Below are 72,089 nucleotides of genomic sequence, written 5' to 3' on the forward strand. Positions count from 1 at the left end.
AATTGATGTGAAAAGCTCCAGGTTGTATGAGAATTTATTGTTGGTTTATCAAATGAAATAAGTTCATAATCACATTACATACATTTCAAATAAAATCAACCTTATTGCAGCACAGTTTCAGTCTCACAATATCTTTTTTCCTTTATAAGACATTCATTAGCCTAAAAAAAATTTATTCCCAATTATTCCTTTCAGAAATTGCAAATGCCTAACTTTGATGCAATTACAGTCGAACCCATTTATCTCGACCTCAGTTAACTTGCCAATCCTATTAAGTCGACGTTTTAGAAGTGGAACCGCCAAACTCCCTCTTTGTCTTATCGGTTTCTCATCGGTTATGTCGATTATTTAATCTCGCCGAACCCTAATATCTCGAGCACAGAAGAGCGCCGAATTTGCCACTAACCGAGGTCGAGATAAATGGGTTCGACTGTAACTCCGGCGGCGGCCCTGCCCGGCTCCTGCCGCATCCCTCCCTGGCCACGCGACTCCTGCCCTGGTCCCGGCTCCCCAGCCGCGCGGTTCCCCAGCCGCCTGGCTCCCCGCGTCCCCGACCCACCGTGTCCCCAGCCGCCCGCTCCCCGGCTCCCCAGCCGCGCTGTTCCCCAGACGCCCGGCTCCCCGCATCCCTGGCCGCCCGGCTCCCCACGTCCCCGGCCGCCCGCTCCCCGGCTCCCCAGCCCCGCGTCCCCAGCCCCGCGGTTCCCCGCGTACCCGCCCGCCCGGCCCCGCTTCGCCGGTCCCCGCTTCGCCGCCCGCCCGTCCGCCCGGCCCCGCTTCGCCGGTCTCCGCTTCGCCGCCCGCCCGGCCCCGCATACCCGGTCCCCGCTTCGCCTGCCGCCCGCCCGCCCGGCCCCGCTTCCCCGGTCCCCGCTTCGCCTGCCGCCCGCCCGCCCGGCCCCGCTTACCCGGTCCCCGCTTCGCCTGCCGCCCGCCCGCCCGGCCCCGCTTACCCGGTCCCCGCTTCGCCTGCCGCCCGGCCCCGCTTACCCGGTCCGGCTTCGCCTGCCGCCCGGCCCGCTTACCGGGTCCCGCTTCTTTGGCTGCCCGGCTCCGGGTCCCCGTCCACGGCCGCCCGGCCCCGCTTCCCCGTCCCGCTTCGCCGGATCCAGCCACGTGCAGGCACCGCGGTAAGGGGGCAGGGAGGGGGTGTTGGAGAGAGGGCAGGGGAGTTCAGGGGTGGGGGGGTGGATAGGGGTTTATCTCGATCATCGGTTATCTCGACGCTTTTTGGCAAACCCCTAGGCCGGCGACATAACAGGGTTCAACTGTACTTACATGACGGTCTATTAAATGCTTCCTGATTGAGCACATTCCTCTCCCAAGGAGTGACCAAATGTTTTAACTAAGGCTACTTAGAAATCAAGCAATTATACAGCCAATGTTCATAACTTTGAGCACACAAATGGTGCCTACATACAACTAGGATAAACATAATCTTTACATAGATATGTTACATGGCATATGCAGCAAAACCCTATTCCAGTTATATCATGCATACATTTATGAGCATCCCCACCCCATAAAGCCTTATGGAGTACACTGTCACAACTTATCCCTACAAACTCAGTGCTCTAGCCCGTAGTTAATATGATGTTACTAATGCATCTAAAAGCACGAGGCTCCAAACCCAGCACTTCAATTTGGGATAGTGGATCACAATTTAGATCTTTCTTATTAAATTCCCTACACTGACTAACATGCTGTCACTGGTAGAGTGTTTGACAGGTTACATTACCTGCAGACAGGAGCTTGTGCCAATTCAATTAAGGAAGATTAATTCCAGAACTGACAATGCATAAATATTTTCACATTACACCTGGCCTCATTGGCAGTACTTGCCCTATGACTACCTTTAGAAGAGATAACGAGTCTTTAGCCTCCTGGGCAGAAAGTGAAATTAAGAAGAAGGTGAAAGAAAAAAACGTTGTGAATTGAGCACTACCCCCAGTGTCATCCAATTCTGTCCTGTTTTTTCCATTTATTTATTCAGACTAAACAGCTCTCTCTTTTGCATATCAGAGAAATAAGAGGGAGTGGGAAAGATATGCTCACCACAGCCACTGTCAAACAATTGTTAGAGATAGCTTCATGATAAAGATTTATTGATGGAATGGGACTACATCAGAGGTGGGCAAACTACGGCCCGCAGGCCACATCCAGCCCATGGGACCGTCCTGCCCATCCCTTGAGCTCTCAGCCGGGGGGGCTAGCCCCAGCCCCTCCCTCGCTGTCCCCCATCCCCTGCAGCCATGCCACCATGCGGGCAGCACTCTGGGCGGTGGGGTTGCACGCTTCTGCTGAACAACGCAGCAGTGTGTCTGGCTCCGGCCGGGCAGCATGGCTGCCAGACATGCTGCTCTGAGCAGCATGGTAAGGGGGTTGGGGCTGGGGGGTTGGATAAGGGGCAGGGGGGTGGATAGGGAACGGGGGGGTTGGATAGGCATGGAGTCCCGGAGTGCCAGTCAAGGGGCGGGGGTGTGGATAGGGGTCAGAGCAGTCAGGGGACTGGGAGCGGGGGGGGGTGAATAGAGGGTGGGGTCACGGGGGCAGTTAGAAGAGGAGGGTCCCAGAAGGGGGCAGTTAGGGGACAAAGAGCGGGGGGGGTTGGATGGGTCGGGGTTCTGAGGGAGGCAGTCAGGGGGCGGGAAATGGGAGGGGTCAGTGGGAGGACACAGCCTTCCCTACCTGGCCCTCCATACAGTTTTGCAACCCCAATGTGGCCCTCAGGCCAAAAAGTTTGCCCACCCCTGGACTACATCCTGGCTTAGGGTGACCAGATGTCCCGATTTTATAGGTACTGTCCCGATTTTGGGGTCTTTTTCTTATATAGGCTCCTATTACCCCCCATCCCTGTCCCGATTTTTCACACTTGTTATCTGGTCACCCTATCCTGGCTTAAGTCTAATTTGTACATTGCTCTGGAAGGCAGTAAGGTACCAGGGACATCATAGATGACATTTATTTTCACAAACAAGACTCAGTAACTCACCAGTATCTGCAATCCTGATGAGTAAAGAAAAATACCACATCAGACTAAGCCAGCACGTATTCTAGTGAAACATTCTTTCTACGGGAGTTAAATTTCTGGCACTATGTATAACAGCAGCAACACCGCCTAGATCTCAAAGCACTTTACAAAGGAGGGCAATATCATTATCTCCATTTTACAAATGGGGAAACTGAGGCATGGGGCAATGATGTGACTTGCCCAAGGTCACCAAGCAAGTCAGGTCAGTGTTAGGGCTGGGAACAGATCCCCAGCTAAGTGCTCTACCCATTAGGAAACACTGCCTCTCCATTTTCAGTGGCTTAACTAAACAATTTCACAAGATTATTTTTTTTCTGTAAATTTTAAACTTGAGAGATTAACGGAAACAATAACATATATTGAGACTCATCCTCTGCCCTGATCTGCTCCCTTTGAGCCACTCAGCACAAGGAGAGAGGAAATCTCCACTAAGACATGCTGGGGATAGTCCTGAATGTGGGGGAGGCAACAGCAAGCACAGAGCTAATGGTGCTAGGGGTGGGGAGAGACAATGGGCTCCAGCAACCTTCAGCTTGTAGATGGCCCTAGGGGATGCCAGTTATGACAACTTGCGGCTGCTCCTTGGCATTAAGACTGGGTGAAAACCAGAAGGGAGAGAGATTCAGCTAGGATAAGCATTCAAGAGTACTGATGCTTGTCCAAGTCTTTCCTAAATTATCTGAATCCTTTTGGTCTAGAAATAGGGCTGGGAGGTTTCCAAGGTTTATTGGGAGGTTTCCAGTGCAACTTATCATCAGCAGAGTCAAGAACTACCTTACTCCGGGAATGCGATACTTCCGCTGTTAGTACTGGCCAAACCTAGAAATGATTGGGGTAGCACAAAAAACAGACAAACACACAAGAGTTAACCAATATATTTCAAACCCCAGCTAAAGTACAGTTTGAATTTTGGGTACATGTTGGCACTGGATCTTATGTTTATCTGGAGTTCTTCACACATGTTTGGTGGGGATGCCTTATTTGATATTAACTGAATTTTAATGTGTCTATTTAAGAAAAGAAAGACAAGATCCGATCCAGCAGTGAAAGTTAAATATGCAGCATCCATAATAATTTATCTATGACAGTACTTACAAGTCCTTCACCACCACAGTATCTAAGTGCCCACACTTAATGCATTAACATATTTATTATCACAACAGCCCTGGGAAGCAGTGAAGTATACCCATTTTACAGTTGGGGAAGTGAGGCACACAGAATGCAAGTCACAAGGGGCATTCATGTGCTGAAATGCTGAGTGTTGCAATGCCTTTTAGGCCCTTTTTCTCCAGTTCCATTCATCATACTGTATGGGGGATGGGGAAATCCCAACTTTTGTGAGGGTAACACAGTTGAGGATTTCCATATACCCTGGAGCAATCTGAGGCTACATTCATGCAATGGTTGGTCAGAATACATCTACCAGTATAAAGAAACAACTTGAAACCACAAAGGAGGGCAGCTATATTCCCAGGACTCTGATCTCCCTCTCTAGCAGGCCTCAGAAATTTGGCAAGCACCACTTTGGTTTGAGGGGGTCCTAGGAGCTTTGCGTATCTTATCACCATGCTATTTCCCTTTCGTATTTCTCAGTTGAAATTTCATTCTCAAGCCCAAGGATAAAGCCTAGATGTTGGGAAGATTAATCTGATCTGAGAGAAATTGCTCCAGGAAAGAGAGTGGCACCAAATGATGGTTGATGATTTCATTTCTTAGGTGCATCAGGCGGAGAAACATTTCCTAATCAAAGCCAGAGTACATTTACATTGGTGTATGCAGTGTGTTTGTCCCAGTAGCTACAAGGTGTGTGAGGTAATATCTTTTATTGGACCAACTTCTGTGGATGAGAGAGACATGCTTTGAGGCTATACAGAGCTTTTCTCCAGGTCTGGGAAAGGTACTGGCAGGGCCGGCTCCAGGCACCAGCCGACCAAGCACGTGCTTGGGGTGGCACCTTGGGGCAGGGCGGCGCTCGGGTGTTTTTTTGTTTTTTGTTTTTTTTTATTCGTCGGGGCAGCGCTGGAGGGGGTTTTTTTTGTTTCAGAGGTACGGCGTTCGGGGGGGCAGGGCTCAGGGGGGCGGGGGCTCGGTGGGCTGGGGGGGCGGGGGCCGGCATGGCGCTCGGAGGGGAGGCGGGGACTTGGGGCGGCACGGCGCTCAGAGGGGGCGGGGGCTTGGCACAGTGCTCTGAGGGTGGCGGGGGCTTGGCACGGCGTGGCACTTGGGGGGCAGGGCTTCGGGCGGCACGGCGCTCGAGGGGGCGGAGGCTTGCATGGCACTCGGGGGGGTGGGGCTTCGGGCAGCATGGTGCTCGGAGGGTGGGGGTTTCAACAGCGCGGCGCTCTTCTTTTTTGTTTGGGGTTGCAAAAAAGTTAGAGACGGCCCTGGGTACTGGGAGCTAAACACAAGGTGGAACAGATTATTTAGCATATACAGTACTTACTTTGTGAAAAGTGTCCCCCCCCACAGGTAAGATGGTGTTCTCTTTTATCATTTTTCAGTGGGAGTTCATTTGAGAAAGCAGTGATGGTCTCATTTCACCCATGTAGTTGTTATTGGGGAATTTAGTGCACTGGTTGAGGTACCCCCTCTTTTGGAGGTTGTTTGAAGGCCAGGAAAGATTTCTTTCAGGAGGTGGTCCCCATTGAGTACAGGATGTAATTGTTTGAAGATACCCATAGGGGTTCCAATGTGGGTTGGTAGGTGAAAACCAGGGGTGTGCTGTCAGAGGGGATTTTTGGATGGCACGTTCCATGATGCAATCTACCTATATATAAACCTTAATACACTAAAAAACACCTTCACCAAACAAGCACATGCCACCAGAGAAGTAGATCTCATCATGGAATGGCCACCCCAATACTCAGAGAACCTGCTTCAATAAACCCCTCAACCTCTCCAAGCTCATCATCAGAAGCAAGTTCCCCACAGACCAGTATCCACCAACCCAAAGTGGCACCAGACCCAGCCAGAACAACAGAAGCAAAACCTGTAGACATATCTCCACTGCTATGATGACCAACACCCCTGACAACACATCTTTCAAGCTCCATGGCTCTTACACATGCCTATCACAACATGTGGCATACCCAAGCCCTAACATCTACACTGCAGTCAAATAGCCCCTTAGCCCAAGCCCCACAAGCCTGAGTCAGCTGGCACGGGCTCTCACCAATAGAAGATGTTCCAGTATGCCCACCTTGTCTCTCTACATTTACATTGGTATTTGCTATTCTTTGCAAAGAGAAACAGTCCTGTGACCGAAATAGACTAATGTAAGGTCTCCAGCATCCTCTGCAGTAGTCAAGAAGATTTCCTTAGCAGAAAAACCAATGGAACTCTGAGGTGCAAGCTGAAGGCTGAATTTAGGGGACAGTGCTGCCAGTGGGAGGATTCTTTACTCCTTCCCAACTCCTACCCCAGCTCCCACAGGAATATCCCGCAAACAGTCTACTGCTCACACTGGGCACAACATCACTGAATTTCAATCCTTATTGTTCTACTGGAAAATAGTTCCTTCAGCTGGAAGGAGAGATTAGTTTTATGAATTTCCCAGCAGATTGAAGGCGCCTGCCTTTTACATATGAACTAGTCAAGGACTTAATAAAGAGACACACACACCCCTTCTTCTGTCAAGGAAACAGTTGTGGATGTAAGATACTATTTATCATTATAGATGGTCAGAACATGTTAAGTCTTTTCCATGAAGAAGGAATGAAAATTTTGCTTTTTAAAAATGTTTCAGGTTTATTTTAAAAACTGTTTTCAGTTTAACAATTTTTGAAAGCCATAAATTTATTTTTCATAAAAATAACAAAATTCATAACATTTTCTTGTAGAAAAATGAGCATTTTTAATAAAAAATACTTTCAAGTTAAAAATGTTTAGCCACCTCTAACTGACATGTAATGGGGTTGGGTGTAATCACTAGCTGGGTTTGTCATGATAATTTAGGGGGCAACTCATGGATAAATCAATGAAAATTTGTATTTAAATGACAGATTTTTACCTAAAGCTGTGAAGATTTTTCTCTGTTTTTACTTGGCTTCCTGCCCCAGCGTGGCTCTTTATAGATAGTCTAATGGCTTGCCTCTGCATGTCTTCTGCTGGAACCTGGAGTACAGGCAGCCTCAGCAACACGCCAGCTGCACATCACCATCGTGTTCCAGGGAGGTAAGGGGACCCAGACTACAGCCCCTGCCAAGGCCAGTTCGCCTGTCAAAGGTGAGGATGACAAAACCAACACCTAAGGTTTTCAAAAATCAAAAGCCATGTGCTTTTTCACACAAGTTGTGGCCAACTCCAACTCTCCCTACCGCTTTACATTACTTTGCCTATTACTTTTTTTTTATATAAACTAACCAATTTCATAATCAGGAGTCATTCAGGGCTGTTGGGGTCCATTTACACTACAGAAACATCTGAATCAGAGTAACGGGCTACAACCTGGTTAAATTTGTAAGGTAGGTGGGATCTTCCATTCATCAGGGTAAATCTTTGCTCTTGTCCAAAGTTTCAGCCCAGTTATGTGGCCTGATTACAGCACCACTAGGGACTATTCATAGCAAATTTTAAGTGTGTTATAACCAAGGCAAATGACTGTCTTTTGGAGTAGAGGACCTCAAATATTCATTTCTCTTAGGCTCTTTTGCCTGATCTTAGGCAAAATTGAGCTTTTATTGATATAGTTTATTCCAGCCCCAAAGAGAAATTAGCTATATTGGCAAAGTGCAGTTTTGCTAGTATAGTTGTGTCTATAGGCACAACTATGTCAGTCAGGGATCCCACCACTGCACACCCGTGGCTGGCATAGGTTTGTAGTGTAGGGCTGGCCTTAATGAATACTACACCAGACATACTGCTGTGTGCTCCTGAATATCGGCAGATTGTTAATGAAGATAAAGGGCACAATCATTTACAAATTGCATCCTATTTTACATGTGATGGGGTAAATACTCTCTCTGCAGGCAGAGATCTATGGAACGGATTCACAATTTAGATTTCAAGTGTGAAGACCATGAATAAAACGTTCAGATTCCTGAAAACAAAAGGTCACAACCCTTAATGAAAACAGAGAAATCCAATTACAGAATCTTTGTTCATCAAAATAGGGCAGAATGGTAATCTGGGGTGCGCTCTGGACATGCCTCTTACAGCTTCTCAACATGGCTCCTACAGCTTCTCCTTGCCCCCAGCCCATTTTAAAATAATTTTTAAGGCAAAAGAATATGGTAACACTTAAATAAGAAGTCCTCTCTTCTGAGATCTGTTTGCACAATGGTGCAGAGAGGATTTTTAGCACTGCTGCCCCTAGTGCCAACAAGATCAAGAAAAGCAGTTTTACGTTGCAGTAGCAAGCACCAGTAGTGTGGTTGCTAAAACAGATAAATAGGATACAAGGCTGAGGCAATAAAAACAGGTCAATGAACTATGATTTACCCTGCTTCTCCTGCTGAACTCCTGCTCGCTGAGTGACCTGATGTTATCTACTGCCTTCCGATTCAGTGTAATTTCTGGTTGTGATTATACCATTTAAGGGCCTTAAATATTGGAAATGGTTTTGGTCAGGTGACAATAGGGAAGACACACTTTGAAAGCAAAAAACTTTTGTTCCAGCCTGTCAGCAACATAAAGGCAGCCTGCATGTTAATTGCATGAAGTGTATTTTCCAGGCCTTGGAAGGAAAGCACATACAGTTTCCGTTCATTCAACTGTTTGGAAGCACACATTTAGCTGGACTAGAAATGCTACTTCAGCAAACATTAACACAGCATTATTAATGGTGCTTCCAGATGAAGATGACATTACAGGTTTGCAACTGGAGGAGCACCAATGTACTCTGACTGCTGAGTCAGTAATGAACCAATCCCTCAACATGGGCCCAGGAGCTGCTCTCTTCTGGATGAGATGTAATACAGAGATCCTGCCCATCATAGTCATTAAATATACCATGGCTCTTTTTGCAAGAGTTTTAATTCTGTAGGTGTCCTCAGCCTTGAATGAGGCACAAAGACGTGGGCCCTGATAAGAATGAATTCACATAACAGTGCACTCCGTGACACAAAGGCTGGCAATAAACACTAGGCCTTTTAACCCTTCATTTCGTATACAAACCCATTGTGTAGTATTACCATGCTCTGTTAAACAGGTCCATGTTCTGTCCACACGATATCATAGAATCATAGAATCTCAGGGTTGGAAGAGACCTCAGGAGGTCATCTAGTCCAACCCCCTATTCAAAGCTGGACCAACCCCAACTAAATCATCCCAGCCAGGGCTTTGTCAAGCCAGACCTTAAAAACCTCTAAAAATGGCGATTCCATTAAAAACCTCCAAGAATAGCTGCATTTTGGTGGGGGAAGGTTGCAGAGCTCTAGGAACCTTTGGAATGAAGGCATTATCTATATGTAAATTGGCATGCTTTCCCTGGTGATGCTAATTGTAATTACTGTACTAGTGTTTCGCCAACATTCTCAATCATTCCATGTGTGATTTCCTCTCATGAATATGAAATACAATTCACCTTTCCTCCAGCATGCTGCCTTTATTCACAGTGTCAAGTACTCAGAGAAAAATTAAAATTGTTTCAATATTTTACTATTTGAGGATTTTCAGCTGCAAAGAAATCTCATTACTGGGAGAAAGTGTCTCTTATGATTAATAAAGAGGGCTTGGGAGACAGAACTATGGATGCCAAATTCAATCCTTGCATAAGTAGTTAGAACACCAATGAAGACAGAGGAGTCACATGTGCTTATACCAGGGCTAAATTTGACTTAATTCTATTTATGACTCTATTTTATTGTATGAATTTAGGCAAATCATTTAATCTCCCTGTGCCTCACTTTGTCCACCTGTAAAAAAGATACCGAATCATCTCTGAAAAGCACTGCAGGATTACAGCTGTGCAGAAAACAGTGTTCTTCTCCCTTGAAAAATGTTTGCAGTATTGAAAAATGTTCTTGTCCTAAATTGCGATGAAAAAACTCAAAAATGTTCCTGAGCCAAAAATCTGATTTTTTTTTTTTTTAGTAAATCAAACCTTTTGTTTCAATTTTGACCACTGGGAATTTTTTAAAAAAAAATATTTTAACCACAATTAGCTTAAGTTTCAAAATTTAAAAAGTCATTTTGAACTGGCTTTTGACAAATTTTGACAATCACAGAACCTTTTTTTCAAAAAAAAATTTGAGCAAAAAAATTTGTTGAAACAGACTCTCTCACAGTTTTGGTTCTGATGAAAAAAATGTTTCATCAAAAATTCCCCACCTACTCTATTTAGGATCCTTGGATGAAAGATTTGTTTTTAATAAATACAAAATATTATTCTTACTACTGCAATGGAAGACAGATATCAGTAGTGAAAAAGTGTGTGATAGTTACTGCCAAATCACTAAAGGTTCCAATGAGTTTATTGAATGTTTTCAAAATATAAAGTTCAGTTTCTGGTTTATGGGATGTCTCAGTTCTTGTATAATCCAAACTTATTTACCCATCCACCGCAATGTGAGGACAATATCTATGTGCACTTTTTTCTCAGCTTCTATAAAATCACTGCTAATGTGAGCTGCCCATTCACACCCCACAAAGCTGACAAACTGGTCTTCCCCGGTGTTTTTCTTATATATTTGTTCCACAAAGAAGAACGGAAATTCCATGTTTCTAAATCACCTTCTCCATTCGATCTCTGCTCAAACTGCTCTGCTGCATAGTCTGTTTTCTCATACAGAAAATAAATTATCAAAAGAAAAGTGGCATGAGTGCAGTAGCAGAAAACTGTCATAGCTTCTGGATTTAAGCTAGCTCCCAGATCTTGAGCTTTGAGCTGAAATATATCTTTGCTGGTACAGCACTTTGGTTCACTTGGTAAGTGTTCTGGGTGTTAACACATTCTCTTCATTAACAGTTTGGCAATTCTTCAGAATAGGGTGATTTTTCTGAAGTTGGGACATTTAAAAATATATAAAGTTTATTTGAGATGACAAAGCTTGTCCATTTGGTGGGATCGTGTAGTGCATCGTGTATAACATAGTAAGAAAAAACTGCAGTAGGGGAGACATTTGGGTCCAAATATCAGTATTCCTTGATATGCCACATTTAAAAAAAAAATCAGATTAGACACAATTTCCTATTAAACACGTTAATTAAACTAGCAGGGACAGTAAAATAATTTTTCAAAGTGTTGGATTGGGATTAAAATGTCATTTGTGGCTAAAGCGAATATTCTTTATTCTTCTTCAGCACCTCAATAACCATTTAGGACATAAAAGTAAATCACACTTGGGGCCACTGCTAGGCTGGGAGTCTTACAATTACACCCAGCAGCTGTGTTTTTGGTCGGGGATGCACATGTGCAGGCCACACCGTCTGTTTCCTTCGGCGGTGTGCTCTGTTCTTGGGAGCAGGCGGGGAATCTATGCTGCAAAACCCTGCAGGCTCTTAAGTACAGAGAAGACCAGGAGAGGTGAAGGACAGTGCAATTTTCATGGTTGCTTTACACATACCGTTCATGATCATGTAGGAACCAGTGGCTCAGGTACTACAGAATTGCCTAGCTGACTAATTAGCACTTTTATCTAAAGCATGGGTGTTTGCTAAAGGTTCTTAAGAGATAAGGTATAATTACACAGGTCATGGTTTAAAATAAAACCAGTAAAAACAGGAAAGAGTTACATTTCACAATTTGAAAAAAGACGACATTTTTAAACCAGTGTAAAAATAGGAGAGGGTTAAAAATTAGTAAAACAGGGAAGACATGAAAAGGTTAATATTAAGGTTATGAAAGGGTTAAACAACAGTCAACAAGGGCTACAACTGGAAGACAAATATGGACAAGCAATGAGACTAAAGTAAACAGGAACAAAAGAACGAAAATATGAGCGGAATAGGCAAGGCTGGCAAAACAAAATCATGGACAAAGATAAAATCCTCCCCCCCTTTATATTTTGTCTGTTTACCTTCTGATCTCTTCAGAAAAGGAGCTGCCTTCTTCTATGTTTCTAAAAGACACTGCATTGTAGCTTTTGGACATGATGGAAATATATACTTAGAATGAATCACAGTGCAGCATGTTTGGGGCAGATGTTCACAGATCAGAACAAAGAAGGCAGTGAAAGTATAATATATTTAAGGTACCTTAGTATTTTGAGTTTGTTCACATGGAGGGGCAGTTCTGACCCTTTTGGAAAGTGGAGTGAGCAGAATACAAGCTGCATCGCTCCTGAGCAACCTCCAACAGCTAGTTAGTCATAGACCTCCCTCTTTAGATGTTTAGATCCCTGTATGTTTTCCTCGGTCAATCCAATATGACCATGGGGAAATCTACCATAGCCATGAATGACATCAAACAGCATATTTTACGAGACTGCTTTGAAAGTAGCTATTTAAATGCTATTTGGACCTTACTCCACGGTTAAATTTTGGTAGCAGTTCTTTTATTAAGTATAATGAACAACACTGAATAACTTTGGATTTTCATTCATCATTTTTAAAGTTTTAAAATATTAGAAAATTCAACCCTTTAAATTAACCATTTCCCATGCTTAACATTTTGAACCAGTTCTCTAACTATCCATATCAGGTCCTGATATCCCAAGCCTGACAACCAAACTATCCCCTTCCAATCACAAAAGTTCAGAGTAATTTTAAAAGTTCATTCTCGGCTGGATTGCAACAAGCACAATCATTTTAAAGAGCTAAGAGGAAAATAAACCAAACAAACTTTGCTTCTTGAACCTTTCTGTTTTGCACCATTTACTTTTTATCTTGCAGCTGCTTGTGTGTTTTTAAAACATGCCTGAGCAAGTGCCGCTTGTCAATAGCTGCATTACAATATCACACTGTGATTAAATAATGTGAAAGACCTGGCCTAAAATGAAAAAGAGCAGGAAATTTAAAGTTACAGCTGACACTTCTCTTTAGCTCAAACTGCTGGGAAAAGAAAAGGCATGAGGTAAGACTGCCTCAGCTATGACATTTATTTGAGAGTTTTAGAAGGGGGAAATACGTTAATGTCTGTAAGCTGTATCACCACAGACTGTGACCTCATCGATCTGATGAGCCAAACAGGGTAGGGCTGAATTGGTATTTGGACTGGCGACCTCCACATAAAACCCAATGTGCTGCACATACTGGTATTATTGATTCAGTAGGTGGCACTCTTCCCTCTGAGTCAGTACTAAATCAACCTCTCAGTGTGGCGTTAGGGCCCTTTGGAGTGGACAGACTCCCACTAACTTCAGACTTTGAGTAGGGCTTTTATGGAGCTTTATGCTATTAGGGCTGCCATCTCTCAGAAGAGATGTACAACCATGCTCCTGACCACTTGGGACCATAAAAGATTTAAGGGCATTTTTGTAAGAGTAAACACATTGGCACTGGTGTCCTGGCAAATTCCTATCTAATCAATCAGTTACGTTTCTCATGTCTACGCTTTCCCTGCCGTTTCACTTGGAATGAGAGTACTTTTCATTCCCTTTCCTAAATATGTAGTAATGATGATCACTGTTCGGCTGCCAGACTCCATCCCAGGAATGGCTCCATTTTTGTGGAGTTACAGCCTAGGGATTGCCAGCTGCAGTATCGTTGTTGATCAAAATCATAAGCCTAAAACTGATCTTCAAATAAAATCTGGGCCAGATCCTCAGCTAGCATAAATAGGCACAGCTGCACGAGCTGTGGATCTGGCCCACTAATCCTATGCTGAGATTGTATATGCTGAATTTCAGGTATTAGGGAATTTTTAATACACTCTTTAGATTAAAGGCTTCTAATGGAAACATTTCAGAGGAATTAATTACAAAGTTACAAATAACACCACTATTATTAGCCAGTGTATTTTAAATGGACGTATAGATGATGGTTGAATGGTGCCCCTTTTAAAATGGATATGTAAGCATCAGCTGCTAGCTAAGTGTAACAATGTAATGTTTAGTTTCAGAGGGGTAGCCGTGTTAAGTCTGGATCTGTAAAAGCAGCAAAGAATCCTGTGGCACCTTATAGACTAACAGACGTTTTGGAGCATGAGCTTTCGTGGGTGAATACCCACTTCGTCGGATGCAACTCGTTCAGTGTAGTTATGTATTTGCATTTTAAAATTCAATTACATGCAAAAAGTTCTTGCATCCGACGAAGTGGGTATTCACCCACGAAAGCTCATGCTCCAAAACGTCTGTTAGTCTATAAGGTGCCACAGGATTCTTTGCTGCTTTTAATGTAATGTTTATCCACTTAAATTCATGGAATATGATGTTGACAATAAATTGGCCAACTCAGAACACATCTTTAACCTCTTTTCAGCAACACTGGAATGAATCAGGAGTAACTCCAGTGAAAGAAACTAGATTCAAGTAAAATTGATGTACATGAGAGATAAAACAAACCTAGCGTAACAGCGTGCATTGATCAGTTTAATGCTAACATCATATGTCCTAACTTTAAGCTGCCATTACACAGTAGGTGCCTTAAAAATTGGTACTGTTTTCAAAGATTCTACCATTTCTAGTTGAATTCTCTGTTATATAAATAAGGAATATAATGAAAACTAATCTTCTGAAAACAGCAGAATGTGTCAAGTTCACACTCTGTATTACATACCACCATTATGTCCATGTCAAGTTAAGTTCTTGTTTCTGTATCTCAAAGATGTGAAAGATTCAATTTCAAATGAATAAGCCATCAAGGGTTGATGTTCAGTATGGTTTTGAGATTACATCAATACAGAGAATTTAAGCAAATAGCTCTTGTTCTGTACCCATTTTTAATTCTTAAGCAGTTTACTCATTCAGTGTAGTTATGTATTTGCATTTTAAAATTCAATTACATGCAAAAAGTTCTTGGTAAATTGGGGATTTTAAGTAGATATTGGGCCTAATCCTGCACACTCTCACTCATCTGAGTAGTCCCATTGCCATGAAAAGAACTACTTATTCCAATTCAGTGTTCAGGCATGGGCCCTTTATTCAACAAGATTATTCCATCTAAAGCAGTGCTGAAAGATTGAAGGAGCAAATTCTGAGGAATTAATCTAAGACCTGTTTGAATTTTGAAAATTTTGAAATTTCCAGTCAGAATCAACTTAAACTTTTGCTGCCTGATTTTCATTTACACTAAGGACACTTTGTACTGCTCCGGCGGTATAAAAAGGGACATACAGTGAATGAAACCACAACTTGTCAATGAGAATCAGGCTCAAGATGTTTAAATTCCATTTAGCAATGGTTCCTTGAGACTGGCTGAGGAGGAACTGTGACTATCAAACTGGAGGAGATGGCGGGGAGCCTACAAAGAAGTGAGAGACACTAACATTCAAGTGTTCTTAGGTGACAAAATAGAAAGACAGAGAGGTGACCCATTGGGCCAGGATCTGGGATGTAAAGAGAAAGGAAAGGGGGAGATGCAGCTGAGAGAGAGGCCCAGAGGAGGGGGATCCTTTTCCTTTACTCATCCCTCCTGCTATTCTTTTAGCTCAAGTTACAGCTTTGGATTTGGGGCTAAACAGCCTAGGTACTAAGGTACATCTCTGAGGGTGCAGATGTGTTTAGTTGATGACCAGGGAGACCAGTTCATAACAGCATCAGAAAAACTAAGAGACTGAATCCTAGAAACAGTCACATACTAAAAAAAAAAATTGTCCTAAAAGCACTGAGAGAGAGAAAGACAAGACTCCGTATGCAAAAATAGAGGCTCTGTCCCAGAAACACAGAACTCGGAACTCCAGAAGCAGAGAGACCAACAGAAAACACAGAGAGAAAGACACATAGGAACAGAGACAGAAACGTGAAAGGCTCAGAGGAGAGAGCCTGCTTGCCAAACAACCAAGAGTGGGTCTAGCAGGGAAAAGGGAGTTGGCTAAGAAGAGGAAGTAGAATATAGGATGCTGAAAGCAGAAGAAGAGATGTGTGCCAAGGGGGTAAACCTTGAAGCACAGAACGAAAAAGGCAAGCTAGATCAGCCCCACAAGGGAAGAACATGAGTGACACAGGCTGTAGGGTAATGGGTCATAAAGATACTGGGAGATTAGGAGGACTTTAAGTTATCGTCTGGTCTCATCAGTGTGTAAGTAACACCAAGTTAGCCTCCCTTGCACTCCTGCAAGAGGTTGGCACTGGGCAGTAGAGTAAGGGAGCTGAAATTACACTTCACATACCACCTCTGAATTTGGCCCAGGGAACAGTGAAGAGGAGAGAGTATCATCAATGTGGCCTGCCATCCAGAAGCAGCGTGGGTGTACTGTGGGCCTCTAGTAACAGAGAGGAAGCATAAAATTGACTCTTGGACTCAATGAGAATGATAATAAGTCCTGAAAGTAGATAGACCCTAGAGGAGACTGAATAGCGGGAAAGGACAAAGAGGGACAGCATGTGCACAAGAGCGAAAGTGAAAAATGAGAAAGGAATTCCATTTTGTAGGGAGAAGGTGTGTGTGGTACATGCATTGCACGGAAACCGCAGTTGAAGGAGCCCCAGCTCTGTTCACCAATGGTTTAAAGGTCTGAAATGTTACTTACGTTTCAATATTATACTATATGCAGCAGAACTAGTTATTTAGTCTTGCTGATATTTAAATATGAATTCCTTAAACAATATTTGGCATGATATAATGATCCCCACCTTTGTGAAGAACACTCTTCACCCACAGGGCTCAAGATAACATGCCCAGCACAGCACATTAACAATTATTGTACATTATGATGACTATATTCGTTTGTAAATAGAATCAATCCACACATGGTCTTTGATGGCAGAGGGGATGTGGGGTGAACTATCAGTGGAAAAAGATATCTGCTTTAAATACTTAGGCTGTCTCAGCACATAACCAGCCATCCTAACCAGCCAATTTTTGACCAAAATGAAAACGAGACTACTGAAAAGTGACACTGGCAGTCTAGGAAAAACATGGTTTTCATTGCAATTTTCTGTGCCTTTTTAAAAACCATTTGGTAAAGCATACAGATGTTTAGAAAGCCTACAGGTCATACACTTCTACAACTGTTTTGGCATCTTCCATAAGAAAACTAGGTCAGGACCTAGAGTTGTTTTAATTCAGCTATAATCAGAGCAAGAATCCTTTGTGACATTAAACCAAGAATTATTAACATTGCTGTTATCTGAATTCACAATTATCGCTGCATATGTTTATGAAGCTATATCTCAGACACTTTGTTTACTCCAGACTCTGTGAAATAAATTGTTTATTTAATGTTTCATAACAAATGAAAAAAATCTCATTTACTACTGATATTTGCATAAGATCAAGATGTCTTAAAGTTGGAATAGTCCTTATCTTAAAAGAAGTCCCATTATACAGATAATGAATAATATTAGAAAGCATCTCTATGCCTCAAATTTAGACATCAACAAACAAGGGAGGCACAGAAGGGAGGGAAACACAATGGACCAAAAGAGGGAAACATACATCCAAGCACTATGTAACTGGCCTAATTTATTTATATAGAGAGTTTGCCTGGAAAGTGCATTAATTTAGATTACTTTTTTAAATGGTGCAGTATTATATTAGACATATGTCCTTGCTTAAAAGAGAGTTCAGGCAAATATGTTTATTTTTATTAGTCTTACATCTAGTTTGATTAAAGTGTTGGCTAACAAGAGAAACCACTTAGGAAAGGTCCTGTGTAGAGAAATAGGAGGTATGAGGAAAAACTGTTTTAATCATATGATTTACCCAAAAGGGAGTGTAAAATTAACATAAACAGGCCCGTTTCATCTTGACTCTCTGTAAATGTTTAATGTGAAAAAAATGTGATAATTAATGTTTCTATACTCATATGCTTAAGGAGTCATTACAATCAGCCTTTGTTTGCTCCAGAGTTGGCAGCACCGACCTACTGCATTTGAGAAGGGAATGTTTTAGGGTCATTTAACATTATATCACTCTTGGTGATCCAAGAGCTGCTATAATTCTGCCAAAGAGTATAGAGGGTTTCCCAGTCAAGTTTCATCCTGATTTTGATTATTGTTTATCTCCAGTCCATGTCTGAATAGTTGTAGTAAAATAGAGGAAGTTTTACTCCTGAATTTGAGGTCAGCTTGTAATGAACCATGGTTTCAATCGCATGAACAGCTGCTTCTTTTATAAGCAAAAAGGGTTCACTTACAGTTCAGGGTAACACAGTAATAATTTAAGGAACAAGGAAGCTTCTATTCATTTCTTTATTTTTTTATATGTTTTTTGAAACGTTTTGACATTTGAGCGCCTGCAGCGGACTTGTCTGAGTTGAGTGTAATATTGACACTATTCTACTTTGCAAAAAAAAGAAATGAACAAAGTGAATTTATAAAACAGAAATACAGTACATCTAGACCTATCAATCATCATATAAAAGCCTTTTTCATTGCGGGCTTCGTTTTTTGTAGTGAGAAAAACTATTATAAAAGTTTTTTAAATGTGTAGCTGGATCTAAAAGGGACGCAAATAAATCAGGCATATTCTCTGAAACGGAGGTCAAAATATTTTTTAATGGTTGGATAAATTCAAGCAAGCAACTTAATACAGATTACTAAAAGCAATGGGACACAAAATTATTTTCATCATCATAAGTCTCTCAAAAGACAAAGGCTTAAAAGTTTGGCCAATTTGGTTTGCAAATATATTTTTCTAACTGTATAGTTCTACAGTTCATCAAAAACAAGTCTTAAATGAAAGAAGATTAACTAGTAATTTTTCATTTATTTTCTTATATTCATTTGTCCAATTCAATTTTGTTACCATCCTCTTAAATCACGTGGGTTTAAAGAGTGAATTTTGGCATTTGTCATCTCTACATATTTGGATTTTAGGACAATTAGGGGAATCCTTGTAGATGCTTTTTAGTTATCTTGTTTGCTTTTGGCAGTGGATAGGTCACTCTACTGGAAGCCAGGAGACCCAGACTGTTCCTGGCACAGCCACTGATTTGTCATGTGATCATGGGCTACTCATTTAGGGCCTGGTTATCAGGGGCGGCCGGGGCAGAAGTGTCTGCGGCAGGTGCGCTGGTTTGCGGCTCCGGTGGAGCATCCGCAGGCATGCCTCCGGGAGCTCCGTCCGAGCCGCGGAACCAGCGCACCTGCCGCAGTCATGCCTGCGGGAGCTCAAGCGGAGCCGTGGGAAGAGGGGACCCTCCGCAGTCATGCCTGCGGCAGGTCCACTCGTGCCGGGACTCTGGTGGACCTCCCACAGGCATGACTGCAGAAGGTCCGCCGGAGCCAAATGCCGCCCTGCCCCGACAATGCCGCCGCACGCGCCTGCTTGGCACGCTGGGGTCTGGAGCCGGCCCTGCTGGTTATAGAACCTTTACGCACATTGGTGAGCACTTACTCAAGTAATTTCATAGGTTTCAGTGGGACTATTCTCACAATTCGTTGTTTACTATTTTGAGTAAGGCTCCACAGTCTGTCTCAGAACCTCTCTGTGCATTATTTTCACTATCTGTCAAATGGAGATGGTACCTATCCGCCTTTGTAAAGCCCTTTCAACTCTAGACTGTTAAAAGAGTTGGCTGAGGATGCAAATTACCACGTTAGGTGGTATATAAATGAGCTCTGTGTTGCTGAAGAAAGTACGCCCTTATCTGGTGCGGGCCGCTCTGTAATCAGGGAGATATCATGGTGCCTGATGTTCCCCACTGCACCCAGAATAGAAAAGTGACAGAAGTAGAAGGTTCTACTCTCGATTTGTTTGATTCTGTAGGGAATGTGCGAAGCATTTTTAACCACTTCCTCAGACAGCTGCCACTGCCAGTGTTCTTATTAAATGTTACATTCCTTTTCAGGCCCACTGACTGCTTAGTTTAGGACCATAAACCTGATTAAACTGCTATCATTCCATTTTAGTTGTGTTTGCCTGCAGGGCTCAGGCAGAAAAGTGAGTGTACTATAGTTTCCTCCCTTGTGCACAAGGCACCAGGCATATGCCAGACTGACTCATTGCCGTAAGGTAAAATGGGAACAGGTATATACCTAACTGACTCAATGCCCCTTATAATATCCCCAGTTCCCACAGGTGAAGAGAGGCATTTTAGCCATTAACGTGATTTCAGGAGCAATTGGAAACCCAAAAGCATCACAAAAATGTTGAACAAAGGGAAGATAAATCTTTTCAGTTAAGTAGGACCCACCATCACCTAATAGTAAAGATCCCATACCCCAAACTTCTAACCTTACTTCCATTTTGTTTGAAACATACCTCGGTACGTTTGCCCTCATCCAATTTCCAATGATGGCTTGCTTTTCTGGTAGTTGGCTTGCTATACTTAACGGAAATGAGACACAAAGCAGCATGCCATTAGCATTCCGATAACATCACACTCCAAATTCTCTCTCAGTCTCATTTAGTGGCCTTACATACACACATATATATATGTATTACAAATCTCTCAGGAAACACAGGACCTGAATCCCAGTGTTCCAATGCAGTTAACTAGCAGCAAGACACAAACAGGTAACTGCATCAGTCTCAAAAGAAATGTATCTATTAGGCAGTTCCACATCAGAGGTCGCTGAAGATGGGAATGGGGCCTGCTGGCAGCCTTCCCAATTATTATTTTTGCTCTTAAGGAAAGATCAAGACCATCAGTCACCACTGATGGCTGTTACCCCAGAAGCCCAGGTTGTGAATAAATTGTAGATGTTTAAATAAAAAATACTCTCTAATGAGCCTTCAGTTTACAGTATAAGACGCATGCCTCCCACCTGAGCAAAACTAAAGCTCATCCAATATTAAATATCCCCAGGACAATGAATGAACAGAAAAAACACTTGCCATCAGGTAGAGTGGAGCACCATTCAACACTGCAGCTTGTGCTCTTCCCTAACACAAAGATGCGTAAGGCAGAGAGATCAGCCCTCTCCATTACCTTTCATTAGCACTGTAAACCACTGAGGCAAGTAAATTCATGAGGACAAACAAAACTGAAGTCAACAATCAAGACTGCAGCATTTTACAGGATCAAGTGAAACGTACAAGGACAATTAAATCTACTATGACTTCCAAAAACACTGTTGGCTTGGTTCCCTGCACCTTGCAACTCCGCTCTACAGTTTTGATCTGGTAGCATTTTACACCCGTGTTGCACAGGTTTCCAGGTGAAAGGTATGGGAGAATCAAGGCCCTTGAGCTCTCCCCCAGATCTGCACAAGATTACTACAAGAAATCTGTTCTGAATATAATTTCATAATTCTCCTTTCTAAACACCACCTGATATTCTTTTATCCCTTTCACGCTTTTCACTATAAGCCTGATTCTCCTCTTATCTAACATTATTACTATTTACACTATTTTAACTTCATTGACTTACGTGGATTCACTGCTCATTTACAACAATGAAAAGGAGAGGAGAATCCAGCTCTACTACAGTCTTTATGGATTCCTTTTATTATTCACACGCATCCATACATCCTTCCAGCGCTATGTTACTGACACAGCAAGTGCCCTGACTTACCATGATCACTATAAACAAGACTTCACTCACCATCAACTGCACCCCTCCCACACAGCAGCGTCTGCCACTTCCAGCCATTCATCTAAATGTATCCACTCGCTTTACAGTTTACTCTAATTTCCACTTATTTCCTCTTCCTCGTTGGCAAATATTCTAAGTAACCACTTTCTAGTTCTAATTTGGTTAGCAGCAGCATCACAGCCTATCAAGGGTTCACTATTTTGTTTGGCTGAAACAGAATCAATCTCTGTAATGTATTTTTAGTTCTGTGATATGAGGGCAAATCCAACTGCAAATACTCTTCCCAGACTGTTATATCTTGACGTATCTTTGTCTGCTGGTCAAATGCAAACCAACCTTAAAGGAAGACTGTGGTGACTAAAGTCCAGACTTTTAAAGGTATTTTAAGGCACTGCTGCACTCAGCGTCACAATGCCTAACTGATTTAACAGACTTAGTCTCATTTTCTACAGGGATTTGACTATAGGAGCCAAAATCCCATCGGAGTTAAAAAGCCATTTCGCCGCCCCAAGCACAGCGGCACGCCGCGGGGGGCGCTCTGCCGGTCGCCGGGAGGGCGGCAGGCGGCTCCGATGGACCTCCCACAGGCGTGCCTGCGGAGGGTCCGCTGGTCCCGCGGCTTCAGTGGAGCCGCAGGACCAGCGGACCCTCCGCAGGCACGTCTGCAGGAGGTCCACCAGAGCCACAGGACCGGCAGAGCGCCCCCCGCGGCGTGCCGCTGTGCTTGGGGCGGCGAAATGGCTAAAGCTGCCCCTGACAGGAACAGACCCTGTGAATGAATAGCTTTCTCCCTTAAGATTTTTCAATGGACTGAGATGGAGAAATAAATAATTTTCAGGCCCCCAAACACAGATGAGGGGCATGAGTCAGCTGAATATAGGGTACAAAGCTACTGGACTCTGCCCTCGCCTCATACCAGGAAAACTGTAAGGTATGCAATGAGAGAAGCCAGGGTTCTGTTTGACATGATAAGGATAAGGACAGGCTAATAGTCAGCACTTTCCTATTGCATGATCCAGGGAAAAGCCAGCTGACTAAAAACACTACTCTGCGTGCTGTCTTGCAAAGTTATTCATTTTGTCCATCACTACTCACCACTAAGGCCTTGTCAACACAACAAAATTATGTCAACCCAACTTACATAGAGCCACCATGGTTATTAAATTGCTTGTGTGTGTGCACACTTAGCTTCGTGAGTCGGCGGTGCACATCCCCAGTAGAAGCGCTTGCATTGATTGCATTGTAAGTGTGGGGCATTGTAGGATGCTCCAGAAAACCAGTAACAGTCGATGTAAGCAGTCTACACTGAAACGGCGCCAACCTAATTACATCAACCGTAACTCTATCCCACTCTGAGAGACGGTGTTACTAAATCGGCACAGAGAGACACTGAGGTCAGCAGGAGCCAAATTTAAGTGAAGACACTTCCATCACTAGGTCAGCGCAAGGCATCTTATGTCGACCTAGCCCTGTAGTGTAGACCAGGCCTAAGATTTTAGGAATGTTGGGTGACTAATTTCTGAGATTGCCACACAATCTTTCATTCTTTGCTGCATGTCATGCTGTTGTAGGGACTATCCTGTTAATGCTTTTACTGTTATGCTTTAAAGCAATGAACACAGCAACAGATATATTCCACCTCTTCCCTCATTCCACCTTGCCAGTCCCTTGGAGTTTAGTATACCCTAACCAATGGATTATTTAGAGAGGGGAAACTCCAATCTCAGTCCCATTTTTCATTACTGTAGAGATGACAAGCATATCAATGCTACGGAAGGAGGAAGAGGACATGTTGGGAGCAGAAAACCTCTTCAGTTCTCCCTTCCCCAATTCTTACAACACAGTAAATTAACTGGAGCGTATGCTCGTGGCCGATGGGTAAATGTGAATTCTCTATTTGCACCTGTCTCTACCTCCATACCGAAGAAGCCTTGTGGAAACAGCAGTTTTACATATCTCATTTTGCTCTTTGTCCAGGCCAATCCAGTTTCATTCAGTTCCTCCACATGGCATCATGCTTTTCTCCTGTTGAGCCTTCAAACAACTGGCACTACTTTAGGAGGAGATGCATCACTGATGGTGGGATTGGCAGGGCTTGCTACTCACAATTCCCTGCTCTGCTATGACACACTAGACTAGATGATATCTTTCCATTCTAATTAGAGTCACAGGGGCCTAATTCTGATCTCCCTTATACTGGATTGACTTCGATGGAGTTACTCACAATGTAAAAAAGATTTGAATCATGATGCAGGATATCCTGGGAAATTAGATGCCCTTTCGTGCAGGATTGTATTCTATCTTGTTATATAAAATTCAGCTTCAGATTTCGTTAATTTTGTACTAATGTACTAATCTGGGGCTGAAAGTACAGCCTCTTGCTATGGGGTGGGAATACCATAAACTTTCCAAGCTCGGATACCTTTCACCCCTGGAGCTGCCTCCTCAGTGCTTGCCATGCCTGCTAGAGACATTACAACCCCAGGATGTTGCTCTGGCCTTTTATGAGTGATAAGCTATATTTTCATGCTCAGTAAGTATGGTTATCCTAATGTAGTTTGCTGAGTCTCAGACATTTTTTTCCAGTCTGAGACCACAACGTCAATTAGCAAGATCTGAAAGAGAAGTTAGCACTGCTCAGGAGAAATATTTCTTTTTAATCAGTTTATGTTCTTGTACTATGGGAAAGAGTGAATAGAAGTTGCTGATCTAACTTTTCCACATACCTTTCATTGTACTGTATAGTTTTACCATGTCCCCTTGTGTTTGTCTTCTGAAGTTGGCGGCCTCAGTCTTTCAGGAACTTGTCTGAGAGGTTGATGAGGGCAGAGAAATACCCGTGGGACGTGCCCCAGATCAATTGCTCAGGAGAGGAGGGAGGGGACATGGGGACTTGTAGATCTGCTGTGCCCCCTTTTCCTACTGCAAAGGTACAAGTGATAAGTGACAGATAATTTGGCTGTGTGTGTGTGTGTGTGTGTGTGTGTGTGTGTGTGTGTGTAAAAAACATTACAGGGCTCCAGGTGAAAGTGTATCTAGAATATAACCAGAAGTTTGCACTGGTGGTAAAACTTCTGAAGATGAACTTGCCTTCCAGCAGTGCAGGGAGGACTGCATTTAAATGTCATACAGCCACTGTGGGAAACCCCATTCTCATGTGTTTTTCAAGACCTTTTCCAAGTGCCCTCCCTGCATTCCGCAGATTTTTGAGTGCTGGCCTTTTATTAGTTCAGAATCAGGTTTGCAGGGATGAGGTAGTTTTATTAACTCCTCCTGGTTTCATTCAGATAAGGCTTAATTGTACCTTACATGCTTGACCACCATACCAATACCAAGATGTTTGGCACAGATGAGGAAAGAAGAGTCAAGAGGCCCTTTGCAGCTTTTTCCACCTTACATCCTAGAAATGTAAGGCTGGTTTGCCATATAAATTAGAGCAGCCTGAGGTCTGTTTTAATTTACATAGGCCATGTGGCCACCATTCTGGCAGTCAGGGATCACCTAAGCTTATGGATGCCTTGGCCTAGGCCTGTCCCCCAGCCGTGGCCTCTCTCTGCTGGTGGCTATGAAGGCAGATTTGTGGCAAGGGTGACACTATGGCAGCTCTATACCACCACAGGCTTCCTCTTCTACTACGGGATGCTTTTGAGGCTGGATAAGCCGGCTTTAGTGCTGCTTTGTGCTTCTGGAATGGCAAGAGCTAGTTGCATTGTGGAGCAGGTTCAGACCTTAAAAGTCTCCCCACAGACAGACAACATCTCCTGCAGTTCCCAGCTGCACAAGAGGAGCATGTCTGTTACTATATGCCGTGCAGACAATGGGGTTACACTGATATAAGTCCTGTATCTGGACCTTTGGGAATTTACAAATAGTTTATTTAATAATTCTCATCAGAGCCCAGCTGTTGGTGGGGCCTTCTAAAGGGCATTTCTTAATAAATCTGTAAAACAGATGAAAGAACTAATAGCTCTTTCTTTATTATATACTCTGCACTGTATTGCCCTCAGTACCTAGGAAGAGCCTTCCCGGGTCTTAAACACTATTTTATGTCCACTCACTGAAATGAAGTTTTTTGGACTGTTTGGAGCTGTCGAGAAATGAATACAGCTTTTGCAAACTAGTAATCCTAAACGGCTTAAAAAAATAAAAAATAAAGTAATGATCAGATAGTACATTTCTTTCATTTTACTAAATTTAGTTTAACATGCGGCTTATTAAGGCAAGTAAAGAGATTGATAATGAGTAAGTATTAGCTGAAGAAGAAAATGCCCTTGTTCAGTTTTCAGTCTGGATGTTCACATTTAGAAGGGTTCAGTTTGATTTGGATAAATATCTAGGACCTGATCCCTGGATTTTTCCAGGACACGCAGCAGTGATGGAAAATGTGGCTTCTGTTAATCAAAGAAGGTATTTATGTATTTGAAAATTACCTGACTATCAGAGCTATGACAGTCACCTTTGGATATTTCTCTCTTCAGTGTTCATCAGAAACTTTAAAAAAAAAAAAACATTTCAACATAAGAACAGAGTGTGAACAGAACCGGAAATTATGAACTGGAATGGCAAGTAATGAACAAAATTGTGATTACATTATACCCATATCCATCATTATGTGCATTATTGAAGCCTCAACAAAGATCAGGGCCCATTTGTACTAGGCACTGCATAGTGCCTGCCCTGCAGAGTTTATAGTCTAAACAGATAACACAGACAAAAGGATGGGAAGGGAAACAAAAGTATTAAAAACTGAAGTGATTTCCTGATTGACAAAACACCACCACCACCACTGCTAATTTGTTTGGTGAATATTATAATCACCATCTATAAAGCTGGTCAACCAGTGACTTATTCAACACACAAAGGGACAGTAATATATTGACTGTTTCATGGTTAGCCAACCAACTCTACTTTGCAATAGACAAAAGATAATCCTGTTTTCATGTACATGAAGATAGATTAACGCTAACTTTTTTAATGTTCCGAAACAAAACACACAAGGGGAAATTTTCAAAGGCAAAGGGCAGTTAGAGGCCCAAATCCCACTGAAAGTCAATGGGAAATAGGTTCTTAACTCCCTTATGGCCCCTTGAAAATCTCTCCCACAGCCTGGTCAACAAGCCGTACGGCACATCCTTCCACTTCTAGGCTCCCTCAGGAAATGGATTCAAGCTAAAAGGTGGAGCTTAAGGGTGTCGGGGACCTTGGCCCTCCAGGGATTTAAAGGAATCTAAAAAGACAGGAATTACCATTTTATCATTTTCCTTTATTCTACATTACTAACATGCTGCTTGTGCCACAGGAGCCCAATATTTTTAGTCAGAAAGATAACCAAGACCATGTAATATAAAATGTCAAAGTCGGTGTAGCAGTCAACTCCCAAGAATGCTACAAAAAGTCTGATATAACGAAATAAAGTTTTGTCAAGGTTAACACCATCAGTGTACATAACATTTTCCGTTTGATTTTTCAAATTGCCCTATTCTTTCATCCAAGTCAGCTAAGACTAGTACACTACAATAGGAAAACGATTCCTCACAATGCAAAGTGCTTCTAAAATATAAAATCAAGGAGCAGCATATAGACGAGCTCAGTAACTTGGTTGACAGCCTGCATTTCTGAGCTAGGTTAAGTGCTATTATTTACATTTGCTGATAATTCCTGCTACTAATCAACCAAGAATGCACCTCTACATATATTAATTACACTGACTGTATAAGACAGTTCTAGAATAGTATCAGTGAACCAATTGCTTTACTAGGCAACATTAGTTTGTCATTACAAACATCTCAGTGAAACAAACCATATCCATCACAGCAGAAAGACAGTGTGCTGACTCATCACGTATTTCTCTCTTCTCTGTCAGCTGGTAAGTTGATGATTTCACTAGGCACTCTTTAGTTCACCTAGTTTTGTTACCATTTACCTTTTTTTTTTTTTTTTTTTTTTAAATAGTTCATAGTTTTGACATCCCTTTGAAAACTTGTCTTTGATGGGATAGCCCAGAAGCTGATGCTGGATATTTTGAGGCCACAATTTACAAGCAGGATGTGGAGAACCAACAGGGAGGACAAAATGAGCAACACTGAAATAATCAAATGAGAGAACTACATACAGCTATAGAATGCAACATTAGAAAAAGAGTGTGTGCTGGGAGGGACATGAAAAGCAACATGCCCGAAGAGGAATACAATCAACAGGCACAGACCACATGGGAAGGTCAAACCAGCGTGGAAGATATTCTGGATAAAAACTGACGCTACAGATTGGCTAATTGCGTGAGCTGTAAAGGTGAAAGGATTAAACCTGTGGCATCAATGATCCATGTCATCATTTCACAAATGACTAACTGAAGCAGTTAGAACACTACATGCTATCAAAAGCACTGAGTGAAATTTAGAAGAGAGGGATACCCATGTTCCTGGTTAAAAATAAGTGAGGGGTTTTTTTTGTTTGTTTTTGTTTTTTTAAGAGAAAAATTATCTCTGCCTACAATTCTGGACCTGTTAAATTCCACCTGTTCTACAGGAAGGAATGGTCTCTTTTATAGAAACTCTGTATTATTCAGTGGAATTTACCCAGCATGGAAGAAGGAAATGTAAGGTTTCAAGACTGAATACAGGAACACTGTGAAATGCAAGGGCCCCTGGCCCAGTGCTCCAGCTTAGACCATGTCACTCCATATTCTGCTTTTATAGGACAAAGAATACAATGCATGTACAAAGGTGGAGATTCGCGTATCTGACAGAGGCGGGACTGTTTTCCAAGCCCAACCAGTTGTAGCACATAAAACAATATTAGGCACAAAACACAGTCACAATTTGTAGAAACAGTACAGGTTAAGGAAAAGGGAAAAGACGTATAAAGAAAGCAGACACAACTTTAATAATGTGACATATCTGCAGTATGAAACACTGCCACTAGTACAGGGGTCTCAAACTCAAATGACCCCGAGGGCCGCATGAGGACTAGTGCATTGGCCCGAGGGCCGCATCACTGACACGCCCCCTTGCTTCCCTCCCCCACCCCCCGGCCCGGCCCGGCGGGACTCGCTTCCCTTCCCCCCCCCCCGGCCCGGCCCGGCCCGGCCCGGCCCCGGCGGGTCTCGCTTCCCTCCCCCACCCCCCGGCCCGGCCCCGGCGGGTCTCGCTTCCCTTCCCCACCCCCGGCCCGGTGGGTCTCGCTTCCCTTCCCCCCCCCACAGCCCGGCCCCGGCCCCGGCGGGTCCCGCTTGCCACCCAGGCCCCGGCCCGGCCCCGGCGGCTCCCGCTTCCCCCCCCCTCCTACCCGAGCGCGTCTCCGGCGAGGCCTGAGCTTCGTCCCGCTCAGAGCCGCGTGGTGAGGGGGCGGGGCTGTGAGCTCCACGCCGAGCGCAGCGCTCAGCCCAGAGCTCCCAGCCCCGCCCCCTCCCCACGCGGCTCGGATCGGGGCGGGGCTCAGGCGCTCGGACGGAGACTCGGCGCTCTATGCGCCGAGGCTCCAGGAGAGGGGCGGAGGCGGGAGCCTCCGCTTTTCTCTTGGGGGCCCCTGCGGAGCCCGGGGCCCGGGGCAAATTGCCCCCTTTGCCCCCCCCTCTGGGCGGCCCTGGGGAGCTCCGCGGGCCGCAGGGAAGAGCTCCGCGGGCCGCATGCGGCCTGCGGGCCGCATATTTGAGACCCCTGCACTAGTAGCATATCAGTATTAGACCAATTAAACATGAATCATTAATTTTAGAACCAGAGTTATTTAAATGAATAGTCACCTATTTAAAAACAGGCCCAAAGCTTTCTCTGCACTGGCAAGGAGTGGAGGGGATCAGGTTCAGTGAAATGGAACCCCACAGGAGTGGAGTGGTAGCTACGTATGTGGCATGCTCTTTGGTCTGTCCAAATGCCCATGGGAACCTGTCTGCATGAACACTATATGTTTACGCCCTAGAGGGTTACAGCAGATATATCCAGCAAGCACATCCGTTAAACCAAGGTCAAGACAATTCATTGCATTTCCAAGCTGAAATCCACATGATACTTAATGTCAATCACTGTGGGCCAGATTCTGCCATTCTTACTTATACTGAGCAGGTACCACTGAAATCAAAAAGGGTAGAATACAGCGTAGAATAGGTGAGGGAGGCAAAGAGCTATTAGTGATCAGCTTTCCTTTTTAAAATGGGGACCAACACAAATAATTAACAAACTGTTGGACTAGAATGAATATTCTCCACTGAATCAGAGGGTGCTTCCGGGTCTCTGTCTCAAAGACAAGTCTCCTTCACTCAGAGCTGAGTGCAGCGTGTTCTTTTTTCTCATGCAGTTTCATGTGTCTCAAGACAATGGAAATCAGAAAAGTCTGCAAAGGTTTGTGAATGGATTTCAAAAGGCTCACAGGATGCCGCCAATTAAGAACTAGTTTGTAGACTGGGAAACAACAGGACTTTTTTTAAAAAATGGGAATCCTTGGCAAGACACCTTAAGGTAAAATAAACCATTCCAAGGATTGACCCTTATGCCTGCTCAGATCCCACTTCAGGCCTGGGGCCTATGCTTGTAAAAATCAAAGTCCTGCTACAGACAGCAGCAATTTCCAATACTTTTTGTATATTTATTTCAATAAAATAAATGTCTTCTTTTTTTTTTTTTAAATTGCTACCAGGTACCAAACATATTAGTTTCACTGATCTCCTGTCCTGCCACTCTCCAACACTTGTTTGTTCTCTCATCAGATGCTAACACTGCAAGTTCTTTGGGGCAGGTGCTGTCTTTTTATTGCGTGTGTGCATGTACAGTGCTACCACAGTGAGGCCTTGATCCCTGACTGGGGCCCGTAGGTGCCACTGCAAAACAAACCACCACCACCAATCTATCTCCAAATACAACCTATCGGCATATTTCAATAGCCACTGTACACATTCAAATGTCACCATGTCACTCCAATCTATTTTAGAAATATACGATTACTAAAACAAAACACTCAGCTATGATTTTTTACTTTCTCTAAAAAAAACAGGAGTACTTGTGGCACCTTAAAGACTAACAAATTTATTTTAGCATGAGCTTTCGTGATGCATCCGAAGAAGTGAGCTTTAGCTCACGAAAGCTCATGCTAAAATAAATTTGTTAGTCTTTAAGGTGCCACAAGTACTCCTGTTTTTTTTGCAGATACAGACTAACACGGCTGCTACTCAGAATACTTTCTCTAAGGCAGTGAAGTTATACACGGGAGAGTAAAGCCACTCTACAAAATGAAAAATCGCCTGGAATGGCTGGCTCTGTCATTTAAACATATAAGGTCAAACCCTGCAGTCAATACTCAAGCAAAATTCCTAATGAAGTCAATGGAACTTTTGCCTGAGTAAGGACTGCAAAATTTGGCTATTGGTGAGATGGCTACTACATATTAATTCCATAATTTCAAAGATTTGAAATAGAGCTTTTTAAAAAAAAATCAGGTTCCACTTCTCATCTTTTTATCTTAACACAATGCACTTAGATCTTATATAGAAGATGACTGCTCCTTTGAGGCTTTCTCCAGATTTATTACAAGACATGGTAACATTCACTACTGCTTCAGCCACCAGTCACGCTATTTTATTGTACATTATTTACTGGGCCACAATGATCATATCCTTCTTTTGACCCCAAACCTTGGAAAATTCCACAGACTGTTAAAATACTTACAGTAAAAGCATCCATTTAATCTTGCTACTAGAGTAAAACAGTGCACTCTATCAGGAATGAAAAACTGGTTCACTGAGACTGAGGCTCACTTGACATAGGAATGAACCCACTGAGTATGGAAGGTAAAGACAAAGGGTGTTAAAATAGGAGTGAAATGTTGCAAGGAGCGTTTCCCCTTAATGAATTACTGGGAGATTTGTAGCAGGCCAGCCGGGGTAAGTCTTTCAGCATGTGTATCCAGAAGTGTCATGGGCTTGCTGCACTATATCCTTGCTGCCCTTTCCATGAACTGGGCAGTTTCCTTTCACCAGTTTATTTTCACTTCTATTCTGGCAGCTGTCTACAGCAGTAGACATTTATCTTAAATAATTTGCTACTTGTTTGAGAATTCATGCCAGTGGGGGGAAAAAAAAGGAAAAAAATAGCCATTCTTGGTGCACCATATCATAACAAACTAAAAAGAAAATTCAATAAGGCTAGAAGAGATTTTCCACAGGTTTTCTCTCCAACCACCAAACCAGGCAAATATAATTTCAGACTGGATCTGATATATACAGGTTCCTCATTTTTATCAGAAAATGATGGCAGAATTTGCTAGGTTTTTCTCTGCAGTGATTTTAAATCAGTGATATTTATGCACATAAATATTGGACTTTTTTACTTTCACCTAAGCATTATGAGGGCATTATGTTTTTTTTGCAGAAAGAAGCTTAATCCATTATTAGTATCTTCTTTTCTTTATCACCCTACTATTTCATACAATAATAAGCCTTAGTCATGATTCACGGGTGTCTATTGTTACATTCAGAAATCATTCTTGAGATCAGAGACATATTGGAACACAAATATATGGCAGTAGAAATAAAAAAGATAAGAGGAAAGTTTAATGGAGATATTTTTGTTGCATTATCTAGTAATATGCCTTCATTTCGGTACCATGAAAAATTATATCTGAAATTATGGCGCTTATATAGTTTGTAAAGTGTTTATGGAGCTTATATAGTAAAATGCAATGTGTGTCAGGTGTTACTATTCTATCTCACAATGATCTCAGTGATACAAACCATTGCTGAAGCACTAAAAAAAGAAAAAATTCCATTCTCCCACTGGCCAAAATTACTGATGCCTGGCCCGAGCCTGTTGTTGGTCTTGTTAGGTGTTTAAAAAAATAGTAGAAAGTTACCAACCAGAAGCAAAAGCAGAATGGGAAGGAGTGAAAGTAGAATCAAGGTCATGCACAAGACATATGAAACCCAAGGGAGCAACTGGTATTCCAAGCACTGGTTGTTTCGAACAATTTGATGAAAGACTGGTAGCGCTGTAGCTTAAAGACTCCCGTGGCTTTCTATACAAAATCTGTGAAGTTAGAAGTTCATTGCAACAGGTGAAATCAGAGGAGTCTCACTGACCCTCATCTCCTATCATTTGAATGCATTTGTTTACACTGATTTGCATACTGTAGTCCCACAATTAAATGAGCACATGGTAATAATTTAGTCATTAGAACAGTTCATCTTTCCAAATTAAAAACTAGCACTAAAACTAACTGTGCTACAGCTGCACAGCTAACACTCCGTGCTTAAATTACACATGCACTCCATTTACAAAACACTTATTATTCCTATTCCACTTCCTCAGAATAAAAGTGACTAACAGTTTCAAATTAAGAGAAAAATCATAAAACTAATATTGGAAAACAAAATATTTTCTTTTTACCATAAAGTTTGGTCAACAGCTACTGACGTTCTCCAGACTAGACAAGCTAAACTACAACATTCAATTTGATGTTCTCTAAGCCAGTCATTCAAATTGATAATATTAAAACAAGGAACCTGGAGGAGTAAGCTACAGAGTTTGGCCACAAATGTTGAGGCTCATATAAGAGTTGTGTGTATCATAAGACTGTGCTGAACTAGTTAGGCTGCCAGGGTAAAATTTTCAAAAGCGCCTGTCTCATTTTCAAAAGCACCTAAGTCAGCTAGGAGTTTCTGAGAATTTTACCCTCAGAGTTTAAACCTAAATTTTGGAGAGCAGATTATTGATCCTCCCTCTACTCCACATCCCAGAGCAGGCAGGTGGCACGGCAGGTGTGCACATGATGATGGGCAGCTGGTATTTGTGATGGACCAAAACCAGAACCTCAAATCCACGGTCCTGATCCAGCAAAGCACTTAAGCAGGTATTTAATGTTAAGCATGAGAGTCATCCCACTGAAGTCAGCTACCACCTCCACCCACAGCTTTGATTTCAGGTCAGAATCAAAACCAGAAGGAGTCTATTTCCCAGTTCAGATGCAGTTAAAATTTAATGAGAACTAGAGTTTTCACGATGCTTCATCTTTAAAGTGTGGAAATCTTACAGCTAATCTTGAGAGGATTCCCCTATTTCAGGCCAAAATCTTACAAACTACAGGTATCATCTAATCTGAATCTTAGCCTCAATTCAGCCTTGAACCTGAACCTTATCTAAACATACCCTGGATCTAAATACTGCCTCCTTGGTCCATCTCTATATAGAAAAAAGAGGAGGATTAGAACAAGTGTCCCATCCATCCCTCTCCGCTGTCCCATGTCCTAAAGCTCTTGCTTAGCTAAAAACACCCATTGATAAAGACACTAAGGTGGTGCCTGGAGGCAGCTATTCGTATTCACTTTGGATTTTGATAAATATTGTGTATTAGATGCCTCCCGTTAACTGAAAAGCTTTGCAAAGTCCGGCTTACAAAAACCTTATATCTTGGGCAACCAGTAATTGGCTGGCATGCAACCAAAGCTCTAGAAGTTTGGATTCCACAGAACTTTTGGAAATTTCTGCCCTTCCCAACATCAGTCACTCCCCTTCCCCACTAAAAACAGCCACTAAACATTTCACTATCCTTCATATTTTTCTACTTGAGGTGAATGCATATTCTGCTTGCAGGTTCTGGCCCTGATGATCTGGGATATTGATAAAAATTATGTGGATTACCATAGTTTCCAGCAACCCCCAGTCAAGGATCAGGTCTCTTTGCACTAGGTGCTGTACAAATTTGTAGTAAATCAAACAATCCCTGACACAGAAGGTTTACAATCTTGGGCCTTGTGGTGGAATGGGTGGGGCATGGGTGGGAGCAAGGTCACAGAGGGTTTTATCTTGCTTGTTTTTTTGAAAGTCTGGGCTTGGATACAAGGTTACTAGGAAGTTCAGGGAACTCTGGAGCTCTAGTTATTGGGTCTTTTAACTCATTCCTAAGGCCTCTGGGGACCCATTAAAGGTTTTAAATATAGTTTTGTGGAAGTGAAACATTGCTTATGAAAGGGGCCAGCTTGACACACCTGGAGATCTTTGTCTCTCATCATCCACAGTACATGTAGCAGCAGTGGGAACATCCCTGCAGTCCTTGGCCAACACATCTCAGTCCTGCTCCGGTGCCAGAAGCACCAGCGAGCTGGCTGAGGCAAGAGCAGATGCAGGCTGGAAAAGGGACTGTCTAGCATGGTAGGAGCAGGGGCAGTCTCTCAGAATTACTAGGCAATGGGAGGATTCCTGGCCAGGCAGTGACTTTGAGCAGACTGGAGACACTACTTCCCTTAGGAGCCTAGATACCTGCCTTGGATTACCTGGTGAGTCCTCACATGTGGATTATCTGAACCCTGATTGAATGTCATGGTTCCTCTGCTGATTCATCACACCCTCTCGCTCAGGGATGACTCATCAGGCTCAGAGGTAACTCGGGAATGGCTCATCTCACCCAGAGAAACCACCTCTGCAGTTGAGATGGTACATCAGTCTTTGTTCCTATTGAGTCCTTGGCCTCTTGGCTTAGGCAAGGATGCCAACTAGTGCTAAATGTGACAGTAGTTTTTGTAGTATGGACTTGACCACTAAGAATTATGCTAAAACAACCATAGTTGTTTTGTGAGAGCTGTACCTATTTTGTAAGTGAGGTGGAAATTGCCTATGGAACCTTTTATCTAATTGATAGAATGTTGCTTTCTTCACTGTATCAATGTTTGTGACCGTCCTGTATGGAAAAGCATCACTTACTTTTAATATAAATTTTGTTAAAGAGTGAAGCTAACAGTCACAAAAATGATTCTATGGCAGTGCAATAATGAATATAGTATATTACTCAGACCGTAGGCTTATTCTGAGTTTTTAAATGCTTTCAAATGTATAAAACCAATAATTATGGACAACATTACCCAGTAACAGATTTCATCACTTGAAGACAACAAATCTTAATAAAGTGGAAAGGGATAAAGTTAAATTGTCATTTACTCTGAATTCCAGCTAACTCTGCATTTCAGGGATATAAATTCACACCTTAACATTGCATTTCACATGTATACTTTACCCAGATGAAAGGTAACTGGATAATCGGAAACAGCAGTTCTTAACTTGCAACAGATAAGCTTTTATTTACACAAAAAGACAAACATAGTACAGACAAAAATAAATCATATACTTGGGCAGCAACTACCATTACGTGTCATTACTAAGTGATAAACTACAGTTACAAAAGCAGAACACAAGACAACATAGTGAATGTATATGAAATACTGTTTCTAGAAGCTAACCAAGTGCACCATATTTGTTCATAGACATGAGGCCACACCTAGAATGAAAACTGGAAAGTTCTCCATCATCGCAGTGTGCTGTATTTAGTGGGTGCAATCTCTCTCTTCTCAGCTACCAGAAAAAAATATCCAGGGTATGCCCACACCTTTGAATACTGCATGTAGTTCTGGGTTGCCCCATATCAAAGAAATGAATTAGAATTGGAAAAGGTACAGAGACAGGCAATAAAAATGATTCAGGGTATGGAACAGCTTCCATATGAGGAGAAATTAAAAAGACTTGGACTCTTCAGCTTAGAAAAGAGATGACTAAAGAGAGATATGACGAGGTCATAAAACCATGAATGGTGTTTAGAAAGTAAATAGGGAAGTGTTAATTTACCCCTCACATTACACAAGAAGCAGAGGTCACCCAATGAAATTAATAGGCAGCAGGTTTAAAATAAACATAAGAAAGTACTTCTCTACACAATGCACAGTCAACCAGTGAAACTCATTGCCAGGGGATCTTGTGAAAGCCAAAAGTATAACTGGGTTAAAAAAGAATTAGATAAAGTTTATGGAGGTTAGGCCCATCAATGGCTATTAGCCAAGATGGTCAGGGATACAACCGCATGCTCTGGGTTGTCCCTAAACCTCTAACTCCTAGAAGCTGGGACTGGATGAAAGGGGGTTGAAATTGCCCTGTTCTGTTCATTCCCTGTGAAGTATCTGTCACTGGCCACTGTCAGAGGACAGAATACTGGGCTAGATGGACTACTGGCCTGACCCTGTATGACTAGTCATGTGTTCTAAAAATAACCAGCAGGCAAGACCATCACATGTAGCATAATGCTGGCTCCTCTCTTGTCATGGCACCCCCAACATTTAGCATTTGCTAATTTTTTTCAGCTGTTGAAATATGTTCATGTTAGTTCTTATTTAAATGTCATTTACATAGTGTTGATACGCAAAGCACCTCATAACTCTATAACGAAATTAAAAAGCCACCATAATAAATAGGATGCCAAATCTTATTAAACAACAGCTCAGAAATACATTATTCAGATTTAAGCCCCTGAAAATTGGCTCAATTTCCATGTTCAGTGGAAAGCCTCCAACCTGTTAAAACAATGGCCACCTAGGAAGGACAATCTAAATTGTATAGTCTCAAAGGTTAACTCTTTTGAGATGAACAAAGAGCACTGTAGAACATATATCTTCAAGAGTGCTCTTGAATAGATGGTGCCTGCCAGTTCAATGCTTTAAAGGTTAGCAACAAAATTTTACTTTGAACATGGTATTTCACAGATAATCTGTTTAGCTAGACCAAAAGTGGTGTGACATGGTCACACTTATGTGCTTTCAAAACAAGATGAGTATCTGCATTTTAAATAACTGCAAAGGACCAGATAATGTTCCATCAGGAAGTCCTATTAGCACTGAGACATGTAAAGACAAAAGCGAGGATGAGAATTTTGTCAATATTGTTGTAGGCATAAAAATGAATTAACTCTAATGAAAAAAAAAGGCTGTTATCAAAGCACTTGCATATTGTGCAAGAGAAAACTGGAAAGAAAGTGAAACCTGAATATGTAGAAAAATTTGTGGAGACAGAGCCGATGGGTCAAATTATGTTCTCTTCCATGTGAATTCAGCCCTACAGCCATCCTAGTAAGATGACATATTGTTCTTTGCAAAGCAAACACACTGTGGTCAGCTTCATTTTAGGCAGAGCTGGTAGTGACACCGACAGTTGAGGTTGTTCAGCATTTCCCATTATAAGACCGTTAGCAGCAGCTTGTAACTTTGCCAAACTATCTGTTCAGACATTTTCCATCTCGGGTGTCTTCCTCAGGCTACATTTTTTGAAAGTTTCAGCAGAAACAATACAGCCAATTTCCAGAACAAGTTTAGGGGGGAAAATACACTGATTTGGCAATGTTACAACATTATAACTGCTTTGTTGAGAAGCTCTGGTGCTCCCATGCTTTGGGAAAAGGGCTTGACATTTGGAAGGGAGGGTTGCCTTTGTGTCAGGGAGGTGCCTTTTGCTGATCCCATGAAAAATTGCCCAAATTTGGCCAACATATAATCCTTTGAAAAATCTCAGTTTGCACATGCTCAATAGAGATTCGTTAGAGTGAAGGTCAGGACTTTCCCTGCCATTGTGCCATGCCTCCTCATATGGCAAAAATGAGCAAGTAGCAATTGTTCAGTACTAGTGGCTGTGACACTTTTGTATGTTATGTCTGATTTTGTAAGCAAGTAGTTTTTAAGTGAGGTGAAACTTGGGGGTACGCAAAACAAATCAGATGCCTGAAAGGATAGGCACCAACTCCGTGGGTACTCCGGGGTTAGAGCACCCACAGGGAAAAATTAGCAGGTGCTCCTCACCCACTGGAAGCCAAGCTCCCCCGCTCCTTGCCTCCTTCTCCCCCCACCCGAGTGCACGGCGCCCCACTTCTCCCGCTCCCTCCCAGCACTTCCCCCCCCATCACCTAACAGCTGTTTGGCGGTGCTTAGGACTTTCTGGGAGGGATGGGGAGGAGTGGGGATGCAGCACACTCAGGGGAGGAGGTGGAGAAGAGGCAGGCAGGGGTGGGAAGGGGATGGAATGGGGGCAGAAAGGGGGCAGGGCTGGGGTGGGAAAAGGCAGAGTGGGGCAGGGACTTTGGGGAAGGGGTGGAATGGGGGTGGGGCGAGGGGGTCGAGCACCCACTGGGCAGAGGGGAAGTCGGCACCTATGGGTACAGTAGTCTGGAAAGGTTGCTGGCCACTGCTTTAGTGGTGCTGCTCTAAGCTGATGAGAGAGACGCGCTCCCGCTGATATTGCACTGTCCACACCGGCACTTAAATCACCATAAATTATGTTGCTCATGGGTGTGGATAATTCAGACCCCTGAGTGATATGTCGATATAAGGTGTAGTGTAGCCGTAGCCTAAGACAAGGAGCCTGGAGAGGACTGGAATGAGGAGCTCAGGAACAGAAGGCTGATATTGGAAGAGCAGCCTGGGGGAGACTCAGATGAGGATCTTGAGTGAGAGATTGGGATGAGGAGCTCAAGGAAGGAGACTGGGAGTAGGAGCTAGGGAAGAGGGAGACTGGGAAAAGGAGCTGGCGGAGAGTGGAGAGACAGGACAGAGACATGCTGGATTGGATGAGGACAGAAGGGTCTGTGCCCACCAGAACACACTCCTCTCCAGATCCTGAAGCAGAACCCAAGATTCCTAAATCTCATTATTCCTCTGCTGTCAGCAAATATCTGTGAATCCCACTGGCAAAGTATCTCTCATCCCCCTCTGTGGCTGGCCCACAGACAGGATGACAACTGTCCAATGCTATCATTCACTCTGGTATTTCAATGACAGAGGTCTATGCTGTGGATCTAAAGTGGCCAACCCTGCTGATAGTCCATGTCAATATAATTGTGTTTGATGGAATTTCATAATGGATTTTTTTCATTTTGCTTTTTTTTAAATCTAGGAAATGACATTCAAAAAAACCTATAAAGTGCTATACAATGCTCAGTTTTCTGAAAGCTCAGGGCCTAGCCATCTCAGACTGGGTACCCAAAATTAGTGGGTTCTTTTGAACCTAATCTCTCTCTGCCTCAGTTCTGCATTTATGAAATGGAGACAATACCCCCTCATCTCACTTGGGTGTTGGGAAGATTAATTCATATTTGTAAAACACAAATATTCTAGTGATGAGTGCCATACAAAAGCCCATAGGAAATTAATAGTTCTGCCTTCAGAGCAGGATTTGAATAGTGTGTGTCAATAAAAGTAGGGCCACACATTGAACAAAGAGACACAAAAAATATGGAATAGCTGCTCATTCAGTGAGCACTGTCCATCTAGTACACTGAACAAGACAGGGGTCCTATAGAAAAAAACAGCATGTGATTATGTAACTATAGAATATATCATAATAAATACACACAAAGGGACTGAATTAATGCTTTGCAGGCAACCTTATTTCTGGCATTTTCTAACTTCTGCATGCTTGATTTTGCAACCTTAACGTTCTTTTCACTTAATTTTTTGGGTGTGATCTTTATTTCATTTAAGAATGTTACAGTCACCTAGGCTCTCAGGATGGAGAGAGAGTTAATCAGAGATGCAAATGTTGTATTATGAGAGGATCCAGCCTTAGGAACTGTGTATTATATGCATACAGTATGAATCAAAGATGGAGTGATGACTTTGAATCTCAGAATCCAAAAGCAATATGTCCAAATTAAACAAAACAGGCACCAAAATTACACAATGGACAACAATATGAGTCTATCCTCTCCATTGAACCCGAAACATCCATGGAGTGATTGGCTCTGCTGCATCCATTACCTCTGGATTTCTTTCCCATCATGTTTTCCCTCTCATATCAGAACCTGTGCAAACAGATTGTGCTACCACTACCAACTGAGCAGGCAGAGAGGGACGACAGCCAAAACCCCAAAAGCTGTTACATAGTTTATTTACTTAGAAAAACAAGTTTTCATTGTAATCTGAGCAAGGCTGGATAACTACATTCTGGGAATTACGAACTCAAACTCTGTGTTGTTAATTTTTTGAACAGAACTAAACCTTTGAAAGATGCTGTATGGTTTAGCCATAGTTAGAGGAAAGGACTGGGAGCTATCGGGACCCTGCGTTCTAGTGCAAATTCAGAGCATTGACTCGCTGTCTAATTTTCCTCCTTGTGCCTCAATCAGTCCAGATAGAAAACGGGGTAAGAAATCAGGAACCATCACTGAAAACTAGATTTTTTTTTTAATCTAAAAGGAGCTCTTGATAAAACCCGTACCACATATGGGAGTTGCCTTCTCAAAGTAGTCTGACCTAGAATAAAATGTAAACGTCTGTCACTTGCAGTGTTCTGATACAAGTGGTGTGGGAAAGAAGGAAGATATGTGGTAAGCCAGCAGGCAGAAAGCAGGGAGGAGTTGAAGGATATTTCAAATGAGCAAGGAAATGAGAAGGAACACGGTTAGTGTCGGATGGTAGCACATGTGAACAGTGAAGTTAGGAAGTAAGGGAGAGGGGGGGGAAGGTGACTTACACAAGTCTTCCAGTGGAAGGGAGTGCAGATTTTTCCAAGTAAATATCACAGATAAAAGAACCTCAAAAGGTTTGGTTGGGTTAGGTTAGAAAAGCCCACCAACAGCTGGGATGCATCCATTCTCCTTCACAAGCCAACCATCTGGATAACTCTCACTTAGTCAATTCCCTGACATTGCAGGGGCCTCGGCCATTGGTGCACTGCCGTTCCTCCTATTTTCTGTCTGTGGAACGCAATAGCTAGGTCTCCTGTGGGAAGAGTAATACTTTGGTCTCAGTTCCAGGCAAGACTGCTCCAAATTATGTCAACTACACACAAGCTACAAGTTAAGGAGGTACAAAAGGTGACACACAGCCACTTTTGTCGTCCGTCCCCCCCCCTTCCGGGCTGTACCATCTGCACCTCTGGCACATTAAGTAAAGAACAAATCATTCCCTAGAGCTATAGTGCCTTTAATACAGACATGGTCCCTATATTACAGTGTTTCTGAAGTAGCACTGGGATTTTTAAATGGTATTTAGGTAATGCTAAAGCAGCACCAAATCTGAGGAGCTAGCAAAAATATCTTACCTTAGAGAAAAATCAATGCCTAATGTGAGTATATAGCCCCTAAATGGTAACAACAACAGAAACAAAGCAAGGTATTATCTGTGAGACTTAGGAAGAAATGGGGATAGTTAATAATGCTGTTTTTTTGTTCTGTAAGAGCTTCATTTAGATTCACCAGCCATACTTCATGATAAAAATACCCTGCAAAAAGGTCAGAAGCAAATGAGGCAAAACATGAACTGAACAAGAAGTCAGTGACAGCAGGAAAATGTGAACTATGTGAGAATCAGAGAGGCATCTATCCACAGACTGCACTGTAAGTAATTTAAAGAAGGGGAAGAGATTTCCTTGGACAGACATTACAGAACCAAAATAAACTGAGGAACATAGTACTACACGAATAGAGCTATCCAGCTTATGACTGAAACATAGCATTGAAAAAGGGAGAACACTAATGCAATTGACCAGAAGAGCATCTGTGAGAGGACCAGCAGAGAGTATTCAAAACATTAAAAAGCAAACACAAGTAAAACTTGAATTTAAAGAACGTGTACCCAAATCCCATTGCTTAAGTGGCAATATGGCGGCTCTTTTGTTTTTTAAAAGAATAATATCTTTAGCAATACATCTGACCAACAATAATAAGAATACATTATAATAATAAAACATATTCATGGTCACAAGATGGTTATTTAAGATAGTGACACCTTATTAAGCTACGCAGTTTTTCATATACAGTACGATCAGAGAAAGACAGACATTTTTAACATTGGTCTCAATAAGTCACCATTTACATGGCTTTAAGTAAAACCTTTGAAAGAAAATTCAAGTAAAAAAAATAACAGGTAAGTCTGAGATCTGTGTTTGAAGGTTAACACTGAAGAAAAATCATCCAACAAATGGCATTTGGTCTTCATTATGAACATCCTGATATTAAGCATTTTCAGTGTATATTCCCAACCTCTACAATAAGATCCTAAAGGTAATTTACTGAAACAAAGTATTCCTGCAGGCAAGTGAAAACACTGGGAAGTCCCTCTAATAATGGCGTAGGTCACCATTTCCAGTGGAACTTGGACTCCCATGGAATATAGCTTAGTCAACTACAGCAGATTGCACCCACCGACAGAGTGAAACATGCAAATACAACAAACACTGTTAGCAATAAATTTCTTGTCAGTAACAACTGTTAAACAATCCTGGCTATGATGAAAGTCTACCCTAGTGTGTGCTTGGCCAGTGCCCCTTGCATGACAGAGGTAAAGCCCCCAGAGTTTTTACCTTGGGAGATTCAGCTTCCAGGTTCTAGGTTTGATTGAATCAAGGAGGTCAGCAATACTGAAGGTTGCCATCTTGGAACCATGTGAATGAGGTTGGGAGTGTCACTGATTTATAACCTCACAAATCTCCACCTGGTGGCAGAAATGCAGCACTGCAATTTCCTAGGAAGCTGATTTTGGAAACTGCAAAATACTGTTTTGTTGATTAATTACTTTCCCACATGATCATTTGCCTGTAGTTTTGCATTTTAATATGGGGCGGGTGTTAGTAGTTCCTGATTTCCTGCTGGCCAAAGGAAGCTAAAGTGGTAGATTATTTTAATGACTAAAACCAAAATTTTTTTAAGAAAGTAAATAAGTAAAATATGGGGCACAACCAGCATGGAATGGAGGAGGACGCAGCTAGTTGGCTGAAGCAAAAGAGTGTTGGAGCTCAAATCCTAAACAAGATACAGTAGTTGGGTCCATGATTAAATTCAAGTGTGCACTCCTCAGGCAAAGATAGACCTACTGAAGAAAATTTGGTCCTTGGTAGTCATTGCTTTATGTCCTGCAACTTGAATTTATTCAAGGTGATTCTATTTACTTTGATAGGGAATTTTAAATTAAAAACATATAATTTTTCCTTCTTGCCCTTGCTGCACTGAAGTCTACAACCTTGCTACAGCCCCAGTATGGCACAAAAATCATCAAGTAGGCAATTCAGTTTCATACTTCTGTGCAAAAGGAAATTAAGGTCATTTGCCATATTTGGATGAAGCCATTGTCAACAACTTCTATAGTATAGAAAGAAGGTCAGGTCTTAGAGGCTCTATAATGCCTTCAGAAATGTGAATGTGAAAGCCATGCCTTATCCCTAATGTAAATGCCTTCATTAGAGCCCTTTGCTAACAATACTCTGTACTATATTGTTCCAATTACCTGCAAATATGTATATCTATTATGTAGGTTTAGTCTATTGTCCATAATATAGCTATATCCCATCATCGTCCAGAATATACCATATTGATTTTAGCAGCAACAGGGCTATTGTCATCCCCTGCCTCACATATTGCCAGCTATTTGAAATGTGGAATGATGCCAATTTACAATTAAGCTACTGTAAGTGACCCTTCTTTTGACAGGAATTTATGACTTGCCAGTCTGGGTCAGACTCAAGGGCTATCAGTCCAATATCCTATCTCTGTCAGTGGCTGGAACCAGATATTAGAGAGACAAGGTGGACCAACATCTGTTGGTGAGAGAGACAAACTTTTCAGCCATGTGACTGACACAGCTACAACTACACTGCATGGAACCAAATATGCAGAGGAAGGTGTGAGAACTGCATATTAGGCCAATATGGGATAATCTGTCCCCAACATTAGGTCTCATCCTGATCTCTAATAGAGATTGGTTTAAGCATGAGGCATGAGATTTAATTACCCTTCTAACATTGTTAGAATTAACTATTATAACTAAATACTCATCTCACCCTTTTTTCATTGTGTTTATCATTAGTCTACTTACTGTCACCCTTTCAAACAATGCTGCAAGACCCAGATACCTTAATATTTAACCACATCTGTTTGGCAGTAATGCAACTTAAAATGCAAACATTGGCAGGTGTCATCTAGTGGAGGAAAAAACACAGTGCTGGTGGTGTGGGTTCCCCTGATGTTTCCACTGGATTGGTGAAGAAATAGAAATGATCCCTACTGTTAGTTTTTACACAAGCTGACAGAGCCCTGCCACTCCCTGGCTTCATTGCCTCTTGGTAGGATGTAATTTAGCTTGCTCACTGCTGGCTTCTGGAAGCACTCTCTGTTTCTAGTAGTACTATGTTTGTCAAACTCCTCAATGGTCTGAGGACCATGACAACCTTGTACTTGCCATCTATTCCAGAGACTATAGTACTTGTGCTTTCTTTGGTAGGCATCCAGTGTGGTTTTAGTTCCTCAAATTGACTCCAGTTTTGATTCTGTGTCAGTCTCCAGATTAATTATTTAATTTAATTTTCATCCAAAAGAGAGAATGGGGGGGGGGACCTTTCCTTTAAGTTAAAAACTGCATTTTACAAGCTCGAAGACCTAACAGCCTGTGTGGCTATATGGGGTGGGTGTTTGAGTGGCGGGAGCAGACCCTGAATTAGTAATGGGTGAACCAGTTTGGGAAAAAACGTGCAAATTTTCCATCCTTCCCCCTCCATAAAATTGTTTTTAAACATTTTTCTTTGGGCTGTTGATTAATCGCAGTTAACTTATGCAACTCAAAAAAATTAACTGTGATTAATCACACTGTTAAACAACAGAATGCTAATTGAAATTTATTAAATATTTTGGATGTTTTTCTACATTTTCAAATATATTGATTTCTGTTAGAACACAGAATACAAAGTGTACAGTGCTCACTTTATATTATTATTTTTTATTACTAATATTTGCACTCTAAAAATGATAAAAGAAATTGTACATTTCAATTCACCCTCTACAAGTACTGTAATGCAATCTCTTTAGCCTGAAAGTGTAACTTACAAATGTAGATTTTTTTTTGTTACATAACTGCACTCAAAAACAAGCCTACAAGTCCGCTCAGTCCTTCTTGTTCAGCCAATCGCTCAGACAAACAAGTCTGGTTACAATTTGCAGGCGATAATGCTGCCCACATCTTGTTTACAATGTCACCTGAAAGTAAGAACAGGCATTTGCATGGCACTGTTGTAGATGGCATCGCAAGATATGTACGTGCCAGATGCGCTAAAGATTCACATGTCCCTTCATTTTTCAACCACCATTCCAGAAGACATGCGTCCATGCTGATGACAGATTCTGCTCGATAACAATCCAAAGCAAAGTGGACCACCACATGTTCATTTACATGATCTCAGTCAGATGCCACTAGCAGAAGTTGACTTTATTTTTTGGTGGTTCGGGTTCTGTAGTTTCCACATCGGAGTGTTGCTCTTTTAAGACATCTGAAAGCATTCTCCACATATCATCCCTCTCAGATTTTGGAAGGCATTTCAGATTCTTAAACCTTGGGTCGAGTGCTGTATCTATCCTTAGAAACCTCACATTGGTACCTTTTTTTGCGTTTTGTCAAATCTGCTGTGAAAGTGTTCTTAAAATGAATGTGTGCTGGGTCATCATCCGAGACTGCTATAACATGAAATATATGGCAGAATGTGGGTAAAACAGAACAGGAGACATACAATTCTCCCACAAGGAGTTCAGTCACAAATTTAATTAACGCATTATCTTTTTAAAGAGCATCATCAGCAAGGAAGCATGTCCTCTGGAATGGCGTCCGAAGCATGAAGGGACATATGAATATTTAGCATATCTGGCATGTAAATACCTTGCAACACCAGCTACAAAAGTGCCATGCGAATGCCTGTTCTCACTTTCAGGTGACATTGTAAATAAGAAGCAGGCAGCAGTATCGCCCATAAATGTAAACAAACTTGTTTGTCTTAGCAATTGGCTGAACAAGAAGTAGGACTGAGTGGGCTTGTAGGCTCTAAAGTTTTACATTGTTTTATTTTTAATGCAGTTTTTTTTGTACATAATTCTACATTTGTAAGTTCAACTTTCATTATAAAGAGATTGCACTACAGCACTTGTATTAAGTGAATTGAAATTTACTATTTTATTTTTTACAGTGCAAATATTTGTAATAAAAAATAAATATAAAGTGAGCACTGCACACTTTGTAGTCTATGTTGTAATTGAAATTAATATATTTGAAAATGTAGAAAACATCCAAAAATATTTAAATAAATGGTGTTCTATTATTGTTTAACAGTGCGATTAATCGTGCAATTAATTTTTTTAATTGCTCGACAGCCCTAATTTTTATATAAATCTAAAAGGATCTTTTCTGAAAGATTGGAAATAGTTCTAATTATTTTTTGTTCTTAAACCCCTAGGGAGCAGAGCCAAAAAGGCTAAAATACCTTTGAAAAGGCTGTTCTCTGGCTATGTCCAAGAGTGCCAGTAACAAGAAATCTCCTAAGGAAGCTTTTGCTTGGATGGTTTCCAGGAAAAGTTTGCAGTCTCAAGAGGTTTGGGTACATTTGCAGCCTTTCAGGTGTCTAGCTGAACAAAATCCAGGGGGCAGGCAATGGGCTTTTGTGCCGGATACATTGTCGGCACTAGGAAATACACATAATAACAACAATATAAAGATAAGATCTAATTTTTTTGTTATTCTAATATTCATATAAAATATAAGAAACACCTTTGGGGTGTCACCTGATGTGCTGGGGTTTAACTGAGCCTCCCCTGCTCAATCAGCCTGGGTTCCCTTTTACTGCTTTGCTGGATTAGGCTCTCTGGCCTCTTGCAACACACACACACACACACACACGTAGGGCCCCACCCCGCTGCAGACACAGACTGAAATCAGCTCTGTGTGAGAGGGCTCCCGCAGCACTCACGTGCCCACTCCCTTTAAGGGGTACAAACCCAAATGTCTTATGAAATTTGCCCCCTCCCTCAATGTGGAGGGAGATATGCACACTTCTCTCTCCCACACCCCAGTTAGAAATTACATAAACCGAGTTATAGTATAAACAAGCAATAAGTTTATTAACTACAAAAGGTGAATTTAAAGTGAATATAAGAGCTAGACAGAAACACAGCAGATTACTGACCAAAAAAAAACAAAGTACGCAAGCTAAGCTCAATATACTTGAGAAACAGCTTACGTCTGTTAGTCTATAAGGTGCCACAGGATTCTTTGCTGCTTCTACAGAACCAGACTAACACGGCCACCCCTCTGATAGCTTACAAAATGTAATTCCTTACCCATAATATTATTTTAGGCAGCTTGCAACATTTCTGTGGTTCAGAGTTCCAATTATATTTCTTTTCAGACTGGACCCCCTGTATCAGTCTTTCTTCTTGGGCAGTCAGGCCATGGAAAGGAGGAGTCCCTTTTGCCTTCCTCTCCACCCTTAAATAGGATTTACATAAGGCAGGAATCCTTTGTTTCCTAAACTTGACCCTCCTCCCTTCCAGTAGAAAGTTACAAAAAGGGGGCCTGTCTAAATTACAGGAGGCAGCCTGGAATCACTGCGGCTGCAATCCCACCCCAAGCATGCTCCCTATTCCAGGACTTGCCAGAGGTCTTCAGAAGACAGCCTGCCCCAGCCAGATCCAGAGCTTTTAGAGTCTTTTTGTGTTGTTCTGGCCCACACACACCAGCAATTTACAAGCATTGGCTGTAAATGAACCATCATGTCTTGGAGCAGATCTTTAGCTCAGGTCTTTCTGGCTGAACCAGTGCAAAATACAATGCTTTCTACCCAGTGCTGGCAGGAAGCCACAAGCATTGCAATCCATGAGTTGTACTCTACAGGTTCAACTTCTCCTCCCAGATCCATAATCCCACAATATGGTGCTTTGCATTTAGAAGTTAGCAAAAAGCTCCTGCTTGAGTAACAGAGCTGGGTACCAAGCATTGTCTCTTTCAGCAGTTCTGGAATACAAAATGGTTGTCAATGGTGCTGTGGGTAGAGGTACCATAATAGCCCACAGCATGACTATGTGGAGGTGCTAAATAGCAGGCAAGCCATGCAACAAACTATTACATGTAACGAGTATTTCGTCACTTAGGGTACTTCACTTAGCCTTTGAGAGACTCTCCTCAAAAAAATTACATCTTGGTATTAGTGAATCTATAAACTACTGAGGACATCCACCATACTTGGCATTCCCTCCTTTCCCTTTCCATTTCCTTTCATGGAAAACAGGACTCCTCTCTTCTCACCTAATCTGTGGATTTTATTTACATCGGTCCCTTATCACTTAATAAAGCAAAACGGCTTTGAGCAATTCCATCACTAAAATGGACTGTTTAGAGAAGTGATAAACAACATCTACTTTGTACACAGTGTTGCTTACTCTTGCAATTTTATCACAAGTCTCATGTTACTGGTATTTTTCTTAAAGCCCCTGCTCCTGGAGTCCGGTGATTATATGAGAATTTCAAAAAATTAGTTTCTAGCCCTCATGATTGTGGAGAAAAGTTTGAAAACATGAACCCTAAGGGCTCAAAAACTAGAAAGCCAATAAACCCCCCTAAAATGTATTATTTAAAAAAAACTCCTGATTTTTAGGCCTGTCTTGTGCTTTTTGAAGACTAACCCAAGATTTTTGAATGCTTGTACATGTGCTGTCTCAGATTCAAGATTTAAATGAGGGAAGCAGATACTACTTATTCCTGATACAAAGAATTGTCAGTACTGCTGGGAAGAGTTTATGCATGGCAAAAAGTAGTTGCATGGTCCCTAACAAATCTATTTTGTCTGTTTGCTTTTGAGGCTGGTAAATTTCCACATTTTAAAAACAGCATTTCACAAACTGCCTTTGTCTACAAATTTTTATTATTTACTTATTATCCAGTTAGTAGATGAAAACTGCATCAATATATTTTCATTCCTAATCATCGTATGCTCCACATACGCTTGTATAACCTACTCAACTCAAGACTGTATCATGAGAGGACATGAATTCAAACTTTAAACAAATATATAAAGCCATGACCCATTTGTTTTGATATTCTGCACTGTTCCAGACAGAGAGAAAAGCCATCACTGAAACCATGAGACAGAAGACTTCACAATTTATTAAGAAGATTAGCTGGGTTTAACTTGTGCACTAATGATTAGTCACTGAATATGTGTTGGTTTGAAAGCCTAAAAGGTCAGGGATCAAGGAATTATTTGGTTTAATTGTGTTTGTTTCCCCCCCCCCCCCAACTTTTGATATGTTAAAGGTTTTTTTAAATTAAATAAAAACTTTATGAAAACAGAGCTCCAAGTATATTCCATACAAAACAACAAGTGCACCTTAAATATTGTATGTTATTGCACTTTTGGGTTATATTTGTAGAACTGCCTGCTGTGAAATGACAAAGTTCATGGTTCAACTGAACTTTTGAACTCAAGTGAGTATTTGACACAGCAAAACAATCTAAATGAACCTAACACAAAGTTTTCATAGTTTAAACCTAGCTTTCAGGCCTTTGTCTGGGGCAATTGGGTAGGAAAGTTCTTTATTGATGTTGTAAAAACTACCAGTTTAATAACAGGCAGAGAGAGTGGGGAAATCAGTGGAAAGAGCACCTTAGCATTTCTGAAATAGTGCTGGTATGGTAGTTCATTGAACTTTACCTGACCCCATTATGAAGGCTTCCCCAGGACAAGTTGTAGCAGGATTTGTGAAAAGACTGAAGCTTCCTATCTTATTTCAAATGCTCCAGGGCTGGGAGTTCACAGATAGTGACTTTTTTAACAGTGCACACAGAATTCACTGAGCTACCTGCATTGCTATTCTATTTTCTTATACTGCTGTGGGATACTTTTTATCATGTGAGGAGGAGGGAAATTTTTACATAGGGTTGGGTTGTTTATTGTCCAAAAAATGCATTGTCATCCGCATTCCTGACCTATGTTAGAAAGGGATTTCTTTAATAACACCACGTTTAAGATTCTTCTTGCAGTTTCTTTCCTTTCCCCAATGCTCAGCCTGCTTGTATGTGAATGTTCACCATAGCCACGCAGCATGACAAACCAGGAGTGTGGTCACTGCTCTCCTTCCTACAGTGATTAAAGATTCAACAGCAAAAGTAACACACGTGTTAGTGTCTCCACTTCTTCCTTATTGTATCTCTCCCTGCTCACCTCTATAAAACTACTGCAGCATTACAACGGTTTTTTACATTATTATGACAACCTTACTAGATGTACTTCAATTCAAGTTCATGACCTGTTTCTTAACTCACTAGCAAGTATAGGTGATAAGAATCTTTGATGAGATAAGAAGTGTTTGTCACTTGACATGCAATGATTCAAATGCTCCTAAAATTAAAAAAAGTGGACTTTAAAGTATTACTGACGAAGCACTAAAATAGTTTTTATTCCCAGGGAAGGGTCACTTGAGAAGTCAGTCATATAGCATACAAACAGTACCCCAAGTGCTAAGAATGTTTCCCTCCACACACACAAAAGTTTAAAAAAAATCTAATAATCATTCTCAGCCAGTAAAATAACTGGACTAGAGCTAGGATTAGATTAATCACATTCAGCAGTGATAGTCACTAGTAAAATTAGCATAGTCCCACCATCCCCAGTCTATTCAGTAAACTAATGAGGATTGGAGGATTTTTGCTTTTATTTAGCTGGAGTGTGATATCAAGATAGATTGTGGATTATAGAAAATCCTTACGCAGTTTAAGAACATAAACCAGGTTTTTCCCCTGCTTAGTAAAGCTGTCAGCTTGCTAATACCAAAGAGCATTTCTATGGTTGCACTTTTAAAAACCTACTTTTTTTTTAACAGAGTTTTTTTCTAAGATCCTCTCTCCCTTCATCCAGTCCCATGAGATTAGAGCTTCTTGCAGTTGCAGGGTTAGAGAAAGGAATTTCTCCCTCTGGTGCCTCTTAAATTTCAGCGTAACAGGACCCATTGGAGATATGTTAATGAGATGTTTTGCTCTAGAATGATGGAGCCAGCCACTCATCCTTAGATGATTCTCCCTCAATGAGTCAGAGTAGCAAGCTCATTGGACAGCCCTGAAAGACACACAAAAAAGACAGAAGACAAGTCATTTGTCCTCTGTAAATTTGGATATGGGAGAATGGGTTTGCAAGGCCACCACTTATAGACAAAGCATGGAAAGTATAGGAGCTCACATGGTTGTTCTCAAGAAAGAGACCTTGAGTTTGGAATATGACCATCCTGCCAGGCCTTCCTCTTTCCCCACCACCGATCTGCAACCACACATAAAACAAACCAAAAAGGCACAGAAGGGTATTATGGGATGGTGTAGAGGCCCTGTTAGGCCCTATTCCATTTCCCTCTATGGTGATGTAGTGAAGGAAGAGAGGGCACATCCTTAACCAGACATTTATAATCCATTATAAAGGAAAGGGTTTGATCCAGTTCGTCCATTCTAGTTTACACTGCATTTACTGAAGCAAGCTTTGACCCTCAGATGTGCACAGACAAATCATTAACATGTCTGACCCACTAGGGAATTCCTCACACTACATTAACTAGGCTTTACACCTTCTGGGGCTGCTGCCAAAGACTATCTCTCCATTCCTTATCATGTGCATTAACAGGTTTTGCAGATGCAGAGAGCGTTACAAGCCTTGATTTTTAGGCAGGAACTCTAATTTTGAACCCACAGTCAGTTGCAGACCCAGCTAATGTGAGGTGCAAATCAAGTAGTCAGACATCTAAATGCTTTATACCTGCAATTAAGAGTCCCAAAATCTTCTCATCTTGTCTTCAGTGGCAGTTGAGGCACTCTGCACTTCACAAAAAGTACTCAAATGATAGGGCAGTTAGTTTATGAAATATGGGGCTTTAGGGGCTGGGTAGCTGGCTTCCTGTTTAGATACTTAACGAAGCAGGCAGGCAGCAGCCTGCTGGTGGGAGCTGCTGTATTTGTGCAACGTTACATTATGGAGAGGCCCTCAGCAAGATGTACCAAAGAAATGGACTCTGGCTCCTGCCAGGATCCCTAATTACTTCTAACAGAGAAGCGGACTAAAAGAAGCACCCCGGATACTAGGCCTGAGGAGCCCTAAACATCTTATAGACACCCCTAAGAAGCCAACCTAGACAACACCCCTGCTATTGTTAAATGTAATTGCATAAAGCATTGAGCCTAGAATATTTGCAACCTTTACTGCCAGCCAGCCATAGTGAATGATCATCTTTTTTGAGACATGTGTCTAAATCCATATTGGGGCCAATGAGGTGCTACAGCCTATAAAGACTAGCAACTGAAGCAGCTTCAACACTTCCCTCTGAGTCATGGTACACTTGACATGCTACTAAATACCTGAGGAGAGCAGGTGTCCCACAGAACTCAGGGACCCCTCTTAACAGGGACAACTACACTTTTTTCTTTGTCTGGGGACCCTTTCCTTACTTGGCTGGAGGTGGAAGGTAGAGCAACAGCTTCCTCTTCCCCTCAGGGGTCCTCTTCTAACCTTCCTATGCAAACTATTTATATCTTTGCTCTAACAAGCACTCAGTTAATACCTTTCTCACATCTTAGTTTGGGATACATACACCACTTCACAAACCTCTTAGTAAGTATACAGTATCTTTGTAATTTGCTTCTGCAACCTTTCCACGCCCACCCCTAAATAAACACGTAAATAAATGGACTATCTCAGCAAGACCAATAAAACAAAGTTGGAGCTTATAAGTCAAGCCATTTAGGAATCATGAGAACGCCCTTTTGTCTCCCCCCTCCAAACAAACAAGCAAAAAAAAAACCCAGTACATTTTTGAACAAGTAAACAGAGAAATGTAAATACTATAAGACTCTTTTATGAGTCACTTCATTAGCAATTAGTGATGCAGCATGCAAGCAGAATTGTAGAAAAGAGGTATTTATTTGACATGCTGGGGCTCGAGTTCATGTGCAAGCAGCTTTCCACTAGCATGTTTTCCTGGGTCCCTGGTGCTATGCCTAACTAGATGTCTTTCTCTCCTCCCACCCCCCAATCTATCCCTCTTTCCCCAGTTCCACCCATCATACTGCACTAATTTTAGGCAAACTCCAAGAAAAAATATGTTAGGATGAGATATGGCTGGTGGAATTTCAGGAAGGTGGTTTTCTTTGAGGGGAAGTTGGCCTGGAAATAATCAAACTTATAATGGGGAATCTAGATTAATCTTAAATGTACAGTGGCTACTGTTGCTCCATAATATAGTAAAATACTAGAGAAAAGGTGTTGGTGAATGACTTCCCAATCACCTGAAGGACAAGGGCCTGTTGTACATTTCCCTTTAGGGGCATATGCTAAACCGGACACATTTTGTAAACTCAGATATTTATATTTTGTTATCAGAGATCTGCAAACATCTGGATAATTTATTGCAGTCTCTCATATCCTCATGAGACAGTTGAATTCATGCCCCAGGAGCTGCATGATCAATCTCCTTACCCTTCACTGAGGAAAACAGATCCCTTCCATCTCCTTATGTAACACTAGACATTGCTGGCCATTTGCATTTGTATGAGGCATATCATATTTTTCCAAGAAGTCTTTGTTTTTCTCCAGGAAGGTGAAGATTAGGGCTCACTTATTTAATGGGGGGAGGGGGAGTGTGACTCACCCAGGACTTGAGACTGACATCAGAACATGGAAATAAACAAGTAGAGCTGGCCAAAATATTTGTGTAGAACCACATACCCACTCCAGCAGAGCCAGGATTTGAGGCTTAATGGGTTTTTCAAACTTGAGGGGAAAAGGTCGTTTGCACAGTGGGGACACCTGTGAATCTGTGGAACACCCTTCCGGCAGCCAGCCTTTATCCCTTCCAGCCCCCCTCCCTGTTTCTCTCAGTAAGCTCAGCCACGTTACTGGTGTGATTTTCAAGAAAGGACTCACTGTTCTTCTCTCTCTGGGCCCTAAGGTGAATTTTTCTTGCTGCTCCTTCAACTTCTGTCTTTGAGGAATGGCTAAGCAAGACCACTGCCACCATTCTGTTCCCCCCAAATATTCCCTAGGTGATCTGAGAAGTCCAGCAAGTGACCTGACTCACTTTCCATAGGGTAGTTAACTTCCTAGTGTATGATTTCTAAGAAGCCCTTGAGGGTTGCCTAGCTATTGTGCTAGGCCTTCATGAACATCACTTTCACTTTTAAACCAAGACTGCAGCAGCTCAAGAGAGAGGCTTCCCTTTTCCTCTACAGAGTCAGAGCAATTAGGCAGCTTCCTTGGGATGAGGGCTGGGAGGTCTCGTCCTACCTGAAGACAGAGAAAGCAGCAGCTGGCACCCATCTCAAGATCAGGAAGAGCTACCTGTGCTATCTTGCATGGATGCTTGGAAGGATTTTGTTGCTAAGAACCCTAAGGCTGCTGTTGCCTTGTCATTGACAGGTAACAGATGACCATGATGTGTTTGATTCTCCAGATCTCCTTGTAATTCCTCCCAGAGGTTTAGAACAGTATGTCAACGCCATTCCCAGATTGAAATACTGAATCCTCTGTGAGGTTTAGGAAGTTGACCCCTGACTTTTAGCCCCTGCTCTCCCATCTTTCTCTAATGTATTGTAGGACTAGTATTGGCAACCTATTACATAAGTATCAATCAAATCAAGACCTAAGATGGTTGGTTAGCTTGTTGTGTTGAGCCATGCATCTTTCAAACAGGGTTTGTATGAGGGGAAACTTAGAAACTGACAGGGGAATAGGGGTGATTTGCCACTTATCTGATTAATTCTGTAGTGAGTAATCAGCAGTCAGACTGTAAAGCCAAAGAAACAAATACAGATTGTGGTATATGTAGCTATGTAAATGTTCCTGACCTGTTATGATTATGTGTTTGATGTACTGCACCTTTTAATGTAAGGAAATGCTGGTTCACCTAAATAAATGGTTGATAGGGAAGGATTGGTTTCAACAAACCCGCTAGTTTGAAAATAATTTGAAAAAACTTCTGGAAATGAAACAATAAATGTTTTGTTTTTCCCATTTGAATCATTTCACAGTTGTAGTTAACTTATTTTAAAAAACAGTAAAGAATCCTGTGGCACTTTATAGACTAACAGACGTTTTGCAGCATGAGCTTTCGTGGGTGAATACCCACTTCGTCGGATGCAAGTACAGATCCAGACTAACACGGCTACCCCTCTGATACTTATTTTAAAAAATGGTTTAAAAAGTCAAAATCAAAACAGAAAACATTTTGAAACTATCAAAACAAACATTGTGATAGACCCACTTCCAAACTGAGTCTCAGTTCCTGCAAATTTGAGATTGACTTTTCATCCTGATTCAGGATTGGGGGGAAAATGTTGAAACCTTGAAACCGTTTGCCAGATGGAGAAACTGATCTACACAACCCACTGGGCTTTCTCTCTCTTAGGCACTCATTGATTCTTATTCTTTTCTGCCTTTGAGTATGGAAGACACGCTGTTTCCCTTTATTGTCTGCAGCTTCCGACATTACAGAAACCTCAAGAGTAGTTGTAATGGCAAAGTATCTTTTTTACTTTAGGAGACATCATTTAGGATTATATTAAATTATTCATAGGTTTAGGGTACCAATGTCCAAAGTTAACGTCCACTTGAGCATATGGTGTCATGAATTCAGTCAGTTGAAACTTCCATGGCACATCATGACTTGTTCACCTTAGCCTCTAAGGATCGAACAAGAAGCAATGGGCTTAAACTGCAGCAAGGGAGGTTTAGGTTGGACATTAGGAAAAAATTCCTCACTTGTGTGGTTAAACACTGGAATAAACTGCCTAGGGAGGTTGTGGAATCTCCATCTCTGGAGATATTTAAGAGTAGGTTAGATAAATGTCTATCAGGGATGGTCTAGACAGTATTTGGTCCTGCCATGAGGGCAGGGGACTGGACTCGATGACCTCTCAAGGTCCCTTCCAGTCCTAGAATCTATGCATCTATGACCTCTTTGATTCTGTGACACTTGTTCTGTAGTATTTTGGTGGTGTGCCTGTTTCATGTCCTCCAGTTCCTTAGGGCCATCAAGGTTACTGTCAGACTCTGGCTGTACCCATGCCATCGTCTACAGTCACCTGCAATTAGCTGTTGCCCCCACCTCTTGGGTTCTGAGAAGATGCGTGCTAGTCCTCTACAGGTTCTTACCAAACTTTGACAGTATTATGTAGGACTGAAGGTCAACACATGCAGAAATTTAGACATGCCATTCTACTCTTAATGTTCCGGATTAAAGGGACAAAGGACAAAGGCTGTTTTAGTATGTGACCAAAATACTGTTGTTTTTTCCCATTTGGCATTTGATAGCGTGTTTGTTAGACTTGTACTCAAAGGTGTTTGAATAGTCTATCAATGACTGATTAATAGTCTCTCAACAATAAATAGTTCTTCCCATTACAGAGAGGCTAGTCATTCTCTGTTTCTTCCCCTCTGACTTCACCCCCAATTGAACTTACTGTATTTGCATCCGAAGAAGTGGGCTATAGCCCACGAAAGCTTATGCTCAAATAAATTTGTTAGTCTCTAAGGTGCCACAAGTACTCCTGTTCTTTTTGTATTTCTGTAGTCATTAAAGATGCCTTCTTTTAAAAAAAATTAAACTTCTGTTGCATCTGGCTCATGCCTTAAGCACATATATATTTAAAAGCACAGGAATTAATAATTTAAAAAAATTAAATAAACCCACCACCACCTTTGGTAGCTGTCAACTTACATACAAGCATATCCATATATTTTATCATACTGAAAGCAAAGGATATTTTTAATCATCTCATTTTGGCATTTCCTGTACTGCTTTTACATAGTCAAGCCCAGCTGTATTAGTACAACAGTTAATAATCTGCAAAGAAGGTACGTTTCTGCTCAGCAAACTGGCAGTTTTCTCCTCTGACTTCAGCCCATATTGATGCTTTGTCTCCAAAGCATTCTCTTTATGTTCACTCTGGAATCATGCTTTCTGGAGGTCTTGCCCCAACTAACCATATTATCAGTGTAGATTTGGGCCCTATCCACTCCTCTGAATATATAGTTCAGTGATGGAAAATATCTGGTGATGAACTTAGCGCTGTTGGAAGTTGCCAAAGGATGTGTGAAATGTGTCTGATGAAGTGGGTATTCACTCATGAAAGCTTATGCTCCAATACGGCTGTTAGTCTATAAGGTGCCACAGGACTCTGTCGCTTTTTGTGAAATACATGTATCTTAGCAGTTTTGTCATCTAATTGCAGCTGCTACAATCCATGTGATGCATCCAGTTCTGTAAAATACTTAACCTGGTCCTCTCACCAATTGTTTCTTCCATTGTCAGTATCTGATGTTGCTCCTGCATTAGAATCTCATTGAGAACTTTGGGATCCATACACGTTCTGAGTTTCCCATGAGGTTTTTGGTTACACACCCCATTGAGTTTACCCAGCCTTTGAGGTTGTCTATTGCTTTTAGTTTGTTTACTCATCCTTTCATCGGCGCCAACTTCTGCTGGTGCTGGTGCGTGCTTGACCCCCCCTCGGCCCCACCCCGACTCCACCCCTGCACCCCCTTTTGCCCCTGCCCTGCCCCCATTCCCACCCCTTCCCCAAAGTCCCCACCCCAAATCCGCCCCCTCCCTGGCCCTATTGGACTCCTTCCCCAAATCCCCGCCCAGGCCCAGCGCCACGTTCTCGCTCCTCCGTCCCTCCTGGAGCTTGTTACGCCATGAAACAGCTGTTTCACAGCAGCAAGCACTGGGAGCTAGGCAGAGGAGCGGGGACACCAAGCGCTTAAGGGAGGAGGTGGAGGTGAGGTGAGGCCGGGGGGGGAGCTTGGCTGCCAGTGGGTAGCATCCACTAATTTTTCCCCATGGGTGCTCCAGCCCCAGAGCACCCTCGGAGTCAGTGCCTATGCGTCCTTTAATAACCCTCTGGGTATTGCTACTTGTTTCAGGGCATATACTACTGAATAAATTGGGTCTTTCAAAGCGCTATATGTAAAGGGTAACATTTCACTCCCCTCAAACCTATAAGGAAAACTGTGTCCAAGCCAGTACCGTTGCTGCTTCTGCAGCCTGGCTTGCTTACAGATCATGTCACTCTTGCATGATATCTTGTGTCATTTGCTGTAAAATGTGTTGCGTAGCCCCAGTATTTCACAGGCCAGGATTGCACCCAGCAGAGATTCTTTCCCATGAAGTGATTTCACAGAGAGCCATGTCTACATAGTGTGCTGTGTCTCAGCTTCCTACAACAGGCTTGCAGTAGTTCCTGTTTTTTTTTAAGACCTTTGGTTTACCCATTTTAGCTCTTTCACATCTCCCCATCTGATTGTGTTTGTTTCCAGTCCTGCATCCAGTTCGTTAGACGTACTATGTCCTTAAAACCAGCCAGTACCAATCCCTGTGAACTGCTGGCTCCTTTTGCAATGAAGCATGCTGTGCTGTCTCTGGATCTATTGCCCCAATAAACAGCACATCGGTGACCTCAGCGGTCCTCTCCTGGGAAGCACATTTCTGCAGAGGGAAATTTTCATTTACCTTTTGGACGTATTTTACCATGTGCTGGGTGGTGGTGGGTTTTTTTTAACTGAGATGTTCCATGCCACACCATTTGCAGCCCTTCCCAGCTCCATTCTCCGTCAGCCTCAGCTCAGTGTGCAGCATGTTGTCTGTCTTTCCCCTCCTAAAAAACATTTTCCTTATTCTACCTCATTTATGAGCCAGACTTCTGCATAATCTGCCTCAAAGGTTGCACAATGCTTTTCTATTGGGCAGGATCCGAAACCCATTAAAGTCATTAGAAAGTCTGCTTTTGCTGCAGTGGGCTTTCGATCAGGCCCTTCATGTGCTAGCCTAACAGATTTGAATTGTATCTTGCAAAGTAGACACTGGCTAAGTAAAAGCTCTCAACCTTTTTTCTGTTTACAGCATAGGCTTCCTGATCTCTTATCAAAAGGACCTCGTTTGACCCCACAATTGCAGGACTAATCATTTAATCTCATGTCTGTAAAGAAAGCATCAAAGGTTTCCATCGGCTGCTGTATGAAATCCATAGCATTCATATAGATCATTCCTTTTCAGGGACCAGTATGCATTTTTATCCATTATGTCTAAGCTGTCTGACCCAAGCAAAGCAAGAGGCTTTGTGTACACAAAATGCAGCTCAATTTACAAACTAAGGCTCAATTCTGCCTTCCTTTATGACTCATGCAGTATCATTAAAGACAACAGGATTGGATGGGGTATAATTGAGAATAGAATTTTGCCCAAAGGGGCAAATCTTACTTGCTTTATTCTTGTGAGCAGCCCCTCTAAAGACGGTGGGCCTACTCACATGAGTAAGATGAGCAGGATTCACCCCTAAATAAAAGTCTTCTACAAAAGACTTCTCAATTGCTACAGTTTTCAATCGCTGCACATTCTTTTTCTAACAAATGCTCATTTATTGTATTTACATACTTTGCTGTTGGAATGTCTCTTTGATTTTCAAAGTTATGTTCAACATTTGAATATTTTTAAATTACCCCAAAAATGTAAACAAAGCCAAAGGTGAAGGTGTTCCACAGACACAACTGCCTCCGGCAACTGTCAAATGTAAAATTTGGTGGAACGTTTCAGCATGTCTCCAGTTTAACGGAGTTGAGGAATGCAGCAAAAACAGGTGTTGTCTGACACAAGCAATAATTATCTTTCACCTTGATGGATGTTAATTTAATCTGTTTTTTACATGGTAGCTAGGTCTCAGCTGAGTTAGTGCCAGAAAGCAGATGAGATGTTTAGTGTAGTTTGTATGTGACAATTCACAAGACAGTTTCTACTCCCCTCTTTTATTTATTACACAGAGCAGTTTTAATGCTCTTTGCTGTTTACCCATTAAACTAGCTCTAGATGCATTTTATATTAGACTATTAATATATGTATAGTCTCATTAATAGGTTTTTAATGAGTTCATGATGAAAGTGATAGCTTTTGAGGACTCTTACTAGGAAAAAAAAAAGTTAATTAGCAGAGTATCCTTGTAAAATATGGATAGACCTTATACAACATTTACAAAGAAAAATTTCTTGAAGCACAAGGTCACAGGACAAAGTGAAACCATCGCTGTTGTCCTGCCATGACCTGTACTTAAATGAAGTAAAAATGTGGAAGGAGCAGCTCTCATCCAAAATGATTAGTTACTTTCTAGCATCCAGTGTTTACAGTACATCCTTCATTTGCCTTTAGCCACTCCATCAGACAACACTCTACTTATGCCCCTGGGCAAGTTTTCTTGCACTACTGGCATTGAAATGTCAATAACCCATACACACATTGACCTTGGCAGTGTTTCAGGGCCAATTACATAAACAGCTCTTTAACCCTGTCTCCAATGCTGTTAGGCATAAAAACAGTATGTTCATCATAAATGTATACATTGCTCCCTGGTCTGGCAATGTTTTCTATTGAATTAAAGTTGATAAGTGTATGATAGAATATGTGTCATGCAAGGTGCTTGCTGGTATTCCCCAGATGCCCCACTTACCTGTAGAGAGATCTATTGCCTTTCAGAAATGTTGTACACTCCGAAGATACCACTAGTAGCAGTGATTTCATACTATCACTCACGAGTGATGGATGAACTTCCTCAGCTACCCACCATGACTGTCTTACAGTCATGATATAAACCATTATAGCACTGTTCAAGAAGACAGTGCAGACCAGGAAGTGGGGGAATGACCGAGCAAAAATGCATGTTAAAAGCCGAGTACAAGAAGAATGCACACTGGTACACAGGTAAGATCACGCAAAACTCCTACAATCAAAACAGACAAGAAAGAGTATTGCTAAGAGGGCAAGAAATTTTCCCATGAGGAAACAGAACATAGTGCCAAATCAGAATGCTCTCTAAGAAACCAAAGACATCCATGAAATCAGGTTCTCTATTCTGGCATAAAACTTTTGTAACTATGAAACCTGCATAAAACAAAATGAAAGATCTGTAGTCGAAATAGGGTGCGGGGAATGGGAGCAATCACGACACTTAGATATAGACACTACTTAGACACTAAGGTATAGAGCAGAACTCTACCCATTGGTAATAGAACAGGAAGGAGAGAATTAATAGATGAACTTCAAAATGTTAGGAGTTTGGTTTTAGTTTGGACAAGCTTACGCAAAAGTCTGGGAACTTATCTGAATTATCTAAACATCTTGGGTGAAATCCTGGCCCTGTTGAAATCAATTGGCATTTTGTCATTAATGTCAATGGAGCCAGGATTTCACCCCTTAAATATGCAATAGGGCCCCCAATCCACTCCCCAAACCAAATTGACATCAAGGACTAAGTTTTCAGTGGATTTCTGGTTCATGCTCAAAAAAATGGAGTGCCTACCTTTGCATGCACAATTATAGTCAATTTGTCTGCAGTCCCACAATTGGGCATACATTTTTCCCATGCTCCTTCTTGAAAATCTGGCCCTCAAAAACCAACATCTCAGTGTAAGACATAAGTGTGTGCCCATCAAACCAATTTTTCCTTTCTACAGAAAGAACAGAAATAGTGATATACCTCGTATCAAGTTCACAGGCATTTAATTAAGATACTTAGGCACCTAAGTCCCATTTTTAGGTACTACTCTGATCCACAAACTCCCACTTGGCTGCTGCCTAACACTCTAGGAACCTAAACTCATTGGTGCCTTAGTTTTTGCAGTAGAAGTTCCCTTAGCACCTGTGTTCTTGCCTGCTGCCTCATTGTAGGCCCCTGATTGCTTATCTCCTGCTTAAGCCCCAGAGCAATCTGCAAACCAGGAGAAGATAGGTGTTTCTTCATCTAAGTCGCATGCAGGGCCCAATTCAGTAGCCAAGCTCAGAGGCCACCAAAATCCACATAAAACAGGGGTGGGGTGGGAGAGAGATTTAGCCCAGTGGTTAGGGTACTCACCTAGAGTGTGGGAGACCACCAGTTGAAATATCCCCTCTGCCTGATGAGCAGGGAGTTGAACAAGGATCTGACACATTTCAGGTGAGTGCCAAGGCTACAGGGTGATTCTCACTGGTCCAATTAAATTAATTTTTTCATTTAATTTAAAGGGGAACAAACCTCAACAGAAGAGACTGAGGGACCCCTTAAAATATCCCAGATCCAGTGGTTAGAGCACTCACCTGAGAGATTCTTCCCCTCAGATAGTGTGTGGACTCGAACCAATGATCTCCAATGTCCCAGAGGAATACCCTAACAGGGATAAAGGTTATACAGGAGGCTCTGTCCCCCTGCTATTTTGTGTGGAGTTAGGCAGTCTCTGAGCAAGTCTACTGGATTATGCCCTGCACCCAGTTTAGATAGAGGAGAACATGTCTTCCCCTGGTTTTTGGATTGCTAGCAGAGATAGGCACCTCCCTGCAATCCCAGACAGGAGCACTATCTAAGAGAGAGGAGCGGAGCTTAGAACACATGGCTCTCATCTGTGTCTCCCATAGGCTTGCTTGGCTGGCTCCCTGCCTAGCATGCTGACTTTGCCGACTGAGTTCTATGGCACCTATCTCTCCCCATTCACTGCATAGGGAACCTAGGTGTTCAACTCAGGCTTTGTGGATCACAGTGTTATTCCTGTGATTTTTTTAGGCACCTAAAAGGTGTTGTGATGCCCAAGTCCCTTTGTGGATCTGGGCACTACTGACAATGAGGAGTAGGTTTGTGGATTACGGAGAACGGGCAGAGAGGTACTCACCCAGTACATGATGGGCCAAAGAAGTGGGTGCAGCAGTTGCCAGTGCAGATGGTGCATTTAGTATGAATTATTTCTAGAACAATGTTGAAGGTATTTATAATCAAAACTGAGAAGTCTTAAAATAGGCAACCAGAAATGTCTGAGAAAGAAAAGGAAGAGCACCTTTCATATCACTCAGGCTAGAGGGGATGAGGAATCTGTTTCCATTTTTTAAACCAGGATCATGATTTATTTACAGTGGCAGGTGGGAGACATCATTCCTATTGTTCATGCCCCTCCCGAGGTAGATTTATCAGACCCAAGATTTTCTAAAAGAGCTTTCCATTGTGTTTGACTATTGCTGTAGTAGGTAGTGGAAGAGCATGAGGGTAAAGCAAGAGCAGGAACTGCACTTGTGCAGGCTGAAAATTAGACAAATTAAAGGTCCTCAAATCTGTGCACCAAAGTTGCAAGACTGGTTTCTGTGAGCACAATTTTTGGGTACCCAAACACCTGGGCATCCAAAATTGCATGTGCAGAACTCTAGGTGTTTGTATGCTGCTTTTGAAAGTTATATATAGTATGCCTTTGTACAGTTTTTAATTATACACAGAAGGATGGTCCAATAATTTGGGTACTACCCTAGGAAGTAACTGCTTCATCACTCACTTTTGTGTGACCTTGGACAAGTCACTTAGCCTCTGTGTACCTCAGTTCCCCATCTATAAAATTCGGATAATATAAGAACTGCTGTACTGGGTTGGACCACGGGTCCATCTAGCCCAGTATCCCGTCTCTGACAGTGGCCAGTTCCAGAGCTTCTGGGAGAGTGTACAGAACAGGGCAATTCTGGAATGATCCACCCTTGTCTTCCCAGCTACTGAGAATCAGAGATTTCAGTGTTCCCAAGCAGGAGGTTGCATCCCTGACCATCTTGGCTAATAGCCATTGATAGACCTATCCTCCATGAACTATCTAGCTTTTTCATACTCAGGGTACGTTTACACTTACCGGGACGGTCGACGCGGCGAGTTCGACTGCTCGGAGTTCGAACTATCGCGTCTGATCTAGACGCGATAGTTCGAACCCCGGAAGCGCTAGTTCGAACTCCGGTACTCCACCGCGGCAGGAGGAGTTGCCGGAGTCGACCCTGGAGCCGCGGAGTTCGCTTCCGCAGCGTCTGGACGGTAAGTAAGTCGAACTAGGGTAGTTCGAATTCAGCTACGTTATTCACGTAGCTGAATTCGCGTACCCTAGTTCGACCCCCGAGCTTAGTGTAGACCAGGGCTCAGTTATACTTTATAACAACAATTCCATACCTCACAGGGGCCTTATGAGGGTAAATACATGAAAGGTTGAAAAGTGCTCTGATGCTAGGTGATGGGAGTCACAACCTGGGAACACCTTGAATGTGCCTGATGTAGAGGGATCTTAGAAGCTGCTGCTTGGGAGGAGTTGGATGGTGAAAAGTACACAAAGAATGACTGGTTTATGTGTACTCATGCTGGAGACATAGTTCAGCCACTGTTGCTTTAATATATCCATCTCTGGGTACAGTGAATTACCGAGAACTTCAAAATATCTCGAACGCCTATACCAATATTTAACTATAGTGCTAAGAGTTACAAAAAAATTATTTAGACCTTGGAAAGATGCCATCCCCTTGGACTAAAATGAAGTGGATATAGGAGTTAATGGAAATATCCAAGTCTAAGAAAAAACATTTTAAGGATAAAAAATAACTCAAAGATAACTTACATAGGAAAATATGGCACCAGTTAGATTTTATTAATAAAAATTAAGGAGCCAAGAAAAAAAGAAAAACAAAAAGACACCACTTAAGAAATTTAGCTCAGAGACCTCACTTGACACACAGTAGAAAGAGCCAAATATTAAAGTTATTAAAGTTAATGAAGAGTGGAGGAAAAGACCAACCATGGGCAGATAATCTTTCACACATGCTAAAATACAGGACCATTAGAATGTAATTCCACACCCAACATTAAGCTGTACATCATTCACAATGAACTTGAAGAAGTCCATTATCCAAAATCAGTACAAGTAGATTCTAACTGAACTTGTTATTCTATGTAAACTATAGAGCAAAAATCCTAAAGTTTAAAAAAAAAAATTCAAAAGTAGAATCCTGGGGCAAATTTTGGTTCACGCCACAAAACTAAAAGAAACAGACTTTGAGAGAAGGCATTTTAATTTGGGGCAAGAGATTTTAGGCCAAATAAGGCTGAACTTGAATGTTAGATCTACCTCTCTTGTGAGCGCTATTTATATCTGAACTTGACAGTGGGCTCCTATTTCTGCAGTGAGGAAAACCAATACCCCTGATTTTGGGGAGTGGGGGAGACAAGCTCTAGAGTGGGTTCCAGACTTTGCAGCTCATCTGAATTTCTATGAATATCCTTTATAAAGTACTTTGGGATAGTTTGAGATAGAGATAACTAAAGTAGTATTGTGGCAAGCTCACTCTTTTTTGGTGGGGGAAAGGGGAGCTGGTGTATACGAATGTATTGTGGCCAGGGAAATGGTGACCTTGCCCATAAGTTGATGGGAATCGCTGGTAGGTACTTTTCACAAACGAGTGCGCTGTTCATTCCCTTAAACAGTGAACAAATATGAAGTTTTTCAATATACGTTGTATTTCTCAGATGCACAAATTCAGCAAAAAAACTTTCCATTTCTATGGACATTACTGATTCTCCTACAACCTCCATGGATGTCATAGATGGAGGAGAGGAGAATGATGGAGAGTGAACCTTTACACTGTGATCTGGTGAGCTCTGGCAGCCTCCAGAGCGTAATATATCTTTTTTTAATTCTACCCCCACAAGGCCACAGACTGGAACATGTAAAAATAACTAGAAGAGACTGACAGCTGGAAGAAATCTCTCCAGTTCTGTAAAGTGATCAGGTCTGCAGCTTTGGAAGGGTCTTTCCATTTTCTTTCTTTCTTTCTTTCTTCTTGCTAGTTGGTCTAAAAAAAGGAATAATTTTCATTTTTCCAGATCAGGTAGGTTTTTAAAAATGTGATTATTTCTGCTGAAAGTCAGTTTCCATTAATTAAAAAGTTGTGTGTGGATTTAAAAAAATCAGATGTAGGGTTTCTTATATATCATGCATTATAGCAGCTACCTTTAAAACAGAGCTAAAACCTCATTTTGTATTACACCTTTTCCGTATTACAGATAAATTCTATAAACTGCTATATGCCCTATAGTTATATCAATATAGCTTTTCTATTTTTAACAAACATAAATTGATATCCCAGTTTTCTGATGCCCGGACACAATACTTCCACTGTTAACAAATATTTGGTTCATGTATGATCATGATAACAAACTATATTGTAGTGGTGAATGAGACATAAAAAGTAAAGGGAAAGACATTTTCACTGAAATGCAAAACTTCAAGTGGTAACAGACTTTTCAACCTTTTAAAAGAAGATGCTAGAGCGTTGCAAAGAGAACATGTGTGTGTGAACTTTTTTCCTCTTGTCTTGCAGCTGATCTATTTAGATGGGTCACTTTGACATCCCCTTGAAAGGTATGAAACTCCTGCATCAAGGAAATTGCCTATGATTAAGTGATAATATGAAAGGATGTTTAAATCTCTTTTCTGGGCCACCTAACACATGTTAATGGCCATCATGTAGATGCCAACATTTTGACCCTCTCTTGCTAAATGAGACACGAGAACTTACATTCTCTTCTTTTTTTTTAAATAATGTATTATTCCTTACATTACATATTTCACAAAAAATACAAACACTTACACAGACAATAGAACAAAACATACACTGTATATCTTATACCCCATGGACTTATTAACTGAGCATAAAGTTTCATATGGCTAAATTATTAAAGTATATAATCATTTTGCTGAAAAAATAATTTTATTGTGCAAAATTAAATTATATATAGCACAATATAGCACAGTTGCCCATTTAAGGTATCTGTATGCCATATGTAACAAATAATTTTAAATTTAACTTCGTTTTGATTATGTTTAATTTTTTAAGTCAACACAAAATTCATGGAAGCCTTTTGTCTATTAGAAGTCAATAAGAAAATACAGTATGTTGCATTTTTTTCCTGGTTTTGCAAGTATCCTCATTATCAACTAACAATTATATTAAATCACCAAAAAAAAATAAAAAATTAAACAGACATTGAAACCAATTAAAGTAAGAACACCGAGTTAAGATAGATAACAGAAGAGAGCATACAATATCATGTTTAATTCACCCCTTATGCAGTATGTTATACGTAGAGTCACCTATTGGTGCTTTTTACAGTGCCCAAGCATAAGCACTTACTAGTATCAAAATTTCATTCTTGTGGTTTACTTATATATGCTTGTTTATATTTGCATTTTTAAAAAATGACTGACAGGAAAATAAATCTTTGAAGAGTTTGAGAGATGACAAAAATTGTAACCGCTCAGGAGGAGATAATTTTTTTAAATCTCTAATTATCTAACTAACAAACCAATATAACAAATTCTTATATTTTCAAGCATTACCATCATAGCCAGCAGAAGCTAATGACATCTGAAAGTGGGTAGGTAATTCTGATACATAATGTGCTCTGAACCAGTTTACAACTGTGAATATAGCCTTTACATTATCAGACTTCAAATAGGAAGGTGCAATCTACCCTACCCTAATGAGCTTCCAGTCATCCTGGCGGTGCATTAAACTTAAAAAAAAAAACCAAGGGGATACAGTCTACACTAAAGTTTGGTGTTCAACAAAATTTTGTTATACAAATGTACTATTTTCTCAGACATGTAATTATGTCCAATAATAATCCTAATGTATAACAAGACATTGGTATGCTTCATGATTTCTTGCCTCTACTTTTACAGAGATAGTCCAAATTAAATATTCAGAAATAAGAGAAGACCCTTAGGATATGAAGAGATATGAAGATATAGTAAATGACAGTGTCCAAAACACAACCATTTATGGTTTGCATGTGTAAACTCAGCTGGACTATTAAAGTTATTTACATTCTGATTGGCAACACTCCTATTTATATGGGCATTGCCTTCTGGAGTTAGCAAAGCAAGTTACTAGTTTGTATAAAATAGGCTGGTTGCTCTATTTCATATTGTTTGTTTCTCTAGTAAGGAGTGCATTTCAGAATCAGGATATTTTGAAGAGAACCACTCATTCAATTCCATAGTGAAGGCCTAAGACTAATATTTTGAAAACCTCTAATTCAAAGACCTGTTATCTTTACTTGACCTTATTTCCTGTCATTGGCAAGAATTGAGTTGCTTCTATTCACTCTAATAGCCATATAGTATAACCCTTGCTGTGAACAACTGCTATTTATGCATCCCTTTGTAGAATGCTACAATCTTGGGAAGTCATATGTCTGCCTCGGAAAGGGTCATTTACAAACAGCCTCTTGTTTGACCTAAGGGATACATCACATTACCTCACCCTGTACTTTTTACCTTATATACTGTACTTCCTTCCTCTCGTGTTTAACACAGCACAGGTGGTTATGTGCTTCAAAACCAGGTGTCTGAGGCTAAATTCATTTGCTGAAATATTCACCTTATTATTATTTTTAGTTTGGAATTCAGATCTCCTAGTACTACAAAAAATTTTCCAAAAAAACACTATTGTTTATGGCATCTTTTCACTGCTAACAGGTAAAATTTGATGCTTCTCTATAAATGTTGAAAAACATGACTGGAGTTCATAGTCATCCAAAAACAATTAAAGATGTGTTGATCCTATTGCACCATGTCTGAAGGCACTGTTTGAAGGGGAAAGTAAATTTATACGTACAACTATAATGAGGCTGTACCTGAGGAAGAGAGGAATTCTCCACTGTTAATGGAAAATGGCTAATACATTTGTGATATTTTTATTAATGTAGCACACAAGTAGCACTGAAAAGGTAAATTAGATATACATGGAGATTGTCCATAGTAGACTTAAAAGAGAATTCCTCTCTTCACCCTGCACAGTTTAGTTTGAAATTCTGATCTCAGAATGTGTCTGTCTCATATATATATAACATGCATATCATAAAAAATACTATGGTGATGGGGGTTAAATATATTTAGATAGAAAAAATTAGATAGAAAAAAATGGTTCATTTCTTCATGCTCAGTACAATTTTGACCTTTGTTGATCAGTTATCAATAGCAGGGACAAATGCATTGCACCAATTATCCACTATGTTAATCCAGACTGCCATTGGGAAAAAAATATAAACACAGACACTTAGGGTGAAATCCTGAATCCCCTGAACTCAATGGGAGATTGTCCTTGATTTCTGTGGGGCCAGAATTTCACCCTTAGTGAAGAATGCAATGTTTAATTCCAATTCCCAGCTAAGCAGGTCAGATTGTCATTTCCAATAGTTTCCCCTATTATTGTAGATAATATCCAGATTCGGAGGGAGAACGGTCAATTTGTGGAGCATTAGCAAAATCTAGAATAACCAATCTATGCCCTTAAACAGTCCCACCATTAATATTTGAAATGTACTTGAAATATTTGTCTCGTGAGCCGTATTGCTTTAAATGGTAGCTTTGCCCAAATAAGGACCGCAGGACTTCTGTTTGAAAATAATCAGAGAGTGGAATGTCTATGAATTTTTTTTTAAATAACGTGAGCAGAGCTCCATCTCATTACCAGACTGAAATGACCTATGCTGTTCACTGATCAACTACTATTTCCTGGGCAAACTAAGGATTGTTTTGTATGGAAGAGTGAATATTCGATTTGTGGCTCATGCTTCCCTAGCATCTCTATTTTCTATTAAAGCAATTGTTTACCTCTTTAGAAGATAAGAGTGTTAAATATCTGGAGACAGACTTAATGCCTTAATCAAAGGTAAATGATATTGCTACTGTAGTCGCCTTTTCAGGTGAATTTTCACAGGGATAAAGGAGCAAGGGGCATGTTTAGGCATGTAAAGCCTGATTATTTATAAGGAAATCTGGTTCCTTCCAATTAGATTTCAGGGCATCTCCGCAGTGAGCCAGCCCCCCATTACTGCTCCCTTGCCTCCCCTTTGGTGTTCCTCATGATCATCAATACTGTGGGGCTCAAATATCCCTCCCATTTCACTGTTCTTTAAAGTCATCATCTGGAACATTTAAGCTAAATGCCTTCAAGGGTAAGGTTTGAGGGTTTTCAAATCAAGCTCTTCTCAGTGGTAGCATTCACCCTTTGGAATATGCTCCTGTCAGAAACTCATCTCAGCCTGATCTTGGCCACTCTCAGAAAGCTCAGATGGCAGATAGCAGATACTTTGGTTGTTGCAGTAGAACACCCTGGTAAACCTGATCCTCTCCATGTTATAGTTGCTTCTCACAACCTACTAGCAACTTGCTAGTCTTATGCAACCTGAGCTTCAAGGCAACTCACTCTTATCCATATCCAAACATTAGAAGAAGTTCTCAGCAACACTGTCTGGGTCATCTGAGATAGAAATATGGGTCTTGGCATTAGAAGTCTGCTGAATACAGTGTAACGCATGAGTCTCATCTACATGCATTTCCAAAACCCCATACATGCATTTTAGAGAAGGGGAGAGGAGATGGAACCATGTCCAACCCCATCTGTGAGCACCATAAGAGATTATGAGTACTGACAAACACCATCCACTCATCAATGAAGGAATTCAGTTGCCTAAGAACAGCCTCTCGACACCTGCCACAGTTCATGGACAAGTCAATAACATCTTGTGATCAAAGGAACTGAAGGTAGCTGATAGGTCTCAGTTCCCACTAGCTCAAGAGCAGTTCAGTCAGTGATAGTCCTCTTGCAAGCATAAATATGTTAGCTGAGTTATTATTTATAGATAAAGATATTTATGCCTAACATTGCTGGTTTTACCCTAGGAAGAAATCTTTTCTTTTCAATCCATTTATTAAAGTTACTTAATATTTACAAATTGTTTTCCATAGACTTAATATTTCCCTCTCTAATGTGTTGAGACTCATGACATATGTTTCTACTTACCTGAAATACTTAGGCAGGTAAAGTATATAACACATATTCTCCATAGGTATCATTTCATCTAAAAAAGTAACTGTAACACAAACGTCATGATGAAAAACAAATGATACACTGGCATTAAATATGGAAACAGGAACAAATTCAAGAGGGGAAGGAGCTGCCTTTATTCTTTATTTTCCAAATAAGATGAGAAAGAAGCTCTCCAGGAAAAATATTTGTCTGAACTAATCTACTTAGATGGTAGATTCTTTGGGGCAGAGACCCTGTTATTTGTACAGCACCTAGCGCAGTGGGGTTCTGGTCCATGACAGGAGCTGTCTGATGCTACCACAATACAAACAATAATACTATACGTAAATAAAGATGGCCATTCTAATTGACAGTGAGCAATGGGTACATTGTGGCTTCACGGATGAGTCCTGTGTGAGATCCTAATCCTATTGAACTCAGTTGGGCTTTTTACCACTGGCTTAAACAGGGTTGGAATTTTACCCCCTATATGTCATAGTTTGCCTTACAGTTAATACATAAAGCAATCTCTTTGCAATCAATTGGTGTAAACAATGCCACCTTGACAACAGCTATTTTTGTTAACTTGATTTGACTGGCTTAGCAAATTGTTGGAGAGTTAAAGTCAATGCAAGCACATAGAATAAAATACGCAATCTGGACGGGGTTTTAAAAGATTTGGTATGGCAAAAAATGGTGCAGCAGTCTGCCAGTAGTGACAAGAGCACAGCTAGGGTTATCTTCCAATTGTCCTCCTAAAATTGCTTCTTGCCAGGAAAAAAAAGATCCCTCTTCTACAACATGGACTGTACAGATATGCTCAATAGCAGCATAGGGTTTGGTAATTCTATCAGACTATATAAAAATCCACTTCCCCCTGTGTAGCAGGTCCTATTTTAGCATCATTTTCATATGGCACAGAATGGGATGATTTTGCATGTGAGATCCGTGACTTGAAGCAGCTTATCAGTCTGTTGTGGAAGTTACACCATCCATTCCAAAATGCCAGCTAGCCTTAAGGGTCTATCAATGACACAAGAGGGGGCAGGGCTTTTCAGCAATACTAAGCAGGCTTTTGGTTTTATCCTGAGTAATTCAGAATTTGGTAATACTCCCTTCAGCCCCCACTCCCCAAAATGCAACTGGGAAGAGTCATTGTGCCTTCAGCCTGCTCTTCCCTCTAGATCTGCAAACATGCTTGCCAAGGGACAGCAGCAGTAGTATCCCTGTTTTACAGAAAAGCAAGGCAGGGACCGGACACATCAAGTCACCAGCAGTATCAGGGAGGAAACCCAGGTCCCCTAACTCCAAGGCTGTGCCCTACCAAGACCATGGTGCTCCTTCTTTTTCGTGGAGCAAAGA

This window comes from Mauremys mutica, chromosome 7 (genome assembly GCF_020497125.1).
Source record: "Mauremys mutica isolate MM-2020 ecotype Southern chromosome 7, ASM2049712v1, whole genome shotgun sequence".
NCBI lineage: Eukaryota > Metazoa > Chordata > Testudines > Geoemydidae > Mauremys > Mauremys mutica.